This window comes from Pseudochaenichthys georgianus, chromosome 4 (genome assembly GCF_902827115.2).
Source record: "Pseudochaenichthys georgianus chromosome 4, fPseGeo1.2, whole genome shotgun sequence".
Classification (NCBI taxonomy): Eukaryota; Metazoa; Chordata; class Actinopteri; order Perciformes; family Channichthyidae; genus Pseudochaenichthys; species Pseudochaenichthys georgianus.
Genome location: NC_047506.1, coordinates 25,838,404 through 25,896,624, shown reverse-complemented (window position 1 = coordinate 25,896,624; position 58,221 = coordinate 25,838,404). Strand labels below are relative to the sequence as shown.

Here is a 58,221-nt window from a genome sequence, read left to right as displayed (position 1 = left end):
AGTGTAATCACTCACAGGAAGCTACAAGTAGGAACTGCCTCCAAAGAAAGCTGGAGGAAGAGCGTGCACTTGTAGAGCCAACAGTGGATGACCTTTAAGGAATTCAAAATGTACAGAAAGCAGGGAAAGGGAAGTAACCAGCTAGAAGTAACAAGGTATTGATAGAACAGCACAAATAGTTGTCCCTATCCATCCAAACCAATCACTTCTTGATACTTTTGTGATTGGTTGGAAGGAAAACTGCCTCTTTAATTTATAAAGGCCATCACTATCTCCTTTTCTCCTCCCCTCATATTTGCACTTATCTACATTTTCTTGACTTACATGACATTGTGTTTTTCTTGCCAGATTTGTGTTTGATAGAAAAAAACTGCCCTTACTTAAGACACAACACATCGCTCAGAAAACCTTGAAAATCTATCACTGCACCTGCCTGAGGAATGTCTTGATTATGGGAGACAAATGGAGGAGTCTCCACCGCCCTTCACCCCCCCTATCACCTCTAAGGATACTCTTCCTTCACCCCACAGCTCTCTCTACTCTCCGTTCACCCTTTCACCCTCGCCCACCCTCCTGGAGATCGCTGAACACACGAAGGAGATACAGAGGGTTGGCACCGATTCCTTCCTGGAGCTCAAAGACCAAACTAAGGCGATACGCAGGGTTGGCAGCATGTCCTTTACCCCCGCTCCTCAACGACGCCCACCAAAATCACCGAAGCAGGGACGCGCACCATCTCCCCCGTCTCCATCATCGTGCCTACGTCAACAGCCTCCCCTCCCTTCAAGAAAGCATCTGCAGTCTCCGAAGCCTGATAAGGATGTGTGTGTACAAAATGCAACAAACTCTTACTGATATGTGTGGGGTCCAGGCTCAAGGGCGTATGGCACTCTCAACTCTTTCCAGGACATGTCGGGGCCCTGCCTGCCTGTAGCTTTGCCGATATCTGTGTTGATAGGTAATAGATTAAGAGCGTTGAATCAGCTTAGAAACAGGAAGCGCTCAAACGTTTGTATAAGTTTATCAAATTTAGCAGTGATTCCATGTCAGCCACAGCTTGTTACAAAAAACATGACTGATAGTGTGTTTAACAAACTTAAACTAGCTTTATTAAATGTCAGGTCTTTGGCAGGAAAAACATTTTATCACTGAGCACAATCTCGATTTTATGTTTTTAACGGAAACTTGGATTGAACAAAATAACAGTGCAGCTGTTCTTATCGAATCAACCCCTCCCAACTTTAGTTTTATGAGTCAGGAAAGAATGCATAAGAAAGGGGGTGGAGTTGCTATTCTGTTCAATGATTCCCTTCAATGCAGGAAGACATTGTATGGAAACTTTGATTCTTTTGAATATGTGGCCCTTCAGCTGAAATGCTCCTCTCGAGCTCTGTTCCTAAATATCTATAGAACACCCAAATACTGTGCAAGCTTTTTTGATGACTTTACTGAACTGCTGTCTATAGTGTGTATTGACTTTGATCGTCTAGTCATTGTTGGTGATTTTAACATCCATGTTGACAACCCCCAGGACAGAGGGGCTAAAGAACTGTTTTGTGTTCTTGATAACTATGGACTGACTCAGCATGTGACGGAGCCCACGCACAATAAGGGGCACACTCTGGACTTAATTATCTCAAAGGGTCTGAATATCTCTACGGTTGTGGTGACTGATGTTGCGCTCTCTGACCATTCCTGTGTTTTCTTTGAGAGCTCTATTTCTGTTCACACAAATGTTCAAAAAGAGGTAACCACAAAGCGATGTTTAACTGAAAATACTAGGGAAATGTTTACTCAGAATTTTTCTTCCACACTTGCCCCTGCTAACACCTCAGTAAATGAGCTAGTAAATCATTTTAATTCATTCATTTTTTTAAATGTTATAGATGCCATTGCTCCAACTAAGGTAAAGGAAGTGACTGGGAAGAAAATATCTCCATGGAGAAAGGCCATGACCGTGAGAGCTGAAAAAAGAGAGTGTCGAAAAGCTGAACGCAGGTGGCGAAAAACAAATCTCCAGGTTCACTTTGAAATCTATAAAGAGAGACTTGGCCTTTATAATTTGGAATTGAAAAACGCACGACAGTCTTTCTTCTCTGACATCATTACCAAAAACAAAAACAACGCACGTGCCTTGTTTGCTACCGTCGACAGACTAACTAACCCCCCCAGTGTCAGTAGCCTCTGAATTTCTATCCACCAGGGCATGCAATGATTTTGCCTCCTTTTTCACTGACAAAATTCAGAAAATCAGACAAGCAGTCAGTGCCTCTGCATCAGGAACAGCAAATGTGTTGTCTCTGTGTCCACTTAACATCAATTCAGACATCATGACACAATTCCATCAGATTAATGATAAAAACCTAGAGGACATTATACAACTTCTGAAATCCTCCTCCTGCTGCCTTGATATTATTCCAACAGGATTTTTCAAAGATGGTTTGCATTGCATGGCCTCAGATCTACTTCATATAGTAAACAAATCTCTTTACTCAGGTATTTTTCCACTGGCCCTGAAAACTGCAGTCATTAAACCGCTCTTAAAAAAGAATAATCTAGATGCTTCAGTAATGAACAATTACAGGCCCATATCAAACCTCCCATTTCTAGGTAAAATCATTGAAAAAGTTGTTTTTCAACAGTTGAGTAATTTCTTGCATTTAAATAACTGTTTCGATGTGTTCCAGTCAGGCTTTCGTCCAAACCACAGCACTGAGACTGCTCTTGTAAAGGTCTTCAATGACATCCACTTAAACACAGACAGTGGCAGAACTTCAGTGTTAGTATTATTAGATCTCAGTGCTGCGTTTGACACTGTTGACCACAACATATTACTCGACCGACTAGAAAACTGGGTGGGACTTTCGGAAACAGTTCTAAATTGGTTTGAATCCTACTTAAAGGACAGAAAACACTTTGTTTCTATAGGTACATACACATCTGAGTTGACAAATATGACATGTGGGGTACCTCAAGGGCCAGGCTCCATCTTGGGGCCTCTTCTCTTTAACATCTACATGCTACCACTGGCTCAGATAATGAAAAACAACAAAATAAGTTACCATAGCTATGCGGGTCACACACAAATTTACATAACAATTTCACCAGGAGACTATGCTCCAATTCAAACACTGAGTAAGTGCATTGAACAAATCAATGACTGGATGTGTTAGAACTTTCTCCAATTAAACAAAGATAAAAGTGAGGTAATGGTTTTTGGAGCCAAGTCAGAACGTATAAAAGTTAGCGCTGAGCTTCAGTCTGCAATGTTCAAAACAACAGATAAAGCCAGAAATCTAGGTGTAGTCATGGACTCTGACATGAGCTTCAACAGTCACATTAAAACAGTTACTAAATCAGCCTAAAGAACATATCTAGGATTAAAAGACTAATGTCAGCAGGACAGGATTTGGAAAGACTTGTCCCTTTATCTTCAGTAGACTGGACTACTGCAATGGTGTCTTCACAGGTCTCACTAAAAAATCTATTAGAAAGCTGCAGCTAATTCAGAACGCCGCTGCTCGAGTCCTCACTAACACTAAGAAAGTGGATCACATCACTCCTGTTCTGAAGTCTTTACACTGGCTTCCTGTGTGTCAAAGAATAGATTTCAAAATACTGCTGCTGGTTTATAAAGCACTGAATGGTTTAGGCCCAAAATACATTACTGACCTCCTGCTAAATTAAGAACCATCCAGATCTCTCAGGTCTTCAGGGACTGGTCAGCTTTCTGTCCCCAGAGTCAGAACTAAACATGGTAAAGCAGTGTTCAGTTATTATGCTCCAAATATCTGGAACAAACTCCCAGAAACCTGCAGGTCCGCTGCAACTCTCACTACTTTTAAATCCAGGCTGAAGACTTGTCTTTTTGCCGCTGCTTTTAATTGAACTATTCACATCTTAAACTGCACTGTAACTTTTATCCATGTATTTTTTCTTTTAATGTTTATTTTATTATCTTTTCTTTTTAATGACTGATTTTAAATGCGATTTTCTTAATGTCTTTCATTTTTTGTAAAGCACTTTGAATTGCCTTGTGTTGAAAGGTGCTATATAAATAAACTTGCCTTGCCTTGCCTTGCCTTGCCTTGCCTTGCCTTGCCTTGCCTTGCCTTGCCTTGCCTTACTTACTAAACCCCTCTGCACTGGATGTGTATTATTCATAAATACTCATGTTCATTAATCAGAAAGCTATTTGACATTCACACAATTTGTCTTCCATGACCAGGTCCAGTGAAGTGGACGAAGAGCTCCCTTCCTCGGGTCACAGACTGAGGAGGTCAGGGTGTCAGAGGAAGAATTAGTAGCTGCTTAGGAAACTCAATACCACCCACCTGGACACACACACACCCACACCCCCCTCCCCCCCACACACACGCACACACATAGAGTAGAACCGCAGTGATTCACTCAGTGTCGAGGAATCAAACTGAGCCAGGAGAAGCTGGAATCACACACACACACACACAAACACACACACACACACACACACACACACACACACACACAGTGGACATAGATACACATTGGCACACAAGTTTTAAATACATTAAAGTTTTGTTATGTCACTTTGCTTATCATGTATGTTGTGTTGCAAGTTGCAATTCTATGGATTGCACTTTATAGCTGTAATACCTCAGTTTGTCCTTAAGAGGGAGACTCACACCACATTTTAGACCACAAATCTTTCACTTTGGTTTGTTATGAAAAGAATGAGAGACATGAACCTACAATTATTGTGATTTCCATGAACTAGTACTATTGCTGTCTTTCTTACAGTCCATTGTTTTTTCAACATCTAGAAAAAAACATGCTTTGTATGCCTTAAATAATTCTACTGACTTGAAAACAGTATTTTTTTAAGATGAATGGTCAATTAGTATCGATTCAGCAGTGCGGCTTAAAAGCCAATCCATTTATTTTCTATTTCCCTAAGAGGCTAGGCGACCATTCAGCCATGGTCCCTGGAGCGTCCCCACAGAGAGACAGATGTCCATGCTAATGCAACAAGACAGACACTAATACACACATACCAAGTGGTAGCCCAAGCCTGAGCAAGCAACCGTTACATAGAAATAAGGAGCCTAGCCTAAGAGGGAGAACTTGTACTAAGCCTATTAGTACTATTAGAGATACTTGGTGGTAATGATTGAAAGCCACTTAGTGCTGGTGTATTTACCAAGAGGATCAGCCACAGCATGGTTAAACAGGCCTGATGGATTAACTCAGTCCAATACTGAGACGTAGAAGTGACAGTCGTATTGCAAAATCAAAGCAGTGGACTGCAGTTTCTCCTTCCTTTACAACTGTGCAAACACGGAGGATTTTGTTAGAATATCTTGTTGTCTATCAGTATTGCTCATATTGGATTGTAAATGGCATATGCCGGTTTGGAAGTTTGGGTGCTAAGTTATAAAGATACAGGGATTTTGCCATGGCTTGAAGGTCTGTTAACTAACTGTTTTTGTTCATAAAAAGTAATTTCCTTTAAGTGTTGTTCAATACATCAATATATATATGTAATAATATATATATGAGACACTTCAGCTTGCCTTTGACATAGAATACATGTTTTGAACTTATTTGATTATGATGAATTAAATTAATAATGAATGAATTAACCTATTTGGTCATCATATCTACAAGCATTGATGTAAAGTTATAAAATAGATTTGTTCAAGGACTACAGGTTTTCATAAACTTGAGTGACTTGCACTTGAATGAAGTTTCATTTCATGCTACTTTATATGTCAACACAACTTCATTTCAGTGGGAAATAATAATGTCTTTTGCTTTCAAGTTAATAATAATGATATCATTCTGAAAGAGAGTTTTATCAATAACATGGGTGTGTGTGTGTCGTCCAGATTACTTTTAACTTTTGGTACAATTGTTTTATAAAAAATTGAATACAGGACTTTACTTTTAACTTTTGGAATTTCCCTAAGTATACTGAAAAAAAGGGGAAAGTGGGGTTGTTCAATTTGCAAATATGCAGTTAATATATGAGACAGAATGTATTCATGTTTCTCATCGAAACATCAATCAATCATGTAGAACCATTTTAATCTTGAGGGGTGTACGTTCTATGAGTCTCAATCATGTTAAGAAATAAGAAAAAAGTTATGTTTATCTCTGTAACTCCGCCCACTGAGCACATACATCAGCAGCTTGCTCTGCAGCCGATTACTCAGCTTCTTATTATTGACAATATTTTATTCACAAATCAAAATGGTCGGACTCAAAACCCTACTTTTAATAGTTTCGTAATTGAACTTGAACAATATGGCACTTTAATGGACAAGATGAAAAGCAGAACAAATTGCAAAAAAACTTTATTTGAACATGTTGAAGCTTTTCTTTTTTAAACAAAGAGGAGGGGGAGGGAGGAAGGGTCCACCATATTTTCTTCCCGCATCGGAGGAGTAAGCTGGTTCTGTTCCGAGGAGATCTCTAGGTAAAAGTTATTAAAAGTTATTTAATGTCATAAAATGTTCGTCATAGTTACAGGTTATCACAAGACGCATTGTTTGCAAACAGCTGAGTTCACATTTGCTGTTACAACGAGCAACGTAAATACAGATGTCAATTTGTAAACATTGTCATTCACTGCCACTGGTGTTAGCAAGGATTAAACCATGACAATCATAAAGTGAGTTTATATTGATTGATTTGTGTTTAGTGTGTGTTTATAGTGCGAGTATATTTTTGTAGAGCGTAAGTCCGGCAGTTGCTTGCTTTTGTGGTGGAACATTACGGGACATCATTCACTGTGTTATAGAGAGTGTGTTGCGCCACGGACCTGTTAGGTAGCGCACCTGTGGTTTGTTATCATTAGAGGCTTCTCAATACTCAAATTTCCCCTCCTCGACTCCCCTCCACAGGAGATGCGAGCGGAGGACCGAGGAGGGGAACCGAGGAAAGAGGAGGGGAAGCAGCAGACGTTTAAAGAAATGAGAACTCCTCTCCTCTGAGCGGTCATATTAAAGCGACGTCCGTTCATTATTACGTGGCAACAGCTGCATCAGCTGTCGAGTGTTTTGTCATATTTTATAATCTCTGTTAGATCAGCTGAACATTGTTCCCCCACATATTTACTTTGAATTCATTGAGAGTGCGGGATAATGAGGCAATACCAGGCTACAGATGTGGACACACACACACAAATATATTTATATAAATATATACAATTTAAAGTATGAGAGCACTCTCATAATAACGTAACACAATCAGAGACTGGATATATCCCCCCCCCCCCCCCCCCCCCCCCCTAGTCGCTGAAATGGGGAATTGAAATTACGGGCCAAAAGTTGTATTTGCAAGTATTAAAAGTAAGGACATCAAACCAACTGAGACCCGTCTGTCCGCGGCATCTGCGCACTGTACAACACACACCTACACACTGTACAACACACACACCTACACACTGTACAACACACACACACACACACACACACACACACTGTACAACACACACCTACATACTGTACCACACACACCTACAGCTGCTAAAGCATAATCAGGCTACAACCGTTGTGTATTTTATTATGTGAAGCACTAAATGGTTTTAGAAAAATATGGACTCTTTGTAGATATCTACTAAACTAAAGCAAATAAAGAGAGTAGGTCTGTTATACTGAGTGATATATATTTTACACACTGCTCTGCTTTCTGCAGGACCTCACAGCTGTTCTCACTGTAAACATCGCGTTGCGATGAGAGCAGGTTCTCAAATAATATCCAGGGGATGCATGCAGAGCTGTCATTGGCTGAGATAAGTCCGGCCGTGCGTCACGCCTCCACCGTTCCCGGAAATGCATCCGCGGAGGAGCCGTGGAGGAACCATCAGTGTATCCTCGGTTATAGCTCCTCCAGAGAGCCTCCTCGATGCTCGATCCTCGGTCCTCGGTGTGCATTTAGAGAAATGAGACGTCCTTCAAAATGGCGCGCTGAAATTCATTTCCGGGTCACTACCGGAGGACCGAGGAGTCGAGGAGTCGAGGAGGGGAAATTTGAGTATTGAGAAGCCTCTATTCTAGCTTGAGTAGCATGTCATTCTTTCACACACACATACGAGTATTGGGCCGAGGGCGACACCGTACTTCCGGTATCCGCCATTTCACGCGAGGTGCAAGCAGAATATCATAGTCTATTGACTTAATCAATATCTAGTCAACTCTAAAATACCACATATATGCAATGGCATGATAATATTATTGTGACAAGTGGGGTATTCACCTGGTGTTTCCAGAAATTAGACGTAGATGCAGCCAAAATCGACGAAGGCCACTTTCGAGGGTCGTTTTTCCATACATCTGCAGGCAGTCTGTAAGGGCAATCCGACAACCCACACAGCTCTAGTTTACGCTGGTAACGACCTAGAGCACACCCCTCAAGTCCAGAGATGTAATCCGAAGACATGCAGTGATTTCTTCGGTTGTTAATTCAGAAAAAAAACCTAGTGCGTAGTCCCCCCCAACTCAATTGGGGGGGATTCCGAAGCCTTTAAGATTATCTGTGGAGATGCATCAATCTGTTACACTTTAATAGGAAAACAGGCTAATTTCACGAAAACCAAGCAATTGAAAATTACAAAAAATTATATTAAAAAGGTAAACAATAAGGCTCCTCTATGTCAATAAATGCAAGAGATGCAGCATTTTCTCAACAATGTTTAATTTACATTTGTCATCTTCCTCAAGATTTGGACTTTATTACCCCAAAAACCCAAGCCACAGCTTTGCTATCATTGCAGTTTAGTCGTGTTTATATCCTACATTGGATTTGTAAGCATATAATGCTTCACCGAACAACACAGGAGGGGGCTTGGCTGTCTACAAATAAAGATGGCTCATTTTAATTCTCCCCAAATATATTGAAGCTGAACCTGAACTTTGAATTCTCTGCTCCCATCATAATCTTGGCGATCTTGTTAAAATTGTGAATGCAGAATTAGAAATACAATGTAACTGGTTTGCAGTTAATAAATTATCCCTTAATGTGGCCAAAACAAATGACATGTTATTCAATACAAAGTCTGAGAGTAGAAATGACTGCATTATACGGATTTGCAATACAGAGATAGAAAAAGTTGGTGCATGTACATTTTTAGGACTGCTTGTTGACGAAAAACTCAATTGGAAGCACCATATAAATTATGTACAGACTAGGGATGTCCCGATCACCTTTTTTTGCTCCCGATCCAATTCCGATCATTTGATTTTGACAATCTGCCGATACCAATTTTTCCCCATCCGATCTTTATGCAATGCATTAAGAGAAAAAAAAGCATTCAAGTTGTCCCTTAAGGTTATTTTTTTATTTAAATGACAGTACCCAACTATCCATTCTTTCCAACATGGATATAGCTTCTTTTTTTCACAGCAGCATTGGATCAGTTCAGTTGTGCAGCATTGGATCAAATCAAAATAAAGCTTATCAGTGGTCCACCACAAAATAACCATGTAAACAAATTGAGTGCAGATAGTGCAGTAACAAAACCAAAATAACTCCACTGGAAAGAGGTAGCTTGACTAGCTTCACAAGTTCACATTCAGTCACAAATAATAAAATAGAATAAAAATGTGGCTTAGTACAGAATTCTAGCCTTAAGACTAACTAGTCTAGTAATAATGCAATGAACAACAGCAGCTTAACATAACATGAATAAACACAGTATTATATTTCCATCTTACTGGAGTAACACAATTCAATAGTAATCAGCAGCAAACCACTTATTTTTGTTATTCTACACAATCTACAGTATTGTTGTTTTATAGTTATTTGTTAATGTAACCCAATTTGTGTTCTTTGAAATTGAAAAGGATATCTCATTGTGTTTGTTACTTTCGTTGCAGTTGTATATGTCCTAAGTGTAATTTGGCTTGGCTTCCTATTTATGGACATGCTTTTATTTTGAAGGAGAGGTAGGACAGGAAGTTGTTGTTGCTTTGGAAACAACGTGACGGAGATTAACGGAGAAAAGTAATATCTACATATAAAGACGGAGAAAGTAAACGATAACGTTTATGGTTAAGTGTTAGCACCCCCCGAAGAGGCACAAGCTCTTACGTTGATATTGGAGATTTCAATAAATTCAATTTGAAAAAAAAACGGGGGAAAAAATGAAAAAACAAACAATCGTATTAGATTGGTCGTGTTGAACGTAGCTCTGTTCTTTCCACCACGCGGAACCTCCTTCTTGCAAACATTGCATCTGGCTGTTACACTGCCTTCGCTTTCAATTTTATAATACTTCCAAACTCCTGACATTTGCTCTGTCTCTCGACTCCCGAGTCACCAGCTGAACGTAGCCTCTCGTTAGCTTACTGCTACTATTAGACACTGCGCCCACTCTGTTGCCAGATTTGAGAGAAATAAGCAACCAGGTCTATGAAAACAAGCCCAAAAGAAGCAACACATAGCCTACATGATGTTGTGTAATTTTAAACCAAAACTAAGGCCTCAGGATGACTTTAAGACGTGAACATGGTCATTTTTGTTTTGTAACATTAAATAAAATACTTTTTTTAAGGATTCCCGATCCCTGATCTTTTTCTCCCGATTCTGATCTTTTAAAAATCTCGTGATCCGCTCCGATCCCCGATCACGTGATCGGATCGGGACATCTCTAGTACAGACTAAACTGTCAAAAACAATAGGTATTTTGTATCATACTAAGAACATTCTTGAAGAAAAGATACTCTTTATAACAGTCTATTTCTCCCTTACCTTTACTACTGCTCCGAAATATGGGGAAACACGTACTCAACAAATCTACAAAGAATAATAACATCCCAAAAAAAAGTATTACGAATAGTCTGTGGTAAATATGAACACACAACTCCCATATTTAAAAAAACTCAATCTATTAAAATGTGTTGAGATAGTACAGCTTAAAACGGTACTGATTATGCACAACATTTTCCATAAGAAAATGCCTAATAACATTCAAAAGCAGTTCCAAACCACAGCGTGAACATATGAATGTAAAAAAAGTCACTTGAAAATAAGTGTTCACAATGTTTATATGCAATTATGCAGATATCATTATTATTATTAATTTGCCTAGTACATGTGTACCTATGTATATATTTTAATTTCCAAAAAAAGATAGTTGAAACTGCTATTGACATGTGCAGAAAATGACCCTATATCTAGTTTTCGTATATATATATGCATTTATTGATTTCCTGCCCTAACTTTTATTTAATTTGTTCTCCTGTTTTCTTTATTTTTTTGTACTCCTTCATTTCTAAACGTTTTTGACGCAATAATGCCGCTGTATTAGGATGATGCACGGGAGGGCTACTTTCCACAAGCTATGCTTCAGCCCTCCCGCTTCTACTAATTTTGTTCATCTTTGTGTGTATGAATTAAACTTTTTTCGTTTTTCGGATGAATAAAAATAAAAAAATAAAATAAAGAACTTTCAGTTTGGGGGCCCCCTAGTGGCCGCGGGGGCCCTATGCCCCCGCATAGTCCTCCTATAGGAAGAAACGGCCCTGAGGGGGAGTCATAGCCGATGGATGAGCTTGCGGCATATTTGCGGTACGTCTTGTTTTAAATTATTGTTTCATGTCCGGTGTCAAACCGCGGTGAATTTAGTTTTAGGTTGGATATTCGACGGAAATGTGCGGACCCCCCAGCAGCGTCAGTTTCCCCTGCTGCTGGCTGTATTTAGCATTAGATAGTATTGTTTCTACACGGACCACTATTGCGGTAAGCATGTTGTAACTTCCGGTTGTTGTTGTCATCTCCGGGTATCCCGTGTGCCTGTTCTGTTGCTGATAGCTTATTATCTTAACTTAATCGATCGTTTTAAAACTCTTGATCATGGCAACTGCCTGAGTTAACTTTGTAGGAAAACCTACCGTCCATGACTGCCCCTGTGTTTTATTTGTTAACTTCATATTTTTCATAAAACATTATTGAGACAGTGTGGTGTCCAGAGTCTTATCCCGTTTCCTAGTGATGGCAAAATGAAGCTTTGAATGAAGCATCGAACCACTTGGACAATTGTGTCGGAAATAGGTTCATTTCTCGAAGCTTCAGTTACAGCGACCTCTCCTGGCGAAGTGCAAGGCTGCAGTGGGTTTAACGTATCTTTGCCTTGAAAAATATTCGATGCACACACACACTAAGACTGAATATCATGTTCTATTTGCAATTAAAGATTGATAATTGTGTGCATTGGGTTATTGAGAAGAGACTAGAGAGTGCTGGAAAAAATGTTGGGAGGAGAGGGCCTTTTATCAGTCATTAAAGTATTAAAGTTGAAAAGCAATGATTCAAAGTTTAACTATTCCGGGCTTTGAACCAGCTGCGCAGAGGACATCGCTGCGTCCTGGCCGCCGGCTCTATCGACTGGGCTATCTATTCCTTAGACCATTGAACTGTTTTCATATTACTGATAATTGTCTTTTTGTTCACAACTTCTCCACATTTCGAAGTGTTTCCCGAGCCAGAACGACCTATCTTTCTTCCTGGCTTGCTCTATAATGATACTACAATTCAAATGCAATAACAACAACAACTCAACAGCAACAATGCAAACTAAGACAACAACCCACACATTGCGCATTGTTTAGAGCGGTTATAAAGTGAAGCGCTCAAATTCGAAACTGTTTCAACCTGTCACCTGTCAGAATCGAGACGAGTGAGACGGCAGTGCATTGAATCGCGTGAATGGACCGCGAACCAGTCAAGTGATTCATTCAGGAAATGAAGCAGTTGCTGGTTCGGACGTCACATGTCACGTGATTTGAAGCAGTTGCTGCTTCGGACGTCATATGTCACGTGATTTGAAGCAAGCTTCGAAGCACTGCTTCTATGAAATAGGAAGTCCAGGAGTGGAGTGCCAGCTGGGCATAAGCTGGGCGTAACTCTACGTCCGACGTAGAACCGAAGGTTAAGACCAAACTAAAGTTATGACTAGTGCACCACTTAGACTTAAGCCCTGTATGCGTTGCGCCTGGGTGTAACTTTTACGCCTAGTATGGAGCAGGCGTAAATCAGAAAGACAGGCAAGAAGGATATTAACGATGGCAGGGCGTCTTGTTTACATGTTTAACAATGAAAGGGCATTAAGAAGAGAAAGAGTCGTCTGTGATCGAACAAACCCACTGGACATCTATTCAGACAGTGAACTGATAGAGAGGTTTCGGCAGACAAGCCCTTTTTGATTTAATCGAGGAGATCTTCCCTCAACTCCAGCACGGATCAGATCGAAACGCTGTGCTCTCCCCAACCTTGCAGGTGCTGATTGCGCTCAGATTCAGAATTGTTTTGTGTTCCACTCTCAATTTAACGGTCTCCACCTCCACACGAACAATTTCTTTCTCCGTCAGTTCCCGCTGTAACTCTGACAAATCCCTCTTTCTCTTTCGGGGTGTGGCCATTTGGGATTCCCCTTGAGTCATCGCTGACGCTGTGGGTGTGGGAATTCCCTCTTCTCTGCGGTCATCTGAGTCTGTAAAATGGTAAAATGGCGTTGCTTGGCAACAATTACTGTTTTGCGTGTATTCACGTGGACGCGCATCTTAAGACCAGGCGCAGCTACGCCCGAGACTAGTCAGGCTTGGTGCACTCGGTGTAAATTCGAATCACTACGTCGGACGTAACTAAGCCCGACGTTAGAGTTAAGCCCTACTTTTTTACGCCCAGCTGGTGCACTCCACTCCAGGGTTGAAGCTCTGTTCGAAGCTTCAGTGTCAAACTGTCATCACTACCGTTTCCCACTTCCTCTGAGGGGACAGCACGGAGGGGGGGCATGAAGAAAGAACTGCACCAGCTTCATCCACGCGTTGTTGTTATCACTGGCTCAGTGTCATTTCATTTGACCAAATGTCTTTACATTTAATAGATTTTATTATTATCCACCTTTTTGTTTTATGTCTTTTTATTTAAAACATTCTTTGAGACTTCATCTTCTGGTTCAAATTTCAATAAATGTAATTTGTATAATCACTCTTTTGTCTTTATTCTACATGAAAATGTTAGAGATTCCATTCAAATCTGTTGATTATTCAGATCTTCCTCAGGAATAGTATGTCGAATTTGTAATGCTAAATGTATATCATTTTCTCACAGGATATAGAATGAGACAACACAGTTTTTATCCATTGTGTATGAATGCTTCAGCTCTTCGATAGGAAAACTTTTGATGGGAATTCAGTGTACAATCCTACCAGAAGTGGAGATGTGATGACACCTTCCATCCAGCCTACAGTAGAGTTATCTACACCACAGTGCTTTAGCACATCAGTCCCCAACCCTCCTGATGATGTGAGACTAGCTGACCAAATGAGCACTATTGTGCAGCGGATAGGGCAGCAGCTAACTGATAGCATTATGTCACGCATTAACAATACAGCTGCTGCGCACACGAGTCATGAAGAAACATGCATTAAAAAAGACACACTCCCCAGCCAAACACTGGATCTCTCCAAAGTCCAGCTAGTCACTCAGAGAGGAGTTAAAGACCCACCTGTGTTCAGAGGAGAGAGTTCAGACACACTGCCTGTTGATGAATGGGAGGATTTGATGAGAAATTACATCAGGAAAAGCAGTATCCAGCCAAAGCATCAAGCTGAAGAAATTCTGACTCATCTGAGGGGCAGAGCAAAGGATGTTGTGAAGTTTGGGATAAGAAATAGTGGAATTGATGTCCAACAAAACCCGCAGGCCATCTATGGACTCCTCCGCAAACATTTCAGCTCCAGCCATTGCTCTTCTGTGCCCCTGGCTGACTTTTATTCCACCCTACCAAAAGAACAAGAGGAGCCATATGAGTACCGGCTCAGACTAAACAGAGCTGTCGATGTGGCTGACAGTTGTCTTAGGGAACAGGGTAAGGTGTTTGATAATCCCAGTATTGAAGTCACACGTATGTTCATCAGACATTGCCCCAGCAGAGATTTAGCTCTTACATTTAGGTCCAAGACAATTGATAAATGGTCAGCACGAGAAGTTCAGTAAGTGTTAGATGATACCATTTAGAGAAGGGACTGAGGTCTTCCACAGAGAGAGGCAGGATAAACATGAATATGGCTGAGGTGAGCACTAATGCTGCTTTAGTGTCAGACATTCCCAAACAGGCACAAGCTGTGAGCCAGGACACCCCCGCTTTCGAGAGGTTGATTGGCATGCTGGAGAAGGTGTTGCTTCAGGCCCCTGGGTATGCTCAAGCTAATAGGAGGCAACATACTAGCAACATTCTCAGTCACATGGCCGTGACTTGTACACACGATTCTTGCACAGTGTGTACAATGACAATTGAACGTGAACTTATAAACTGACACATTAGCTGATTACAACAACCTTGGTTAACAGATATCTGTTGAGAATACACAGAGCCCAACCATTGCTCCTTATTTGCCTTTCTGCTTGTCTGATGTTTTGTTAAAAAACTTTGTAACAATGTATGCTTTCCCAACTAATAAAAGCATGACTTCATCAAACAGCCATTAACAAATATATAAAAATATATATACACTCAGCTCTTGCCTTAGTTTGAGTAGAGCTAGTTGTTTTTAAACTCTGTGGAATCCACCACCATATCTCACTGCTTCACCCATGATTCTTCTAAAGTCAGTGTAAGTGCTGAGATGCTTTACTGGAAAAGTCACAGTTTTAGTGCACGCACTTACAATTGGGTAACAAATTAAGTGATCTCCTAGCCGCTCCCTGCAGTCATGGTCAAATTTGCATGTTATTTTGAAATGTCTCTTTTCATCAGGGAGGATGGGAATGTGGGCCTGCCCCGTCATCCACTGGAGCACGTGTGTCACTGCAAGAGGCTCCTTGTCACCAGCTGCACTGTCTGTCTCCCCATCTGTGACCGATTTATATTTTAAATAACACAAATTAAGAAAAGCAAATATCCAAGTCATTCTGGATGAACTCACACAGCTCTGAGCGCAGTTCGTACACCCGCTGTAGCACTTTTCCACGGGAGAGCCAACGCACCTCTGAATGGAACAGCAGGGTGTCCTGTCCTGCGCCCATCTCCCTGCAGAGCTGGCCGAATAAACGGGACTGTGGCTTACACTTGATGTGGTTGACCACAAATACCACCGTGCTGAGAACGGACTGTAGCTCGGACTCAACGATTTTGACGCCAGAGCCTGCCCAGTGGGTAGCTATCATCATTGGATTGCGCTCCTTGGCACGATCAACCACCCCACTATTGCGTCCGGTCATGGCAGCTGCCCCATCCGTGCAAATCGCAATGCAATTCTCCCAACTCACATTGCCAGTCTCCATGAACATATCTATAACATTGAACATCTCTTCACCTGTTGCTCGCCCCGTCAACTCTTGACAAAATAAAAAATCTTCCTGAATCCTTCCTTCCCACGGGTAGCGAACCAGCGCGATGAGCTGCGCAGAGCCGGACACATCAGTGGACTCATCCAATTGAACCGCGAATTTAGACCCTCTCAGTCTTTCCAGCAGTTGTGATTTGATATCAGCAGAAATGTCCTCAATTCGTCGTCTGATGGTGTCATTTGACAGAGGTACACTTCTCAATTTGGCAGCCGCATCTTTCCCCACCATCACCTCACACAGATCCACCGCAGCAGGGAGCAGTAGTTCCTCCGCTATTGTGTGGGGCTTTCGCGCCTTACGCTACGTCCACATAGCAGCTTCTCAGAAATCTTGAACATCTTGGAGCTGGGCGTGTCTGAAAGCTTGGGGATTTTTTGTGAGCAACGCGACCAACAACCAATCACATGAATCTCCCGCCCCCGACATTCAAAGCAAAAAACCCCGGGGATTTTATGCGAGCAATATATATATATATATAAACTCCCCAAACAGGCGAAACCCTACCAGTTTCACCCACTGTCTCTGCCACCTCCCTCCACGCCTGGTTCCTCCGGTTTGTATCCCGGTAATAGTTCTGGTCGTAAAGAACCGGGTGATTTGCTACCGTAATTTCTCGTTTGGAATATGAGGAAATGAACTGCGGTCTGGTTCTCCCTGCTTACACACGGTTTGATTGGCTAGCGCTTCTACTGTCAGATTTGCATAAACGTGATTTGATTGGCTGACACTTCAAGCTCAGCTTCAAAAGTTGAACATTGCTCAACTTTTGAATCCTGGAAATCCTGGAAATCTTCGCTTCGCTCCCCCACAATGCAGTTCGGCGAAAAGCGAGGCAAAGTGATGTCATCCCCATTCAAAGTCAATGGGCAGAGAAGCGGTGGAAGACTCGTCTAAAGCTGCTGTGTGGACGTACCGTTAGCAATCCTCTGCGCTACCAGGTAGGAGGCACGCTGCGCTTTAGCAGAAACAGACGTAACATTAACCATCCGTTGTTGTTGCTGGCGTTAGTCCTCACCCTTCCTCTCAAAAAAAGCCCGGTCTTTTTTTACATAATCTGGATGCTTGGGCTGCAGTCGGATAGTTTAAAAATCAGCTCCTAAGTGCTAACCCTATCGTCTATTCCTTGACCTCTGAGTGAAACGTCACGGGGTTAAGGGATAGTGGATAGGAGAATTCAAAAGGATTTAGGAGAAGAGATAGCGGTACTTTAGAGAATCCGAATGCACTTTCACTATCCGACGTGTTTCTCATGCGCCAGCGGACGTCCTGAATGTGCGTCTGCTGCTGTGGGGGAACTATGGAAACTACAGTTTTCTATACAGCGGACTACAACATGGATGTTTAATAAGAACGAGGGACTACTGTAAACTCATCTGGAGACTCTGCACCGTGCTCTGATGCTGCTGCTTTGCTTTATGAACGTGGACAACAGAGAAACATATTCTTCATGACCAAAGTTGGAATTGAAATAAAAAAGGAAAGTGAAACTTATGCTCGTCACCCTCTCCCTCCGGTCCACATTATACCAATGATCCCAATACGTATGATTGTATGAACTAAAGATCTTAAAATCAATATAGATGTATTTATTATAAACGTTAGTCCTTATCATCTATCACTGTGTATATCACCATTCAAACATCTTTTAAAAGTTGAACAAACCCCACACAGCTCAGTAAAGACTGAAATGTTGACTTTATTTGATCATTTCAGTAAAAACTAACGTTCATATTTCTCTTTTTGATTATAATACTGATGAACGTTCAAAACAAAGCACTTTGGCAACTTACCACCTATGTTTTAAAATGCTTAATAAGCACCGTAACTTTCATGATATCATTTCTCGGTCATAATCGGTTGTTTCCGTGAACGGCCGACTGTTGAGTGACGGCAAATGCTGCGGCTGCAAGGCATTGTGGGGCAGCATTTTCGCTTCTCCTGTCGGTTAGGGAGGTCCAGTGGTTCCTAAGCTAAAGGAGGTTATAAAGGAAGTTTGAAACCTCCTTTCCTATCATTCTCATCATTCTAGAGAATTCGAATGGCATTTATCATGGCTGCCACTGAGGGACTTCCGGGTCATTTCACTCCTTTAGGAAGGTTCCTAAGCTAAATGGACTATTCGACTTCAGCCGAGGTGTCCCGAGAGTGGAGGTCTGCACCGGAACTGTTCTGAGAGTGGAGGTTGTTTGTAGATGTATGTGCATTAATGAATAAGGCAACTCAGGCTGTGTCTCAACGCCGTGTATTCACATTAAGCAGGCAATCATACAACTGAGGTATATTCACGTGAGCCAGATATATCTATAACACAGGCACAATACGTCCACAGGGTGGAGCTGCAACCTAGCCTAAACCACCCTGTAACATCTCCCTTCCTTTTGTTAAGTAACAACACAGGATCAATACTGCCATTAAACTGTTGACCTTCAATCAGAACATTAATCAAATGATTTCAACAACAAATAGTGCACATAGCAGAGACACTTCAATAATAGCCAGATCCGAACACATCAGCAATAAACTCAGAACAATCAATCACATTTGTTTTACAATCTCTCCACTTCCTTTTTTTTTTTTTTTTTCCCAATCTTTATCTTCCATGTGTGTTTGAGTGCGCACAGTCCAAGTGTGTATGTGTGCGTGACCTAGAGGTCAAGTCTGTCAGGAGGTCTAATCAGCCGTCCGCTCCGGGAGATGGCCCGGCCCTGTAACTCACGGCATGGTGTATCCCCAGTCTGCGGGGAAGAGCGCGACGACCCCGGGGGTGATGGCCTTGGAGACTCCTCGGGGACACCAACGACCTCTCTGGCGCTCCCCCCACTCGCAGGCTGCTCCGGGGCCGATTCTGGGAGAACTGACGGCTGGTCGAAGATCAACCCTGTTGCGCCGATACGTGGTCCCCTCCACACCGACCAGATAGGACCGGAGTCCCAACTGCTGAAGGCACACACCTCTCCTCCATCGGCCCGTCCTGTCTCCTGGGAGTGGCTTCATCCGTATGGGCTGGCCGACGTTCAGCTCCGGCAGATCCTTGGCTGATCTGTCATATGTCAGCTTTGCTGCTTGATGTTTCATTTTCAGCTTGTCAGGAACACCCATGACGACCTGAGGCACCAGTAGCTGGTCGGCCACAGGGAGAAGGGTTCTCAGTCTCCGCGACATAAGCCGCTGTGCTGGGCTGCAATGTATACCCTCAGTGGGCGTATTTCTCCAATGCAATATGGCCCTCCAGGGGTCCTCTTTGGCACGGTCTGCCCTTCTGCACAGGCTCTTTACAATTTTCACTGCTGACTCCGCTTTGCCGTTAGCCTTTGGGTGCCTCGGTGAGGACATGACATGCTCAAAACCCCGGAACTCTCCACCGGCAAACTGGCCTCCACCATCAGAAATGGCCCTGTCTGGGACACCATAGCGTGCAAACTGTGCCTTGCATCTACGGATCGTGGTGTCCGCTGATAGGTCAGGGAGGAGGTCGATCTCCCAAAAGTCAGAATAATGGTCCACCACGAGTAAGAAGTTCTGTGCTGCGTAGCTGTACAGATCCATGCTTACTAGCTGCCAGGGACGTGTGGGGAGCGGGTGTGACATCATAGTCTCTTTCTGTTGTTCGTGTGCATACTCATTGCACACAGAGCACTTTTGCACATAATCCTTGACTTCCCCTTGCATACCGGGCCAGTAAAGTGTATCACGGGCCTGCCTGTAGCACGCCTCGCCCCCCACGTGGTTGTAGTGGATCCGTCTCAGCATTTCCGGGCGCATAGCTTTTGGAATGATGACGCGCTGACTCCTGAACAGCACGCCATCCTGTGCACTTATCTCATCTCTGATGGCCCAGTAGTCCCTGACGGCTACAGGGGTCTCCTCTTTGTGTCCTGGCCATCCCTCCAGCACGACAGACTTAAGTGTTTGAAGACACACATCCTCCTGAGTGTGTGTCCGAATCTGTGTCAGGCGTTGGCTGCTGACATTTAAATAGTCTGCCTGCTGAATGGCCGCCGTGTCACCCTGCTCCTGCTGCATGCTGCAGACCATTTCACGTTGGTACAGTGTGTCTGTTCTCTGTGGCGGGGTGGTGGCTCTGCTGAGCGTGTCACTTATGTACATCTCAGGGCCTGGCTTGTATACCACCGCAAGGCAGGAGTTCTGAAGTGTGAGGAGCAATGCTCTGAAGGCGCTTTGGCGCACTGAGGAGGGGCTTGGTGAAGATGGACACCAGCGGGCGGTGGTCGGTCTCTGCAGTCACATCACTCCTCCCATATAGATAGTAGTGGAAGCGTTGGCAGGCGAATACAATACTCAGGCACTCCTTTTCAATCTGTGCGTAATTTTGCTGTGTTTGGGTCAATGCCCGGGAGGCGAATGCGACAGGCTGTCCCCCTTGAAGCAAGCAGCAGCCCAGACCCGCCTGACTGGAGTCGCTCTGTACGGTGACTGGCTTGCGGACGTCATAGTACCTTAGGACTGGCACCGCCGTGACCAGTGCCTTGATTTCCTTCATGGCGGCATCATGTTTAGGAAGCCAGTGCCACATCACATCCTTGTCCAGCAGTCTCCTCAGCGGCTCACATACCGCTGACAAGCGTGGCATGAATCTGGACAGATAGTTCACAAATCTGACACACCGCTGGACCCCTTTTGCATCTGTGGGGTTTGGCATGTCCAGAACCGCCCTGACTTTTTCAGGGTCAGCCTTGAGGCCCTCCGCGGACAGTATGTGGCCGTGGAAGCGGACCTCCTTCACTTGGAACTGCAGCTTTTTCAGGCCCAGTCTCAGTTTTACTTCCCTGCATCTGTCCATCAGAGCGATGAGGTTTGTGTCATGGTCGCGATTGGCCTCATCCTCTGTGTCCCCACAGCCGACTATAAGGATGTCATCGGCTATGGGCTCAATCCCTGTCAAGCCGGCCAGCAGCTCATGCTGCTTCCTTTGATACAGCTCCGGGGCAACTGACACACCGAAAGGGAGTTTCAGCCAGCGTTTCCTACCCCACGGTGTCCAGAATGTTGTCATCAGGCTGCTTTCTTCATCCAAGCGGCACTGCAGGAATGCATCACGTGCATCCACCAGGGTGAATATACGTGCCTTTGGCAGCTTATACAACACGTCATCTAAAGTGGGCATAAGGTAGTGGGACCGTTTCAGAGCACGGTTGAGAGCCTTCGGGTCAATACATAGTCTCAATTTGTCTGGCTTTTTCACTATGACTAGATTGCTAATCCAGTCCGTGGGTTGAGTGACTGTGGTCAAGTGTCCCTCCTCTTCATATCGATCAAGCTGAGCCTTAACAGCTGCCTTGAGGGCCACTGGAACATTCCTGGGAGCACACTGCACCGGTGCCACAGTGCTGTCCAGCTCAAAGTGAATATCACCGGGCAGAGACTCAACAGGGCTGGTGAACACGTCGTGGTAGGTGCTGACCAGACACTCCTTGGTCAGGTCTCCCTTCCTGCAGTGCTCCACCTTATTCAGCTCCTCAGGAATGGTGAAGCGTATCAGACCAAGTCTCTCACATGTCTCACCCGAAAGCAAGGGCCTCTGGCCAGTATGCACAATCTCAAAGTCCAGTCTGTGCGTCTTACCCCTAATGACGCATTGTGTGCTGTACACACCTAATGAGCTCATCCACTCACTGTTGTATAGTTTTAATCTGGTGAGACTCTTCAGAAGAGGCGTTCTAGGCGCCAGTGTCGTCTTGTCCTTGATGCTCATCACATTGCAAGTGGCTCCAGAGTCGAGCTGGCACCTCTGAACCCCACTTTGCAGTGGCAGGTTGACAAACCACTTTTTACCTCGAGTGTTCACAGCCCCCACGCTCTCCGCTGTGTACACGTCTCTCTCATCGCTGTCCTCCAGTTCCCCTGGCAACGGGTCATCCACAGCATTCAACTGACGTGCCTGCTGGCCTCTTTTCATGCATACTTTTGCAAAAATGGTTAGCAGTGCCACACGAGCGGCACGATTTACCAAAAGCAGGGCACAGGTCCCGCCCACGCTTGTGCCGTGTGCCACAGTACTTGCATTCGCCAGCGTCTCTCATGCTCTGTGGTTGTGCAGATGTGTTGGTGGACTCGGATGGCCTGCTGCCAGACCTCCGTCCATATCGCTGTCCTTGTGTGGCATTAATGCTGTCCCCAGGTCCAAAGCTGCCCAGTGACATGGTTTTTAACTTGCTGTCCATGACCTCGGCTGCACGGCAAATTTTAATGGCCTCGTCCAATTTAAGGTCCTTTTCCCTTAGTAAGCGACGTCTAGCACCCTCGTCAGTTATCCCGAGAACAAGCCTGTCCCTTATGAGTTCATCTTTTATAGCTCCATATTCACAAGAGGCAGCCTTTTCCCTCAGCCTGGTAGAAAACGCATCCAAGAGCTCTCCATCCTCTTGTTTAAGGTTGCCAAAAACGTACCTCTCAAAGATTACGTTCTTTGCGGGTGTGAAGTATTGCTCCAGTGCCACCAGTATAGCACCCGCATCTTTTTGTTGGTCCGCGGTGAGTCCCAGGTTGTGTTTGTAAACATGTCGGCAGTCGTTCCCCATTAGCCTCCTGAGCGCAGCTGCTTGTACCGGCTTTACTTTCTCGCTGAGCCCGGTCGCAAGCAGATAATCCTCAAATTCTGCTCGAAAGCTCACCCAGTTGCCGTGGATGTCCCCCGCCATCTTCATAGGCTCCGGAGGTGGGATGCTGGATGCCATTGTTCCAACGTGACGCTAATGCTAACAGGCTAACTGAAACTGCTAAACCTCACCAAAACAAATAAACGCACTCTGTCTCAGCGACGGACAGTAGCATGCAATCCACAGCTGGGTCCTATTTGAGCTTCTGACACCATGTTTGTAGATGTATGTGCATTAATGAATAAGGCAACTCAGGCTGTGTCTCAACGCCGTGTATTCACATTAAGCAGGAAATCATACAACTGAGGTATATTCACGTGAGCCAGATATATCTATAACACAGGCACAATACGTCCACAGGGTGGAGCTGCAACCTAGCCTAAACCACCCTGTAACAGAGGTCTGCAGGCAGACCCCTCTCAAAAAATCCCGACGACACCACTGCTTACCAGACACTTCAGCTTGTATTGTTTTTTTCTTTTAATGAGTTTGATTTAATCTGTGGCAGTCATGTTCTCAGTTTTAATGCAGTAATGCTTTCTATGCCTGATGAATCTTTCTATTCTATAAAATAAAGGACATTAAAAGCAGGCGTAGGCAAGTTTTTTTTTTTCTGAACTTGAAACCTGCTTTAAAAGGAAGTGATGTCACAACATTCAGGCAAAAGAGTTGGGCTGAAGTCGAATAGTCCATTTAGCTTAGGAACCTTCCTAAAGGAGTGAAATGACCCGGAAGTCCCTCAGTGGCAGCCATGATAAGTGCCGTTCGAATTCTCTAGAATGATGAGAATGATAGGAAAGGAGGTTTCAAACTTCCTTTATAACCTCCTTTAGCGTAGGAACCACTGGACCTCCCTTACCGAAAGGAGAGGAGAAAATGCTGCCCCACAATGCCTTGCAGCCGCAGCATTTGCCGTCACTCAACAGTCGGCCGTTCACGGAAACAACCGATTATGACCGAGAAATTATATCATGAAAGTTACGGTGCTTATTAAGCATTTTAAAACGTATGTGGTAAGTTGCCAAAGTGCTTTGTTTTGAACGTTCATCAGTATTATAATCAAAAAGAGAAATATGAACGTTAGTTTTTACTGAAATTATCAAATAAAGTCAACATTTCACAGTCTTTACTGAGCTGTGTGGAGTTTGTTCAACTTTTAAAAGATGTTTGAATGGTGATGTACACAGTGATAGATGTTAAGGACTAACGTTTATAATAAATACATTTGTATTGATGTTAAGATCTTTAGTTCATACAATCATACGTATTGGGATCATTGGTATTAATCTGGACCGGAGGGAGAGGGTGACGAGCATAAGTTTCACTTTCCTTTTTTATTTCAATTCCAACTTTGGTCATGAAGAATATGTTTCTCTGTTGTCCACGTTCATAAAGCAAAGCAGCAGCATCAGAGCACGGAGCAGAGTCTCTAGATGAGTTCACAGTAGTCCCTCGTTCTTATTAAACATCCATGTTGTAGTCCGCTGTATAGAAAACTGTGGTTTCCATAGTTTCCCCACAGCATCAGACGCACACAATGACGTCCGCTGGCGCATCATAAATACGTCGGATAGTGAAAGTGCATTCGGATTCTCTAAAGTACCGCAGTCTCTTCTCCTAAGTCCTTTTTTAATTCTCCTGTCCACTATCCCTTAACCCCGTGACGTTTCACTCAGAGGTCAAGGAATAGACGATAGGGTTAGAATTTAGGAGCTGATCTTTGGACTATTCGACTGCAGCCTTGGACTTTTACTGCGTAGTGATTCATTTCACTGGTATTTCCAGGAAACAGAAGACGTGCTGCATTTCTGTTCAGAATTACATGAAACCTCTTATGTTCCGGGAAAGAAGGCAGCAAACATCTGGTCAGATGAGCCGTTAAAAGGACCTTAAAAGGTGAGAAAAATCACTGGCTGCACAAATGTACGTTTTGCGAGAGGGCTTTTTGTTTGTAAAATGTACCCGATAAGTTCTTCTGAATCAACAAAGTTGTATTATAATTAGATGTTTCAGCTAATGTTGTAAGCATTTATATATAATATCAGCATTGCCTGCTTGATATAAGTTCTCTGTCAAAAGCGTTTGGAACCACACCCTGTCGTAAGGAATGGTTGCTGGCCAACAAGAACAATGGACATTTTTGTCAACTCAGCCGTCTCTCGCATTTGCTTGGTCAAATGAGCAGCGCTTCATTTTTGAGTGCGTGATTAATAGCGTCTTTACGGTAATCGCCGAGAAGTGGCGCTGACGGTAGTACAAGTGCTTATGCTATATTTGATGAGGGATAAAATGATGTTTAGCCATAAGTTCTTAATAAAATGTGTACTGTTGGGCTGAAGTCGAATAGTCCATTTAGCTTAGGAACCTTCCTAAAGGAGTGAAATGACCCGGAAGTCCCTCAGTGGCAGCCATGATAAGTGCCGTTCGAATTCTCTAGAATGATGAGAATGATAGGAAAAGAGGTTTCAAACTTCCTTTATAACCTCCTTTAGTTTAGGAACCACTGGACCTCCCTAACCGACAGGAGAAGCGAAAATGCTGCCCCACAATGCCTTGCAGCCGCAGCATTTGCCGTCACTCAACAGTCGGCCGTTCACGGAAACAACCGATTATGACCGAGAAATGATATCATGAAAGTTACGGTGCTTATTAAGCATTTTAAAACATAGGTGGTAAGTTGCCAAAGTGCTTTGTTTTGAACGTGCATCAGTATTATAATCAAAAAGAGAAATATGAACGTTAGTTTTCACTGAAATTATCAAATAAAGTCAACATTTCAGTCTTTACTGAGCTGTGTGGGGTTTGTTCAACTTTTAAAAGATGTTTGAATGGTGATATACACAGTGATAGATGATAAGGACTAACGTTTATAATAAATACATTTGTATTGATTTTAAGATCTTTAATTCATACAATCATACGTATTGGGATCATTTGTATTAATGTGGACCGGAGGGAGAGGGTGACGAGCATAAGTTTCACTTTCCTTTTTTATTTCAATTCCAACTTTGGTCATGAAGAATATGTTTCTCTGTTGTCCACGTTCATAAAGCATAAAGCAACAGCATCAGAGCACGGTGCAGAGTCTCTTTTGAATTCTCCTATCCACTATCCCTTAACCCCGTGACGTTTCACTCAGAGGTCAAGGAATAGACGATAGGGTTAGAACTTAGGAGCTGATTTTTAAACTATCCGACTGCAGCCTTAATAAGAACGACGGACTCATCTAGAGACTCTGCACCGTGCTCTGATGCTGCTGCTTTGCTTTATGAACGTGGACAACAGAGAAACATATTCTTCATGACCAAAGTTGGAATTTAAATAAAAAAGGAAAGTGAAACTTATGCTCGTCACCCTCTCCCTCCGGTCCACATTATACCAATGATCCCAATACGTATGATTGTATGAACTAAAGATCTTAAAATCAATACAGATGTATTTATTATAAACGTTAGTCCTTAACATCTATCACTGTGTATATCACCATTCAAACATCTTTTAAAAGTTGAACAAACCCCACACAGCTCAGTGAAATGTTGACTTTATTTGATAATTTCAGTAAAAACTAACGTTCATATTTCGCTTTTTGATTATAATACTGATGAACGTTCAAAACAAAGCACTTTGGCAACTTACCACCTATGTTTTAAAATGCTTAATAAGCACCGTAACTTTCATGATATAATTTCTCGGTCATAATCGGTTGTTTCCGTGAACGGCCGACTGTTGAGTGACGGCAAATGCTGCGGCTGCAAGGCATTGTGGGGCAGCATTTTCGCTTCTCCTGTCAGTTAGGGAGGTCCAGTGGTTCCTAAGCTAAAGGAGGTTATAAAGGAAGTTTGAAACCTCCTTTCCTATCATTCTCATCATTCTAGATAATTCGAACGGCACTTATCATGGCTGCCACTGAGGGACTTCCGGGTCATTTCACTCCTTTAGGAAGGTTCCTAAGCTAAATGGACTATTCGACTTCAGCCCTGGACTCAGTACATGTTAGACTACTACCACAAATACAATCAAGTACTTTTACTGTGTACTATTTGAGTAATACTCTGTCAAACTCCCCTCCAGAGTACAATAATGCATGTTTTCTGCCCTTTTTGATGAGAGATAATCATTTTTTGCAATGAGTTCTTAATAAAATGGTTATGCTGAATTCTGTACTACTTGGACTACTACCACAAGTACAATCAAGTACTTTTACTGTGTACTTTTTGAGTAATCCTTTGTCAAACTCCCCTCCAGAGTACAATAATGCATGTTTTCTGCCATATTTGATGAGCGATAAAATGATTTTGTGCAATAAGTTCTTCATGTAATTGGTACTGTTGGATTCAGTACTACTTGGACTACTACCAAAAGTACAATCAAGTACTTTTACTGTGTACTGTTTGAGTAATCCCCTGTCAAACTCCCCTCGAGTACAATAATGCATGGTTTCTGCCATCTTTGATGAGAGATAAAATGATTTTGTGCAATAAGTTCTTCATGAAATTGGTACTGTTGGATTCAGTACTACTTGGACTACTACCAAAAGTACAATCAAGTACTTTTTGAGTAATACTCGTTTAAACTCCTGTCCTGAGTACAATAATGCGTGTTTTCTGCCATCTTTGATGAGCGATAAAATGATTTTGTGCAATAAGTTCTTCATGTAATTGGTACTCTTGGATTCAGTACTACTTGGACTACTACCAAAAGTACAATAAAGTACTTTTACTGTGTACTTTTTGAGTAATCCCCTGTCAAACTCCCCTCCAGAGTACTGCGGTCAACTCAGCCGTCTCTCAAATTTGCTTGGTCAAATGAGCAGTTCTTCATTTTTGACTGCGTGATTTATAGCGCCTTTACGGTAATCGCTGAGAAGCGGCACTAACGCAAGAGTAAAAGAATGCATGTTCTCATTCATAACACTCCGTTCGATGTCTCACTATGGGATGCGCCTCATCGCGGAGCAAACAGAAGCATCAATCTCATTACGCCAATCCTGATTGGCTGGTGATCTTGACGTCAACGTCAGGGGAAATCACCCCCTATAAGTAGCCTGCGCTACGACGCTTCAGAGCACATCTCTAATAGTAGCCGGGCTAGCTTAACAGTCCACAGACTGAACCAAAAGCTAATTTCGGTCGACGGTCGTTAGCCGGCTACCCTATTCTGCCTCGCAGAAGAGTATGGTACTAACACACCAGTTAGTATTATAGTCAACCTCGCCGTTCTTCCTCTGGAGTTAAGGTAAGGTTTTGACTTTCAAGTTAGCAACACATCCGTTGCTAGCTTGTGTTTTTTCCCTCACTGCAGACACCACGGTAGCGAGGACGCTTTTTTCTTTTCTCTTCTCACGGAGGAGAAAAGGATTACAAGAATATTACCACACCAGGTAATATCCTTTGAGAAAAAAGACCCACACTGTCCTTTTTTCCCCGGATTAAAGACAGATTGGTAACACTTTTTTCTCGACGTACCTGTTACGAGTGGGCCCTCTCCACGCCTCGCGGCGAACGAGATGGACGCCTCTCTCCCTCACACCAGAGGAGTCAGGAACTCGGAGGCTCGGCGCTGCGGCTGCGGGTTGAAAGTGTCAGGCACAGACTCACACCAGATCTGTTCGTCCTGCCTCGGGCTGGAACATGCCCAGGAGGCCATTGACAACCCCGGCTCGTGCGGGCATTGTGCCCGCTTCACTATGAAGAGCCTCCGCCGAAGGTTAGCACAACAAGCTAGCCTGTCGGGACGGGACTCCCTCATGTCCACTGATTTGCCAGCTGGCAATCAAGACACGGGGCGTCCGCCGCAGAGATGGAGCCCCTCACTGGGTCGGTCTGGGGCTCATCGACAGCGGCACCCGCAGAACCGGAATCCCGCGCCATATCAGGCCGAGACCCGGTGGCGGCAAGAGAAGCGGGAACGGGGCCCCACGCTTTACCAAGCTGGGGCTCCCGGCTGGACCTCACCATGGTTTCACCCGCGGAAGATGTCCTAGAGTTAGACTACATGGAGGACAAAGAGGATACCTCTGAGTTCCTCCTGTCTGACTCGGATGAGCAGGAAGACGACATCTTCATGTCATCGGCTCAGGCTGCAAAGCCGGGAGCGATGGCTGCTCTCCCGGGCGATAGCACACCAGCTTCGCCCTATCTACGCATGGACCTGCAGGCCGTGTGTCAGCGCGCCGCGTCCAGGCTAGACATCCCGTGGCCCGAAATGGCCAAGGAGACCTCCAGGTCCCGTTACGAGGGGAAACTTTTTTCCCAAACAACGAGGACGAAGAAGCAACTCCTTCCGGTCTTCCCGGAGATGTTGGATGAGGTGTCGGTCTCATGGAGAGACCGGCCCTTTAGCAACAAGGCCCCAATCCAGGGTGCCTCCTCCCTTGACTGTGACGGTATGGAGAGGCTCGGCCTGCTCCGCATACCGCCTATGGAACCGCTGGTGGCAGCCCACCTCCTACCGAGGATGGGCCCGCCACCAAGCAGGAACCCCACGCTGCCAGCAAAAACGGACCGATTCCAGTCGACCATGACTGAACGGGCCTACAGAGCCGCAGCATTGTCCGCCAGGGCTCTGAACGTTTCCTCGATGCTAACCGCGTACCAAGCGGAGCTCTGTGAGGATATGTCGAGCAATCCTGGACCGGCCCTCCACCTCTGTCTCCGTCGAAGGGTCCAGCCGCTGCCTTCGCAACAGCAGCCCTTCGCCCAAGCTGCACCGAACTCTGCTAGGTTTAAAGTACCAGCAGAGGTCGCAGCCCGCCCCGAGTCCCCAGCCCAGGCAGGAGATGAGGGCGAGTTGGCCTAGAAAATCTCCGGTTTCGGCTGCAGCCCAGGCGCAGCCAACCCAGAATTTCGGCCAGCAGTCGAGGAAGAAGAAGCGAGCGGCCTGACAGCCCCTCCTTCTCCCCTCTGTGACAGAGCTGGAAGTTCTTTCCCCGGCTCTAAATGTGTCCCCGCCGCCTCGAGAAATGCCTCAACGTCATCCTCAAGTCCGCATAAAACACATGTCACATCTTTCTTGTTTGAATAAACCATTTTCCGCTGACGCATCCAGGCTTCGGCCAAGGGTGCAGCTCAAAAAAATGAAAAGAAAGACAATAAACAGTCCGTTAACTATAAATCCCCTTCTGAGAGCAGCTACGGCATCTCTCAAAAGGCGGATTATTGACGGGTCCGTGAAGCCACCGCCACGCGCATGCGCAGTGCCGGTTGGGGCTTTAAGGGCACTACCATCATGCGCAGTGCCGGCTGGGGTCGTGAAGACTCCACCGTCACGCGCATGCACAGTGCCGGCTAGAGCTGTAAAGGACAGCCCGCCAATCCTTCCCCTTTTGAGAGCAGCTACGGCACCTCTCAAAAGGCGGATTATTGACGGGTCCGTGAAGCCACCGCCATGCGCAGTGGGGCTTTAAGGACGGCACACGCAGGCGCAGTGCCGACTGGAGTTGTGAAGGCACCACCGTCACACGCATGCGCAGTGCCGGCTGGAGCTGTAAGGGCACCTCCATCACGCGCATGCGCAGTGCCGGCCGGAGCCGGAAGCGTGACATCTCAGCTGGCTCTAAGGAGCATACAGCAGGAGATACTCACGACATCTGCCTGGGCTTCTCAAAACAGTTATACTTTATCTGTTTTCACAAACCCAGAGAGAGTCAACCCATATTCTGGAGAGAGAGGTTCTCTCTCTCTCTCCTAGAAAGAAGGGTTTTATCTATAATGCCCACCGAGCGGAGTAAGATTACGGGGAAAAATGTCCTCGTAAAGCAACCACTCAACATGGGCCTCATAAGAAAACTAAACCCCGCGCGCCACGGCGTGCGGAGAGTTTTGGTTATTATGTAATGCGTAGTGCCACTACACCCGACTTTTCTAGTGTGGGACGCGCCTACGGGTGCTGTCCTTTCACGGAAGGTGGTCACCACGGACGCAGGTCAGACCGGCTGATAGGGGATTTACGAAGGTCGCCTGGTGAGAGGTCCCTAGAGCAGAGACCTCCAGCGGGCACACGTAAACTACCCGGAGCTTTTAGCGGTGTTCCCCACCCAAAAACGCTTCCTGCCTTCTCTCAGAGGACACCATGTCCTCGTGAGGACAGACAACACGATATCGTGTATGAACCGCCAGGGGAGGTTGCGTTGTCTCCAGTCACACACACTGGCACACAAACTGATCCCTTGGAGCGGCAGACGTCTCCTCTCTCTGAGAGCGACACAGGTACCGGGAGTTATGCACCTAGGGACAGAATTACTGTCCAGAGGTGCACCACTCCATGCAGACTGGACTCCTCATCCAAGGATCGGGAGTCCGCTGTGGGTGCGTTACGGCAGAGCCGCGTTAAGTCTGTTCGCAAAAGGAGAAAATGCTCAATGACAGCTGTTCTCTTTAATGCACGATTTAAACGCACTGTTAGGCGGGGACACACTCGTACACGATCGACCTCCGGGTCCTCTGTACGCGTTCCCACCCCTGGCTCTGTTACCCCCAACTCTGGCCAGAGTGAAGGAGCAACGCTACACACTTACTCTGATGTTTCCGCCCTAGCCCGCAATGTACGGGCTGGCGGAGATATATCAGCTGTTGTGCGGGCAGTCATGGCAGCCCCCACCACGCAGGGACAGATTGTCTCAGGCGGGGGGGGGCGATCCTTTACCCACGCCCAGAGCGCGGGGCACTATGGGCCTGACCCGTGAGTGGTACAATCTGAATACAGTGGGACTCCCTCAGAAGGTGATAAACACTATTCAGAGTGTGAGAGCTTCCTCCACCAGGTCTCTTTACGACTGTAATGCGGCTTTCACACCAGCGCTTTTCAGTTTCTAGCTCCGAGCGGGAGCTTTTCTGGTTCAGCTCCGGTTTCCCTTTTCAGCTCCCGCTCTGTTCACACCGCCCACTGGCGCCCCAGAGCTGCCCCTGCTGCGTCATGACGTCACCGTTTACATCGCTGATTTGCTCCCCAAAGGCAGCCATTACGGCGCTCACAACAACAACAACAACTGCGTCGGGTCGATGATCGTGTTGCTTTTAATCACACGAAGCCAGAATAAATTGAATAACGACTTCTCCAACCTTATACTTTGCTCCAGAGTGCCGTGGTTCATTGTTTATTAATGTGTTTCTGCAGCATTTACCGACCGCTGCAGTATTGGCTGCTCTTCCACGGGAGTTTATTCTCCCGTTAGCTCCCGGTTAGCTCACACTGCAGCGGCCGCTCTAAAGTATTCACTGTTCGACTCACACAAGCAGCTGATGCATATCCCCAGTTCCCCTTAGCCTAAGATAATGTGTGTCTGTTTGGTATCACAACGCTGTTATGAAAGTTTCTCTGGTATAAAACGGGTGATGTTAGCATAGCAACCGAAGCTAAACTGACTACTTGCATCCGATAGCTGCAATAATACAAAACAACACGTCTGCCTCTCTCCACAATGATCGATAACAGTGAACGGATGGTCAAAGTAAGGTACAAATAAACAGAATCACACGAAGCCTGGTTAGTTTCCTCCGCAGCTGGTTTCCTCCGGGGAGCAGCAGCAGTTGTGTCCAGTCCGGGCTTTACACACATATATGGACAGATCAAAAGAGCTTCGTGTCCTGGGCTAAACCTCACAAGGGTAAGCCTGTTACTAAGCAACGGCTATCCCACTGGATCGTGGAGGCGATTGCTTTGGCCTATACGAGTCAGAATCTGCAAGCACCTTCGGGTCTGCGGGCTCACTCGACTCGGGGCCTGGCTACATCCTGGGCTTTGTTCAAGGGTGTTTCCATCCAAGACATCTGTGCAGCGGCAAGCTGGTCTTCGCCGCTCACTTTTGTCCGCTTTTACAGGCTAGACGTCTCCGCTCCAAGCGTGGCCCGAGCAGTGCTGGGCACCTTGTTGAGTCGGGACTCCACCTGTTAAATTCTGGTTGATCAGTGATCTTCGAGATAAGCTCGTCTGGCAATACGGGAGCTACAATATCCCATAGTGAGACATCGAACGGAGTGTTATGAATGAGAACTATAGGTTACTTACGTAACCCCAGTCTCAGAGTAACATGAAGTGAGATGTCTCACCAGACGGCCCTCCTTGCTATGGTGAAGCGAGAAGAGGTGCTTATTTTGAATGACGCATGCGTCGTGGCGCAGGCTACTTATAGGGGGTGATTTCCCCTGACGTTGACGTCAAGATCACCAGCCAATCAGGATTGGCGTAATGAGATTGATGCTTCTGTTTGCTCCGCGATGAGGCGCATCCCATAGTGAGACATCTCACTTCATGTTACTCTGGGGTCTGGGGTTACGTAAGTAACCTATAGTTTTTTCTGCTTGATGCGATACAAATTATTTTTACCATGAGTTCTTAAAAAAACTAACACTGTTTGACTCAGTACAATAAAATGAAGTACTTTTACTGTCTTTTTTCTGGGTAATACTCTCAAATTCCCCTCCTGAGAACAAAATCATGCAACATCCACATTCATCCAACAGTACCAATTTCATTAAGAACTTATTGCACGAAATTATTTTATCGCTCATCAAAGATTGCAGAAAACATGCATTATTGTACTCAGGACAGGAGTTTAAACGAGTATTACTCAAAAAGTACACAGTAAAAGTACTTGATTGTACTTGTGCTACTAGTCCAAGTAGTACTGAATCCAACAGTACCAATTACATGAAGAACTTATTGCACGAAATCATTTTATCGCTCATCAAAGATTGCAGAAAACATGCATTATTGTACTCTGGAGGGGAGTTTGACAAAGGATTACTCAAAAGATACACAGTAAAAGTACTTGATTGTACTTTTGGTAGTAGTCCAAGTAGTACTGAATCCAAGAGTACCAATTTCATTAAGAACTTATTGCACGAAATCATTTTATCGCTCATCAAAGATGGCAGAAAACATGCATTATTGTACTCTGGAGGGGAGTTTGACAGGGGATTACTCAAAAAGTACACAGTAAAAGTACTTGATTGTATTTTTGGTAGTAGTCCAAGTAGTACTGAATCCAAGAGTACCAATTACATGAATAACTTATTGCACAAAATCATTTTATCTCTCATCAAAGATGGCAGAAAACATGCATTATTGTACTCTGGAGGGGAGTTTGACAAAGGATTACTCAAAAAGTACACAGTAAAAGTACTTTATTGTACTTTTGGTAGTAGTCCAAGTAGTACTGAATCCAACAGTACCAATTACATGAAGAACTTATTGCACAAAATCATTTTATCTCAAATCAAAGATGGCAGAAAACATGCATTATTGTACTCTGGAACTGCGGTCAACTCAGCCATCTCTCGCATTTGCTTGGTCAAATGAGCAGCGCTTCATTTTTAAGTGCGCGATTAATAGCGTCTATACGGTAATCGCCGAGAAGCGGCGCTGACGGTCGTGTTTATGCCAATTTGATCAATCAATCAATGATATTTGATGAGTGATACAATTATTTTTAGCCATAAGTTCTTAATAAAATCGGTTATGTTGAATTCTGTACTACGTGGACTACTACCACAAGTACAATCAAGTACTTTTACCTTGTACTTTTTGAGTAATCCCCTGTCAAACTCTCCTCCAGCGTACAATAATGCATGTTTTCTGCCATCTTTGATGAGAGATAAAATAATTTCTTGCAATAAGTTCTTAATAAAATTGGTAATGTTGGATTCAGTACTACTTGGACTACTACCAAAAGTACAATCAAGTACTTTTACTGATTTTTTTTTTTTACTAAAGATGGTAGAAAACATGCATTATTGTACTCAGGGGTGGAGTTTGACAAAGGATTACTCAAAAAGTACATGTGCATTTTATGTCAGTTTCAGCTCATGGAAGATAGTGCATTCTAGGAACTGGAGGGACTCCACACCCAAAAAAAATTAAAAGATTCAAAAGTGTTTTGTCATGTGTACATAACTACATAAAGAAAAACATTTCTAAAGCAATAACCCTCTACAACTCGTCATCCCTGTTACTTCCCATTGTAAAGCGTCCTTGGGTTTCGTGAAAGGCGCTATATAAATTGAAATTATTATTATTATTATTATTATTATTACCCCTGGCCAGCAGATAACTCCCAGCACCATACATTGTTTGATCCGTCTGCTACATTGTACTTACATAGTACATGCAGTGCATACTTTTGAGAATTTCAAATGTATTCTTGTCTGTTCTATAGTGTGCATTTAGATGTAGATACTCTTATTTTACAGTGAATATGGATATTTTTGCTTTAAAGGTCACATGTCATGGTCCTTTCTACTGATCATAATACCATTGTTGAGGGATATTACAATAGGAAAATACTGTGCAATTTTCCAAACTCACATTGTTTCGCATACAGCATCTCTGTAAACTACGTGTATTCACTCTCTCCACTAAACGGCTCGTTGGAGCTCTTGCCCCCCTCCCTGTGAGCCCAGTGTGCTCCGATTGACCAATCCACAGACTTCCTCACACACACACGCAGCTCAGCTGATGTCTCCTCCGGGCTGCTGCTGATAACAGACAGTTGCGATCGCGGCGAAATTCTCTCTGCAGACCCATTCTCACAGCGTTTATCAACCTTTTTCTTCTCAATATCAAGCCACACTTATTGTTTTTACTTCGGCTGAGACTGTGTGTGTGCTCGGGGTGATTCACAACGTCCGATTATTTCACGTTGTGAATCGCGCTGAGCTCCGTGGAGGTGTGATTTCCTTGTTTAGCGATACACAGCCAAACACAGCCAAACTCACCCTGAGCACACACACAGTCTCAGCCGAAGTAAAAACAATAAGTGTGGCTTGATATTGAGAAGAAAAAGGTTGATAAACGCTGTGAGAATGGGTCTGCAGAGAGAATTTCGCCGCGATCCCAACTGTCTGTTATCAGCAGCAGCCCGGAGGAGACATCAGCTGACCTGCGTGTGTGTGTGAGGAAGTCCGTGGATTGGTCAATTTGGACCAATCAGCGGGGGCTTAACGTAACGGCTCTGCGGACTTAACGTAACGGCTCCACGGATTGGTCCATTTCGTTCCGGTTACAACATGACATCATGATGTCCCCGGAAGAATCAAATGGATGGTGACGTTTCACCAACGAGGCGTTTTGGGGAGTTCTTCTCTGTGTTAGAGTTTTACTCGCTACAGGGTGTACTTTGAGGGTTTTGACTCTGCACACCGTTTACATGCATAAAAACCTTCATAACACACAAGGGGACGGGTAATAACCGGAAAAGCATGACATGTCACCTTTAAGAGAAAAAGAGAGTTATGAGTGCTTAAGCGGTATTAACGTGTGATTGGTTGGTCAATAGTTTAACAATATTAAAAGATATATAAGTTACCAGCTGCACAGATATGCTGCAGCACAGACACACAGGAGTCCCGGAAATCAACCGGGTCTCGTCGTTTGGTAAGCATGTGTCGGTGTGTGCAATTTGTTAATTTGAGTTGTACATTTTAGTGAAATCTTTTTTATTAAAAGCATCAACATTTTTTTGACAACTTTTGAACTTCTGATTTTTGAATATTCCTAAAACTGATTTAAAATCATCATCATGTATCAGTAGAACTCATAGTTATCAGGTACACATAGAATCATGATTTCTATAAAGAAATGTTTTAAATATGCATCTTTGTTATGTTGTTATAGCATTCATTTCTCTTAGGTATCTCTTCGTTAATTATTTGAATCTTTTACTACCATTTTTAGGTGAACCAAAATGACAACAAGACCCTCACCTCGACTCCTTGAAAAATGGACAGAGCAAGACGTCCACCTGTGGCTGATGACAGAGGTCAAAGTTCATGAGACTCTTGCAGACACATTCTTTGAAGAGGAGGTCTCGGGATCAAGTTTGGATGTCTTTGGAAAGACAGACATATTGGACTTGGGAATAAAACATGGTCCTGCTGTCAAGATCACATCTTATCTAGAAAGTCTCAAAAAAGGATCACGACCTGAGTCACAGTTCCCAGCGTATGTGGAAAATTGGACTAAGCAGCAAGTGACCCAGTGGTTACTACAGCATGTGAAGGTATATGACAAATATGCAGAAATGCTTCGAGAGGAAGATGTGACTGGAGATTGCCTGGTTTGCTTCAAGAAGCAGGATTTTCTGGACTTGAAAGTTAAAAGTGGTCCTGCTGTAAAGATTCTGGCAGAACTACACAAATTGAACAACAAACCAGAACCGCAAATGCAACCTATCTCTGACATCACAGATCTTACAGAAAAACCAAACTCCACTCAACCTGAACTGAGTCTACCTCAGGCCATAACAACCAATCAACCAGAATCACAAAACAAAATTGAATCAGAAACCGACAATGTGGCTGAAGATCAATCTGAAAATATTCAGCAGCAATTCAATAAAGCTTCAGAGAAGGACGGAATTCAGCAGACAAACCAAAAAGACTTGGGGGAAAGGAGAAAAGAAATGATTGGGGTAAAGTGTTTTGCAGTTTTATAATTCATAGTATATTAAATGTTTTCACTAATATATGCTCTAATTACATTTCTAAATGTACACTTAATATCTACTTTTTCTTCCTGCAGACCACAGTCCAAGAAGACAAACAAAACATCACTTTGGAAATAAAGAAAATTCTAGACGACCTTTCCAAAGATGGCCTGAAAGAATTTCATTTCTACGAATTCACTAAATCCACAAATAAATCGATTCCTAGAGGTAAACTAGAGGGAAAGGACACTAAGGACACTGCCAAGATAATGACTGACCACTATGGAAACGATGAGGCTGTACAAGTCACAAGACACATTCTACTCAACATCAATCAGCGCCCACTTGCTTGTGATCTGGAGAAGAAAACTGGTAAGACAACCAATGTAAAAAAGGTTTTCAAATAGTGAAGTAGCTTGACCTTTGGATAACTTCTTGGAGTTAGTTTCTTGCTGATTTTCATTATTTTGTGATGATTTAAATCCTATGTAATACTACCTAGCACATACTGACTCACATATTACTACATTCTACAAATCCCAAAAACAGTGAACCAATACTGAGTTACCTTTGTATTAAAAGGCTGATATACTAGTTGTGTCAGGGTTTGGCAGGAAGTTGGATCCAAGGGCAGTCAAAAATGAAATGGCAGATAGATTAACGAAAGCGATCTTATTTTGACAAAAAAGCTGATAAACAAATGTACAAACCGTGGAGCACGACGATTACCCACTCTCTTGCACTTGGTGACATGCTCCTTCATTAAAATGAACACATACACTGTCATGCTTTCACAAAAAGTCACTAGAGCACAAATTCAGATCAATCCATGGCTGAAAAAATGTCATCCTTCTTGATTAATTTTGTAAGAAACACTGTAGTGGAAATTAATTTCCACTACACACTTAATCACCTTCTGGTAAGAAAAGAACAAATACAAGCTTAAACCAAAGTCATCATATTTCCAGCTGGAAAGGACAGAGGTCCTGCACTAGTAGATAGTACCAGGATCTGACCCCGTTACACAGAAAAGCAATGTCATTTATACAGATGAGACACAGGAAGGAAGGCAATCCACATTACAGTCCTAAGTTGGGTGGGGGGGCAGACAGAAGGAGAAGCGCAGCATGTTAACTAGAAAATGCATTTCCTGCAAGAAAATGCGTGCGAATGCTGTAAACTGTGAACATTTATGGCTGAATTTAGTTGAAAATGCAGAAAACAGCTGAATATGTTATTAGCTGAATGGTAGCTGCTTTTAGCTACAAAAATGCAGAAAAAGCTTAATATTTAAAAGAAAAGGTTTAAAAAAGGTATAAACAACAACATGTATAGCCTTGATGTCCTGAAAAAGCTGAATAATGTAATAGTTGAATAGTTTCTGCAGCTGAAAATAGGCTGAAGAGTTAAATATCAGATGTAAGTAGTAGTGAATGAATTTGTATTAAGATGAGAAATAAAGTAAAAAGGCTTGGGAAAGCAGCAGAATACTTGAACTGCAAACTTTGAACTAACTGATGGTGAATTATCTGTCGCCATGCCAACGGCATTTGATGACATCCCATAATACGCTTAGATGTGTTGATGGCTGCATCGTTACCAAACCTGTGAAGTTTTGGGCCGTTTTGAAGCATTTTCACTGAAGTTATGAGAAAACCGTATTTCATGGTGAGCATTGTTATTCCATGGCAACGGCATTTGAAGAAATCTCCAAAACTTTCCCGTAGATGTCTTCACGGCTCGACTGTTAGCACACACATGTGAAGTTTTGAGCACTTTTTTGAACATTTTCATAGGAGTTATACATTACATTAGGAGTTTACCTAAACAGCATTCGCACTAATAAAGATTCGAAGTACTATAGTGGAATGCTGTAAACAGCATTCGCACTAATTACAAGCCCCAACATCCATATGAATCGCCTGACAATAGTCAGGGCGACACCCTTCTGTCTGACAACATTTTGTAGCCAGGAAACCTACATACATATTGAATCACTGTAAATTCCCATCATAATTTTCCAGTGACTACATTTTTTAAATGACTGACGCTTTCTATAACATTTAACTAGTTACTGTATGAGTAAATTGTTTTAGGATTTACATTTTTTGAGAAAAAGCCAAGAGTATTCAGAGGCGGACTAACACATTGTTTGCTTTTTTCATAGGATTTGATAACAATGAAAATGCTTGGTTTTGTAGACGTGTTTTGTTTCTATATTGAATAACAGATGTATTATACTGTTCATACAGGTCAACTGAAGCAGCAGAGCCATCTTTCAAAATCCCTTTTGAAGAAAGAAGCTAACCAGGGGGAGAAACTGAAGAATTTGTTAACTTGTGGTGGTAACTCACTAGACCAATATGACAGATTTGTTGTTGTTGTGAACAAGAGCAGTCCAGAACAAGTGCAGTATCTCCAGTTTCTGACTAAGCTGAAACTATTTTGTGTGCTAGACTTTGACCCCAACTCTGTTGCTCCTGGGGGACTCTGTCATTCCTACAGAGAGTCAAGGTTAGCCAATCTGCATACTCCATCACAATATCAAGGAAAGACTGACTCAGTGATAAAGGACCTTAACCTCTGCAAGCAGACAAGCTGGATCTTCTGCAATGGCAGACATGACCTTGACAGCGACTTGAACAAGGAGTTAGACTATAAGAACTGGCTGAGGAAATCTTGCAGAGACGTAGAACAGTTGGTATCATTCATCTGCAACCACGAAGTTTTTCACCATGGAAGAAGTCTCATCATATTTCTCCTACTTTCACCTGTGGTCACTGAGAAAGACCCAATCGTTGACATCTACAAATCATTCATAAAACACATCAAGGAGGAAAGCATCATCAATATTTGTGAATCTCAGAGCACTTACCAGAAATGGAGGGAGCTGATACAGGAAAAGTGTGATTTCGACATTGAAGGTCTATCAATAAATGAACTAACCTTAAGTGAAATCAATGGTACTATAATGGCACTGGGGCCATTCAATCAGTCATCTGGAAGGTTACTTCCCTCTTCTGGTTCCAGTGCCATTGCCTTGAAACAAAAGGATGAAGATTTCATTACTGCTCTGGATATTTTGTGTCTGAATCAGTGTGAAAATACCTATGATGAAAACAGTGAAGAGTTCCAAGATTTTAGAAAGAACGTTGAGGAGGAATTCTTCAGAGGAGGCAAAGTAAAATGGTGGAACCTTTACTTCTGTGACAAAAACAAAGATAAGCCATTTATCAAGCGGGACAAGTATGACAATGTGAAGAAGATGATCAGGTCTAACTTGAGAAATCCAAAGGACATGTGTGTTCTGCTCAATCTGTTTCACCAACCAGGCTGTGGAGGTACCACCTTAGCAATGCATGTGATGTGGGATCTCCGTCATGAGTTAAGATGCGCTGTGCTGAAAGACAACACAGTGCCAAAGACAGAAGTAGCCACTCAAGTCAAAAGACTCATGAAACTTGAAAGTGAGAAACCATCTCCAGTATTGCTGTTAGTGGATGATTCAACAGGAACCGAAAATCCTAACGACCTTGTGAGCTGCATACGTAAAGAAGTTAGTTTGAACATTAATGTGGATGACGAAACAAACTGTAAAGTCATTATCCTTAACTGTGTTCGTTCCCATAGCCCAAAAGAGCAATTCAGAAAGCACAATCCAACAGAAAGTCACATATAACGTCTTCATTGACACAAGAAGAGCAGAAGGACTTTGAAAAGAAACTCAAAGAGCTCAAAGAAACTCATGAAAAACCTGAAAGCTTTTACAGCTTCATGATCATGAAAAGTAATTTTGATAAGAAATATATTGATGGCATTGCTCATAACACACTGGAGAACTTTGATTTCAGACAAAAGGAGGCCCGAATGTTTGCCTTCTTAGCATTACTGAATACCTATGTTGCAGAATCCGAAATATCTCTCTCTCTTGCTGAAGAATTTTTGGGAATGAAAATGATACATTGGAGAGAGGACAGTGTACTGGACAGAATGAAGCCATATTCCAACTTTCTCATTGTACACAAGGTTGAAGACTGGGGAGGATATAAAGGAATCCGAATCCTTCATCCGGCCATTGCATCTGCCTGTCTGGAAGAGTTAGAGAGAAGCTTCTCTTTAAAAGTGAGTGATATCACTATGGAGGTTCTTCACTGTGATCTCTTCTTCAGTGTTGGAGTTGCCAAACACAGATTCTCAATTCAACAAATGGTAATTGAAAGGCAGCGCAGCAAAGATGAGAGAGGACTATTTTCATCTCTCATAGACAAAGTCCACAGTCAGGAAGGAAGGCAAACTGTCCAAGAAATATTTGTGAAAGCATCATCCAGGTTTGAAAAAAGTGCATCTATTCCTCAGGCCCTGGCAAGATATTTGTACATCAACGAATCTGACTTCCCAGAGGCTCTGAAATGGGCAGAAAAGGCCAAGAACATCAAAGAAAACCCATACACATTCGACACAATTGGGCAGATTCACAAAAAACAATTAAAATCTAACAACAACAGAGAAAAGCAGGAAACATCACACAATCCAGAAGACTTAAACACAAACATAAAAATAGCGCAGAATGCCATCAGAGCATTTCAAAGCGCTCAAAAGCTGGCAAACACAGAGGATGACCCTGAGGATAAAGCTGATGCTGATGGTCGGATGACTTTCCCAGAAAGTCATAAGTGACGGCTATTGTGGGTGTGCTGGAAATTGCCTTCATAATCTTTGAGATATTGTGCAGATTGCCGTTCTTTGAGGAAAGAGATCCAATGAAGAAGAACTACTTCCAGAGTTACCTGCAAAAACGAATCCAATCACCAGCGTGCATAAGGATGACAATGACATCAACAACAGATATGTGGAGATCATCAAAGAACATGAGCAGTTTCTCCTTTGAAAACTGAAGTTAAAGAGACATTTGATCTTCTTGACTGTTACTACACATATATTAAAGCAAACAATTCCGAATTTGATTCAAAGAATCGTTGGACCGTCAGTGGGTTTTTTAAAGACTTTGTAAATCTTTTTTGCACAGCAACTGATGAAATGCGAAAAGAACGACCAATCAATCCTAATCTCAATTTGAAAATAGATATTGAAGAACGAAGATTGATTCTTGAAGGGAAACATGCAGATACATTCACAGGGATTCTTCAGCATTTGGACAAGACTGCCGAAGAGATTGAGAAGATCACAGCATGCTATGCATTCTTGCAACAAAAACAGCAGTTTTTCAATAAAGAACAACAGACAAAGGAAACTATCAATTACATTATGTCGAAGATAGTTCTTTACCTTTTGAAACCAAAATCTAAGCATGTAAAGAGACTCAACCACCTCTCTGATCTGCTTTTGAAAACTCTGACGGATGTAGGACTTGGGTATCCCTTCCCAGACCCATACTATCTGGCTTTGCTGCTGTTCTGGCCAAGTTCTACTCAGGAAAACCAAGAAATCGTGACATATGTGAAAGCAATACGAAGATCATCCTGCAAGAGGTTCTCATTGCTTCGAAATAGGAGCACAGTTGCCCACCTCTACTTAGGGAAAGAAGAGGGACTCAGTAGGCTTGTTTCCAAACCTCAACTAGATGAGAATTTTAAGGACATGCGACGTGACACCTTGGCACAACTTTGGCGGAATGGAAATATATTTAAAAAACAGGCGATTATCAAACGTCTTCATCGAGTCGTTGGAACCATTGAGCAAGGAGAGGTGTTCGCCAATTACAGAAAACTGAAAATCCCTGTGCGTCCAGCTCTCATTGCTGGTACAAGAAGTGGTTGCAGCACAGAAAAAGTTTCTTTCTACCTTGGCTTTGCTATTGATGGACCCCTTGCTTATGACATTCAGTATGAAAACTAGGGTAAGGGACTGTAAATAACAAAGTGCAAATTGCCCAAGTGCAGCAAAAGTGCCAAGACAATTTTTAGGTTTGAAATATAGGCGTGACAGCCAGTGAAACACTGTGATGGATTCCAAACACACCAAATAAAAGCACATGAGCAAATTATAAACAAGACAGATTGAAGGTACACGTGCCAATCCTGTAGCTCATGCATATTTAATTTTGTATTCACTTTGTGACATTTAAGCTTTTAAAAATATTTGGTGTCTATTTTATGATGAGTTTTTATTATCTTGTTTTGTTGTTGCTTGTTTCAGGAGTGGCAATCGCATACAGCATCTCTGTAAACTACGTGTATTCATCTCTCCACTAAACGGCTCGTTGGAGCTCTTGCCCCCTCCCTGTGAGCCCAGTGTGCTCCGATTGACCAATCCACAGACTTCCTCACACACACACGCAGCTCAGCTGATGTCCTCCGGGCTGCTGCTGATAACAGACAGTTGCGATCGCGGCGAAATTCTCTCTGCAGACCCATTCTCACAGCGTTTATCAACCTTTTTCTTCTCAATATCAAGCCACACTTATTGTTTTTACTTCGGCTGAGACTTTGTGTGTGCTCGGGGTGATTCACAACGTCCGATTTTTCACGTTGTGAATCGCGCTGAGCTCCGTGGAGGTGTGATTTCCTTGTTTAGCGATACACAGCCAAACACAGCCAAACTCACCCTGAGCACACACACAGTCTCAGCCGAAGTAAAAACAATAAGTGTGGCTTGATATTGAGAAGAAAAAGGTTGATAAACGCTGTGAGAATGGGTCTGCAGAGAGAATTTCGCCGCGATCCCAACTGTCTGTTATCAGCAGCAGCCCGGAGGAGACATCAGCTGACCTGCGTGTGTGTGAGGAAGTCCGTGGATTGGTCAATTTGGACCAATCAGCGGGGGCTTAACGTAACGGCTCCGCGGACTTAACGTAACGGCTCCACGGATTGGTCCATTTCGTTCCGGTTACAACATGACATCATGATGTCCCCGGAAGAATCAAATGGATGGTGACGTTTCACCAACGAGGCGTTTTGGGGAGTTCTTCTCTGTGTTAGAGTTTTACTCGCTACAGGGTGTACTTTGAGGGTTTTGACTCTGCACACCGTTTACATGCATAAAAACCTTCATAACACACAAGGGGACGGGTAATAACCGGAAAAGCATGACATGTCACCTTTAAAGAAAAAGAGAGTTATGAGTGCTTAAGCGGTATTAACGTGTGATTGGTTGGTCAATAGTTTAACAATATTAAAAGATATATAAGTTACCAGCTGCACAGATATGCTGCAGCACAGACACACAGGAGTCCCGGAAATCAACCGGGTCTCGTCGTTTGGTAAGCATGTGTCGGTGTGTGCAATTTGTTAATTTGAGTTGTACATTTTAGTGAAATCTTTTTTATTAAAAGCATCAACATTTTTTTGACAACTTTTGAACTTCTGATTTTTGAATATTCCTAAAACTGATTTAAAATCATCATCATGTATCAGTAGAACTCATAGTTATCAGGTACACATAGAATCATGATTTCTATAAAGAAATGTTTTAAATATGCATCTTTGTTATGTTGTTATAGCATTCATTTCTCTTAGGTATCTCTTCGTTAATTATTTGAATCTTTTACTACCATTTTTAGGTGAACCAAAATGACAACAAGACCCTCACCTCGACTCCTTGAAAAATGGACAGAGCAAGACGTCCACCTGTGGCTGATGACAGAGGTCAAAGTTCATGAGACTCTTGCAGGACACATTCTTTGAAGAGGAGGTCTCGGGATCAAGTTTGGATGTCTTGGAAAGACAGACATATTGGACTTGGGAATAAAACATGGTCCTGCTGTCAAGATCACATCTTATCTAGAAAGTCTCAAAAAGGATCACGACCTGAGTCACAGTTCCCAGCGTATGTGGAAAATTGGACTAAGCAGCAAGTGACCCAGTGGTTACTACAGCATGTGAAGGTATATGACAATATGCAGAAATGCTTCGAGAGGAAGATGTGACTGGAGATTGCCTGGTTTGCTTCAAGAAGCAGGATTTTCTGGACTTGAAAGTTAAAAGTGGTCCTGCTGTAAAGATTCTGGCAGAACTACACAAATTGAACAACAAACCAGAACCGCAAATGCAACCTATCTCTGACATCACAGATCTTACAGAAAAACCAAACTCCACTCAACCTGAACTGAGTCTACCTCAGGCCATAACAACCAATCAACCAGAATCACAAAACAAAATTGAATCAGAAACCGACAATGTGGCTGAAGATCAATCTGAAAATATTCAGCAGCAATTCAATAAAGCTTCAGAGAAGGACGGAATTCAGCAGACAAACCAAAAAGACTTGGGGGAAAGGAGAAAAGAAATGATTGGGGTAAAGTGTTTTGCAGTTTTATAATTCATAGTATATTAAATGTTTTCACTAATATATGCTCTAATTACATTTCTAAATGTACACTTAATATCTACTTTTTCTTCCTGCAGACCACAGTCCAAGAAGACAAACAAAACATCACTTTGGAAATAAAGAAAATTCTAGACGACCTTTCCAAAGATGGCCTGAAAGAATTTCATTTCTACGAATTCACTAAATCCACAAATCAATCGATTCCTAGAGGTAAACTAGAGGGAAAGGACACTAAGGACACTGCCAAGATAATGACTGACCACTATGGAAACTATGAGGCTGTACAAGTCACAAGACACATTCTACTCAACATCAATCAGCGCCCACTTGCTTGTGATCTGGAGAAGAAAACTGGTAAGACAACCAATGTAAAAAAGGTTTTCAAATAGTGAAGTAGCTTGACCTTTGGATAACTTCTTGGAGTTAGTTTCTTGCTGATTTTCATTATTTTGTGATGATTTAAATCCTATGTAATACTACCTAGCACATACTGACTCACATATTACTACATTCTACAAATCCCAAAAACAGTGAACCAATACTGAGTTACCTTTGTATTAAAAGGCTGATATACTAGTTGTGTCAGGGTTTGGCAGGAAGTTGGATCCAAGGGCAGTCAAAAATGAAATGGCAGATAGATTTAACGAAAAGCGATCTTATTTTGACAAAAAAGCTGATAAACAAATGTACAAACCGTGGAGCACGACGATTACCCACTCTCTTGCACTTGGTGACATGCTCCTTCATTAAAATGAACACATACACTGTCATGCTTTCACAAAAAGTCACTAGAGCACAACATTCAGATCAATCCATGGCTGAAAAATGTCATCCTTCTTGATTAATTTTTGTAAGAAACACTGTAGTGGAAATTAATTTCCACTACACACTTAATCACCTTCTGGTAAGAAAAGAACAAATACAAGCTTAAACCAAAGTCATCATATTTCCAGCTGGAAAGGACAGAGGTCCTGCACTAGTAGATAGTACCAGGATCTGACCCCGTTACACAGAAAAGCAATGTCATTTATACAGATGAGACACAGGAAGGAAGGCAATCCACATTACAGTCCTAAGTTGGGTGGGGGGGCAGACAGAAGGGGAAGCGCAGCATGTTAACTAGAAAATGCATTTCCTGCAGAAAATGCGTGCGAATGCTGTAAACTGTGAACATTTATGGCTGAATTTAGTTGAAAATGCAGAAACAGCTGAATATGTTATTAGCTGAATGGTAGCTGCTTTTAGCTACAAAAATGCAGAAAAAGCTTAATATTTAAAAGAAAAGGTTTAAAAAAGGTATAAACAACAACATGTATAGCCTTGATGTCCTGAAAAAGCTGAATAATGTAATAGTTGAATAGTTTCTGCAGCTGAAAATAGGCTGAAGGAGTTAAATATCAGATGTAAGTAGTAGTGAATGAATTTGTATTAAGATGAGAAAATAAAGTAAAAAGGCTTGGGAAAGCAGCAGAATACTTGAACTGCAAACTTTTGAACTAACTTGATGGTGAATTATCTGTCGCCATGCCAACGGCATTTGATGACATCCCATAATACGCTTAGATGTGTTGATGGCTGCATCGTTACCAAACCTGTGAAGTTTTGGGCCGTTTGGAGCATTTTCACTGAAGTTATGAGAAAACCGTATTTCATGGTGAGCATTGTTATTCCATGGCAACGGCATTTGAAGAAATCTCAAAACTTTCCCGTAGATGTCTTCACGGCTGGACTGTTAGCACACATGTGAAGTTTGAGCACTTTTTGAACATTTTCATAGGAGTTATACATTACATTAGGAGTTTACCTAAACAGCATTCGCACTAATAAAGATTCGAAGTACTATAGTGGAATGCTGTAAACAGCATTCGCACTAATTACAAGCCCCAACATCCATATGATAATCGCCTGACAATAGTCAGGGCGACACCCTTCTGTCTGACAACATTTTGTAGCCAGGAAACCTACATACATATTGAATCACTGTAAATTCCCATCATAATTTTCCAGTGACTACATTTTTTAAATGACTGACGCTTTCTATAACATTTAACTAGTTACTGTATGAGTAAATTGTTTTAGGATTTACATTTTTTGAGAAAAAGCCAAGAGTATTCAGAGGCGGACTAACACATTGTTTGCTTTTTTCATAGGATTTGATAACAATGAAAATGCTTGGTTTTGTAGACGTGTTTTGTTTCTATATTGAATAACAGATGTATTATACTGTTCATACAGGTCAACTGAAGCAGCAGAGCCATCTTTCAAAATCCCTTTTGAAGAAAGAAGCTAACCAGGGGGAGAAACTGAAGAATTTGTTAACTTGTGGTGGTAACTCACTAGACCAATATGACAGATTTGTTGTTGTTGTGAACAAGAGCAGTCCAGAACAAGTGCAGTATCTCCAGTTTCTGACTAAGCTGAAACTATTTTGTGTGCTAGACTTTGACCCCAACTCTGTTGCTCCTGGGGGACTCTGTCATTCCTACAGAGAGTCAAGGTTAGCCAATCTGCATACTCCATCACAATATCAAGGAAAGACTGACTCAGTGATAAAGGACCTTAACCTCTGCAAGCAGACAAGCTGGATCTTCTGCAATGGCAGACATGACCTTGACAGCGACTTGAACAAGGAGTTAGACTATAAGAACTGGCTGAGGAAATCTTGCAGAGACGTAGAACAGTTGGTATCATTCATCTGCAACCACGAAGTTTTTCACCATGGAAGAAGTCTCATCATATTTCTCCTACTTTCACCTGTGGTCACTGAGAAAGACCCAATCGTTGACATCTACAAATCATTCATAAAACACATCAAGGAGGAAAGCATCATCAATATTTGTGAATCTCAGAGCACTTACCAGAAATGGAGGGAGCTGATACAGGAAAAGTGTGATTTCGACATTGAAGGTCTATCAATAAATGAACTAACCTTAAGTGAAATCAATGGTACTATAATGGCACTGGGGCCATTCAATCAGTCATCTGGAAGGTTACTTCCCTCTTCTGGTTCCAGTGCCATTGCCTTGAAACAAAAGGATGAAGATTTCATTACTGCTCTGGATATTTTGTGTCTGAATCAGTGTGAAAATACCTATGATGAAAACAGTGAAGAGTTCCAAGATTTTAGAAAGAACGTTGAGGAGGAATTCTTCAGAGGAGGCAAAGTAAAATGGTGGAACCTTTACTTCTGTGACAAAAACAAAGATAAGCCATTTATCAAGCGGGACAAGTATGACAATGTGAAGAAGATGATCAGGTCTAACTTGAGAAATCCAAAGGACATGTGTGTTCTGCTCAATCTGTTTCACCAACCAGGCTGTGGAGGTACCACCTTAGCAATGCATGTGATGTGGGATCTCCGTCATGAGTTAAGATGCGCTGTGCTGAAAGACAACACAGTGCCAAAGACAGAAGTAGCCACTCAAGTCAAAAGACTCATGAAACTTGAAAGTGAGAAACCATCTCCAGTATTGCTGTTAGTGGATGATTCAACAGGAACCGAAAATCCTAACGACCTTGTGAGCTGCATACGTAAAGAAGTTAGTTTGAACATTAATGTGGATGACGAAACAAACTGTAAAGTCATTATCCTTAACTGTGTTCGTTCCCATAGCCCAAAAGAGCAATTCAGAAAGCACAATCCAACAGAAAGTCAACATATAACGTCTTCATTGACACAAGAAGAGCAGAAGGACTTTGAAAAGAAACTCAAAGAGCTCAAAGAAACTCATGAAAAACCTGAAAGCTTTTACAGCTTCATGATCATGAAAAGTAATTTTGATAAGAAATATATTGATGGCATTGCTCATAACACACTGGAGAACTTTGATTTCAGACAAAAGGAGGCCCGAATGTTTGCCTTCTTAGCATTACTGAATACCTATGTTGCAGAATCCGAAATATCTCTCTCTCTTGCTGAAGAATTTTTGGGAATGAAAATGATACATTGGAGAGAGGACAGTGTACTGGACAGAATGAAGCCATATTCCAACTTTCTCATTGTACACAAGGTTGAAGACTGGGGAGGATATAAAGGAATCCGAATCCTTCATCCGGCCATTGCATCTGCCTGTCTGGAAGAGTTAGAGAGAAGCTTCTCTTTAAAAGTGAGTGATATCACTATGGAGGTTCTTCACTGTGATCTCTTCTTCAGTGTTGGAGTTGCCAAACACAGATTCTCAATTCAACAAATGGTAATTGAAAGGCAGCGCAGCAAAGATGAGAGAGGACTATTTTCATCTCTCATAGACAAAGTCCACAGTCAGGAAGGAAGGCAAACTGTCCAAGAAATATTTGTGAAAGCATCATCCAGGTTTGAAAAAAGTGCATCTATTCCTCAGGCCCTGGCAAGATATTTGTACATCAACGAATCTGACTTCCCAGAGGCTCTGAAATGGGCAGAAAAGGCCAAGAACATCAAAGAAAACCCATACACATTCGACACAATTGGGCAGATTCACAAAAAACAATTAAAATCTAACAACAACAGAGAAAAGCAGGAAACATCACACAATCCAGAAGACTTAAACACAAACATAAAAATAGCGCAGAATGCCATCAGAGCATTTCAAAGCGCTCAAAAGCTGGCAAACACAGAGGATGACCCTGAGGATAAAGCTGCTGCTGATGAGTCGGATGACTTTCCCAGAAAGTCATATAATGTTTACGGCTATGTGGGTGTGCTGGAAATTGCCTTCATAATCTTTGAGATATTGTGCAGATTGCCGTTCTTTGAGGAAAGAGATCCAATGAAGAAGAACTACTTCCAGAGTTACCTGCAAAAACGAATCCCAATCACCAGCGTGCATAAGGATGACAATGACATCAACAACAGATATGTGGAGATCATCAAAGAACATGAGCAGTTTCTCCTTGGTTTGAAAACTGAAGTTAAAGAGACATTTGATCTTCTTGACTGTTACTACACATATATTAAAGCAAACAATTCCGAATTTGATTCAAAGAATCGTTGGACCGTCAGTGGGTTTTTTAAAGACTTTGTAAATCTTTTTTGCACAGCAACTGATGAAATGCGAAAAGAACGACCAATCAATCCTAATCTCAATTTGAAAATAGATATTGAAGAACGAAGATTGATTCTTGAAGGGAAACATGCAGATACATTCACAGGGATTCTTCAGCATTTGGACAAGACTGCCGAAGAGATTGAGGAGATCACAGCATGCTATGCATTCTTGCAACAAAAACAGCAGTTTTTCAATAAAGAACAACAGACAAAGGAAACTATCAATTACATTATGTCGAAGATAGTTCTTTACCTTTTGAAACCAAAATCTAAGCATGTAAAGAGACTCAACCACCTCTCTGATCTGCTTTTGAAAACTCTGACGGATGTAGGACTTGGGTATCCCTTCCCAGACCCATACTATCTGGCTTTGCTGCTGTTCTGGCCAAGTTCTACTCAGGAAAACCAAGAAATCGTGACATATGTGAAAGCAATACGAAGATCATCCTGCAAGAGGTTCTCATTGCTTCGAAATAGGAGCACAGTTGCCCACCTCTACTTAGGGAAAGAAGAGGGACTCAGTAGGCTTGTTTCCAAACCTCAACTAGATGAGAATTTTAAGGACATGCGACGTGACACCTTGGCACAACTTTGGCGGAATGGAAATATATTTAAAAAACAGGCGATTATCAAACGTCTTCATCGAGTCGTTGGAACCATTGAGCAAGGAGAGGTGTTCGCCAATTACAGAAAACTGAAAATCCCTGTGCGTCCAGCTCTCATTGCTGGTACAAGAAGTGGTTGCAGCACAGAAAAAGTTTCTTTCTACCTTGGCTTTGCTATTGATGGACCCCTTGCTTATGACATTCAGTATGAAAACTAGGGTAAGGGACTGTAAATAACAAAGTGCAAATTGCCCAAGTGCAGCAAAAGTGCCAAGACAATTTTTAGGTTTGAAATATAGGCGTGACAGCCAGTGAAACACTGTGATGGATTCCAAACACACCAAATAAAAGCACATGAGCAAATTATAAACAAGACAGATTGAAGGTACACGTGCCAATCCTGTAGCTCATGCATATTTAATTTTGTATTCACTTTGTGACATTTAAGCTTTTAAAAATATTTGGTGTCTATTTTATGATGAGTTTTTATTATCTTGTTTTTGTTGTTGCTTGTTTCAGGAGTGGCAACTGTCTCATTTTCATTCCTACTCTCTCTTAATCTTATTTATGTAATCTTGTACAAACAAGTGCAACACAAGCACTGATGCCTACATTTGCATACAGCATGACAAATATGTGTGACAGACAGTCATTCACTTTGCTGGAATTTTAAATACACCCCATAAAGAAAACTGGTGCAACCGGTGAGACAGTTTGCAATGTAAAAAAGCAATCCTGTTGCTCTAATAGCTTATGCATTTACTACTTTTTTTATTACCTCTTTTATTTTATCTTAATTTTACGTCATTTCATATTTAAAGTGTTATCTTTGCTCTTACTAGTTATCATTAAATGTGGCAGAGACAGATTTCACAGTGAAAAGGCGTTTTATGTCACATTAAGATAATATCATTACATTTTTTTAAACATTTATGTAATTTATAATGAGTTTTTTATATCTTTTAAGTCTGTTAAAGTTGTGGCAAAGTGTCTGTTGAAATGCAGAGTTAAATGCCTGGCCCTGCAGCTCTAGCTACAGTGCCCTTTCCCACCTATCTTGTTCAGATTGTTCAGTTCGATCAGAACCATTACAGGTGTGAAACCCACAAACAGCTGTGTAGTGGATTTGTAGTTTGTCACAATGTTGTTAAAACATTATTTTGTTTCCATAGGCAATTCTTTTCATTTTATTTTGTAATTTATACTTTGATTTATTTCTGTTATGTATTGTGTTGTACTTTATTTTACATTTGTGTTGCCTCTTGGATTTGTAGTGATTGGTAGGTCTACCTATTTGCTTGAACAGAGTTAATATGTAATTGTTTTTAATGTATATTTTTTAGTGAGGCACCATCTGATCCACTTATTTTTTTCATTTAAAATGTTGTCATTGAATTTGCTTTATTTTGTATCCAGTCACATTTTGGAGGACATCTTTCTTTATGAAGGCTTAAAGTATCAAGGATTTATATTGGTGCCACTCAATTGGTTTGTGATTGGTATATTAACTTTGAGGTCAAAATTATGAAAATGATTCTGAATGTAATATACTGTAATGTCAGTAAGAACACGTGAGTAGTTGATCAAAATGATAAAAACGTTTTATTTGACGTGTTTGTGAATATTTACATTGTGCCATTAGTCAGAGCCACCCTAGTCAAAAAACTGGACATGCCACTGAAATGTATACAATCATAAACTTTGCATTGCAAACAATCATATCTTGTGTATCTGTTTGTTTTTTGTAGAATTAAATAATTGTAACCCTGACTTAATTGTAACCCTGTCAACAGTTTATTACTGTGGGCTGTGATCAAGTTCTAAAATATACTTTACAGATCTAAGGCCATTAAGAATTCATTTAAATGTATAACCTCTATATTTATTCTTGCAGTCTTTGGAAAGTAATCAGTTGAGAGCGCGTGCAGCGGTCTGCTTGCGCACGGAGCAGGAGTTTGTGAGAGGGCTTAGAGTCAATTTATCTTCAAAATACAATTGCAACAAGTCCTCCAACTCATACGACCAAATGGGTCGATTGTTTAAGCCCTTATTACGACCAAATATGTTGTTTGTTCAAGCGCTTAATACGACCTATACTTACGTTTGAAAATTGTCGGCCTCGAGTGCTCCCGTTGAATGCAAACGTTACAGAGGGTTGTTTATTCACAAATAACCCTCTCTGTAAAATCCTAAATTGTAGCATAGTTTGGCCATTAAAACGCTTTATGATTAGATTTCTAGCGAGAAGTATATATTGTACTTTTAGAATCCACGTCCAGTCGATATGTAGGATCTATAGTTTGATAGATATTACGAAGATGATTTGAGATTTCGTCAGGAGAACGTGTATATGCGGCAAGCTTCCATGTAAAGTTACGGGTTGAAAACAGTATTTCCGGTCTCGCCGTTTTCATAATAAAACCAATGATCAAATGATTTAACAGTGATATCTGCACTACTCATCCACTAAAAAAACATCAGTTTATCCTAGTTAATTATACGACATTAATTGGTTTAAATTGTGTACAATGCTTTTGTGTTTTTCCCATAGGTTTTTCTCTTTCGATTCTGAGAGACACATTTCTTTTTTCAGAGGTTTTGATAGGCTAAAATCACGCCGCAATGCACGTCGGGATATGGTGTTTATGTGATATGAAATCGGAAAACATTAAAAAAAAAAATAATAATACTTTATTCCGAGTGTTCTTGCTTTTCTCTTTGAAAGTCATCACATAACGGCATTGTAATACACGGTTCGGCTGCATTAAATATTACATATCTGCCCTAGATATGTATTTATAGAGCCCTGATCAGAAGACCTTTTGACAAACTGGAAGAGATGCCGCCAAAACTGAATACGTGACGTGGACCATAAATATATCAACAATTAAACAACATCTTCCATTTCTTTTCATACAATACGTCTCCTTGCAGTATCAACAATAATTCGGCTGACTTTTATATTTTATCCAATTAGTAGATAGTCTGTATTTACACCATAACGGTGCACAGCTGATCGAAAGGGACTTTTTTGTAGTTTTTAAAGATATTACTGATTTTCTGAACTACCTTTCCAACTCCTCATGCAATTGACTGTTACAGGTCTATCCAGGTTCATGGTACAATGCATAAGCTTCACGTCGAGAGACTGAAACTGTATTTTCCTTTACCGTTCTGTTTTAAACTCACAATAAAGTGAATAGTCATATTATGTACGATATTATTATGTTTTATTAACTAGACCACTGGTCTAAACCGCACCTCCTAGTGGTTAAAGCACGTTATTGAATGTAGTTGTTGAATAAGTTATATTTATTTAGTTATTGATGAAAACATTTAAATATTAAGAGTAGCCTACATACAAAATAGGGGTCAATGATAGAAATATAGAATGGAAAATATCTAGAAGATACTGTAGTGATCTCTACAATAAAACAGTTTAGTGCAGGACGTCCAAAGATATTAACAGGAGGATGTGCAAAACAGACAAACTGATAAGGCTGAATTTTACTCAGGTGTAACTAAAGTCTGGTTTAAGGGTTGTTTATATTTCACATCATTAATCAGAATCTGCAAAGTAACACAAATAAATGTAGTAGAATAAAAATACCAGGTTAACCTCTGAATTGTAGTGGAGTAGAACAAAGTAGTACATGCTGCTGTAACAAAAACATTTCCCAACTTGGGATCAATAAAGTATCTTATCTTAAGATGATCGATGGCTACTGCCATATTTGCTAAATGTGCATCTGAACCTTGACAAGTGCATGTTTCAGGCTTATCAATGAACAACAGGAGGGGTCACAGACATAAGACCAGCTGTCATGTGGTATTAATGCTGCCCATTATGGACACAAGCAATTTTCACCCATGTATTAATTATATGTTTTAAATTTGATAACACCAATGTGTTTCGTGTCCCCTAAACCTCCAGGGATGTATACAGTTTAATACTGGCAACTTCTAATTGTGGGAAATACGAAAACGTCTTTTAAAACTACATTTCCCAGTAGAGACGTGCCATAGAACATGTTGCGAAACACACAATAGCCAGCAAGTGTAATTCTGGGGGGAAGGGCCGGGCTGGACCCGTCCAAGTCCAGTTTTGTATAGTCTGGCGTGGTTCCATTCCATTTCAAAGAGCTTTGACGCTCAGCGTAACCTTGTCGCACTGCCACTCCAATATCCAATCACAGAGCTTGAGGGCTAATCACGGGGTTTGTAAAGCAAGGCGGATGCTGTAGTCCCAAACGATAGCTGGGGATTCTGGGTAGTGTAGTGTCTTCGGAAACTCTGTAGTGTCTAAACTCCGAAAAAACAATTTGTTTCTCCGAATCGAAGGTTAAAAACACAAAAGCATTGTACACAATTTAAACCAATCAATATTGTGTAATTAACAAGGATAAACTGATGTGTTTTAGTGGATGAGTAATGGAGATATCACTGCGTAATCATTTGACAGTGTGGGGAATACTTCCGGTTTTATTATGAAAACTTCGAGACCGGAAATACTGTTTTCACCCACGCTACCTTTACATGGAAGTTGCCCCATATACAGTACACGTTCTCCTGGCGAGACCTCAAATCATCTTCGTATATCTATCAAACTGTAGATCCTACACATCCACTGGACGTGGATTATAAAAGTACAATATACACTTCTCGCTAGAAATCTAATAAAAAAGCATTTTAATGGCCAAACTATTCCACAATTTAGGATTTTACAGAGAGGGTTATTTGTGAATAAACGACCCTCCGGAGCGTTTACAATCGACAGGAGCATGTTGTTTCTTACACGACCACTAGAGGGGCTACACTTTAAAACGTGTCTCTGGGTCGTATTTAGCTGCTGAACAATCGACCTATATGGTCGTTTTTTGTAGGAGGACAGGCGTACAGCCTGTCCTCCTACAAAAAACGACCAACCATCAACGAATTGATGTGCTTGCAAAATATATTTTTCTGTGCTCAAACTTTTTCAATTGCGCGCTCAATAACATTTTCGGCTTGTCATTTGCATCACGTGTATGCAGATCTGGAAAATGAGATGCAAGATGATATTAAATCAGACAATAATAAACAGTTACACCATCGTGAATCAAATACCGAACTAAGTAGAAGATCCCTGGACAAATCACAGACTCAGCCATGGGGCATATTGAGTCTGTGACCGAACTGAGTCTCACTGGAATATAAACGTTCTGCTCTTTGTTTAGGTTATTTATATATATTAATGCATTGTGTGTTTTGTGTATTATCAATGTCATTTTTGTATATTATGTACTGCTCAAACAATTTAAAATAAAGTTTTCAAAAATAAAAGTAAACAGAAGGACAAATTACGTCTAAACTTACGCCATTTTGCATTTCAATACTGTATATGACTCATCATGCAAAAATCTTATGTTTTATAATGGTGTATGCAAACATACTGCAGAGCTATGCTTAACCCACACACTAAACATGCAGGATTTGTTGTTATGATTCTGTTTAGTTGTATTTTTGTTGTGTGCTTTTGTGTGCTATTTCCTGTCTCCCCCCTCTCTTCTCTGTGTTCCTCTGCAGGGCTGGTGTGTGACAGGGAGTTGGCTGGCTCCTCCCAGTAGCAGACGAGGCACACCTGTTTCCACTCACCTCTTCACCTGTAGAGATAAAAGCCCGGTCCTCATACCACTTCCCTGCCAGATAATTCCTCTGTGTTTCGACCCTCCGGTGTGTCTCGCTGCTCTCCTCGTTGTTTGGATTATTGTTTGGATTTTTGCCAGCCAACTTCCTGACTCCACTGCCGTATTTTTTGTTCTCTGCTTGAATTAAGCTTTTTGTTTATCGACCATCTCTCTCCAGTCTTTGGCTTTGGGGTCCAAAATCCTATAGGCCGTAACAGAATTATCTGGCCAAAGCATGGACCCCGCAGAGACTGAGAGATTGAAGCAAGCTATTTCGACACAGGGAGCTCGTGTGGGGCAGCACGAAAAAGCCCTACAAACTATCATGGAATCCCTCCACAACCTTAATACCGGTTTCACTCAACTCAGCGGCCGCTTGGACCAGTCTTTCACCCAGCTCAACACTCTGACGGCTCCAGCTCCTGCGCCACCGCCTCCAGCTCCTGCGATTCCAGTCATTCATCCCGGCCAACCCCGTGAACCATTCATCCCCACCCCTGTGAGGTATTCAGGTGATTCAGGGACATGCAGTCAGTTTCTTCACCAGTGCTCCATAGTTTTTGATCAGCAGCCTTTAACTTACTCCTCTGACAGAACTAGAGTAGCTTTCATTATGAGTTTGTTATCGGGTAAAGCAGCTGCATGGGCGGTAGCCATAGCCAAGAGTAACCCAGCTATCTATAACTCCTTTCCTGTGTTTGAGACCGAGATGTATCGAGTGTTTGACCACCCGCTTCAGGGTAAGGAGGCTGGTAATCGGCTCCTTTCTTTATGCCAGGGTTCTGAGTCAGTCTCCACTTACTCAATTGATTTCCGCATTCTCGCAGCAGAGAGCGGGTGGGATGAGACGGCTCTACAGATAGTTTTTTTTCCCGTGGATTAAACGAGGAGTTAACGGACGAGCTAGCTGCTCGAGATGAGACTTCGTCCCTTGAGGAGTTAATTTCTTTGGCCATTCGCTTAGATAATCGCCTCCGTGAGAGGCGTAGGGAGAGAACAGACAGGCAGAGATTCCCTCTCCCCTTTTCCCAACCCAAGTCACCATGTCCGCCTGGACAGTCTGCACCTCCTCACCAACGCCTGGAGCCTTTCTCCTACCGGGACCCACCCACCGTCTCCTCATCCCTAAGCCCAGAGGAGCCTATGCAGCTGGGGAGAATGAGGCTTTCACCTGCTGAACGGGAACGCCGTTTCCTCCAGAGGCTCTGCATATACTGTGGTCAGGCTGGCCACATTCGAGCCAACTGTTCCGCTCGGCCAAAAGAGC

General features: G+C 42.4%; 1 protein-coding gene and 1 pseudogene across 1 annotated transcript; both read left to right on the top strand.

Moving 5' to 3' along the window:
* Nucleotides 1-24,534: 24,534 nt before the first annotated feature.
* LOC117445081 (sterile alpha motif domain-containing protein 9-like) lies at nt 24,535-42,001 on the top strand. The gene is made up of 4 exons (XM_071202938.1): nt 24,535-24,845; nt 36,621-37,356; nt 37,467-37,743; nt 39,624-42,001. The coding sequence occupies exons 2-4, from the start codon at nt 36,631-36,633 to the stop codon at nt 41,048-41,050; spliced, it is 2,430 nt and encodes an 809-aa protein (XP_071059039.1). The 5' UTR covers nt 24,535-24,845; nt 36,621-36,630; the 3' UTR covers nt 41,051-42,001.
* Nucleotides 42,002-44,900: 2,899 nt separating this feature from the next.
* LOC117445080 (sterile alpha motif domain-containing protein 9-like) lies at nt 44,901-53,007 on the top strand (annotated as a pseudogene).
* The last annotated feature ends 5,214 nt before the right edge of the window (nt 53,008-58,221 follow it).

What these genes read in the sequence shown, in the direction of transcription:
- LOC117445081 (XM_071202938.1), top strand. Translation starts at nt 36,631, where the DNA reads ATGACAACAAGACCCTCACCTCGACTCCTTGAAAAATGGACAGAGCAA. An exon ending in GGAGAAAAGAAATGATTGGG is followed by an intron (nt 37,357 to 37,466) that starts GTAAAGTGTTTT and finishes TTCTTCCTGCAG; the next exon opens with ACCACAGTCCAAGAAGACAA. An exon ending in TGATCTGGAGAAGAAAACTG is followed by an intron (nt 37,744 to 39,623) that starts GTAAGACAACCA and finishes CTGTTCATACAG; the next exon opens with GTCAACTGAAGCAGCAGAGC.